The sequence below is a fragment of the Miscanthus floridulus genome, chromosome 17, assembly GCF_019320115.1.
Source record: "Miscanthus floridulus cultivar M001 chromosome 17, ASM1932011v1, whole genome shotgun sequence".
Taxonomy (NCBI): domain Eukaryota; kingdom Viridiplantae; phylum Streptophyta; class Magnoliopsida; order Poales; family Poaceae; genus Miscanthus; species Miscanthus floridulus.
Window position 1 is genome coordinate 86,667,577 of NC_089596.1, and position 72,089 is coordinate 86,739,665.

Sequence of the window (72,089 nt, forward strand, 5' to 3'; positions counted from 1 at the left end):
GGCGGTGAAGCTTGAGCAAGACTTGGCGCCGATGGACGATGGCAACGGTGAAGAGCAAGTAGAGTCAAGATCGATGAACCAATATGATCATGTGATGATATGAAGTGGATCATATCATTATTGATCGTGTTGGTGCATGTGTTGCATCGACATTGAAGGAGATAGAGTGAAATGCGCAAGGCAAAGGTATAACCTAGGGTATTTCATTTCACCGGTCATAGGTGTGTAGAGAAGTTTATGACCGGGTTTAGGATAGATGGCCGTACTATCAAGAGGGGCAAACTTGTTTGCATATCGGTCATCTAGTGCCACTCGAGTGATCTAACTTTGCATTGTCGCTAGGATCGAGTGGCGTGGCAAGTTAAGTGGCTAACATCCTTTGGGAAATGATTGTGAAAATGCTAACACACATACACATGATGATGTACACTTGGTGGTGTTGGCACATTTACAAAGGAGGTGGTGTTTGCAGGGTTGAGATGGGTTTGGGTGATTCGGCGCTTTCGGGAAAATGGAATGCCTATTTTCTATTGCGCCGGATGCAAACTCTTGGTGGTTGGCACACTTAAGCAAGGGTGAAGAAAAAGGAGGTGATGCCAGCGTTGGTCAAGTGACCGGACGCTGGATCCAAATGCACCGGACGCTGACTGCCTGCATCCGGTCGCACTGACGTGGAGTGTAGCAGTAGCTGGAGGGTGACCGGACGCTAGTGCTGCGTCCGATCGCGTTCAACCGAACGCGTCCGGTCATGCTCGGGAGCTTACTGGAAACGACCGGACGCTGAGGGTCCAGCGTCCGGTCAGTTGAAGCTGCTGCGTCCGGTCAGGTCAAGTGACCGTTGGAATCGGGACACGTGGTCGTCTGCGGGCGACTAGACGCTGAGGTCCAGCGTCCGGTCAACATGACCGGAGCGTCCGGTCGGCCCGACCGTTGCCCAGTGAAGGGGTAACGGCTAGTTTAGCCCTTGGGGCTATAAATAGAAGTGGCCCTCGGCCATGGCTGGTGCTGAGCACCTCAAGGGACTTAGTGTCCATGCTTGTGAGTGCTTGGGAGCCCTCCATCACACATATACTTGATAGTGATCATTCGATTGTGTGAGTGAGCGATTCTAGTGCGATTGCATCGTGAGGTTGCATCGAGTGGCACTAGGTGATCGAGTTGCAAGCCGGTGGTGCTTGTTACTCTTGGAGGTTGCCACCTCCTAGACGGCTTGGTGGTGGTCTCCGTCGAAGCGCGCAAGAAGCTTGTGCGGCGCTCCGGAGAAGTGCTTGTGAGGGGCATTGTGCTCGCCCCGCGGGAGCCGCGAAGAGCAACTCTAGTAAAGCGTGTCATTGAGCTACCCTCACTCAAGGGGTAGGTTCTTGCGGCGCCCGACGTGCGGGCTTAGCGGGTGATGCTAATTAGCCGCCGAACCACCAAGTGAGCGGTCGACACAACGGGGACTAGCGTGTTAGCAAACACGTGAACCTCGGAAGAAAAATCATCGTGTCAACCTTGTTCTTCCCGTTGGTTTGCATCTTCGTTACACAAGCTTGCAATTACTTTTATACATATTAAGCTTGTGTAGTTACTCTTGTAATTAGATAGCTTGTGTAGCTTGCTAATTACCTTCTTGCTTGTGTAGCATAGAAGTAGCTCCCATGCGTGGCTAATTTGGTTTATGTAACCTTGTTAGTCACATTACTTAGTATGTGTAGCTAAGTAATTGCGCTCTCTAATTAGGCATTGGTTGCCTTGTTATTGAGCATTGCTAGTGAGCATCGTTAGCTTTGTGCTTTTGCTTACTAGCATGTGTAGGAGCTCTCTTGTTGCTTAAAATACTAGTGGCATAGGTTTGTGTAACCTTGCTCTTAGAATTGTTTAGGAGAGCTCTAGCTAGCCCGGCACCTTTGTTGCACAATTGTTATCTTTGCAAGGTGCTAGTGAACATATATAGTGGGGTATAGTCTTGGCTAGACCGATAGTTTTAATTCCGCATTTGTATCGGTTAGCCGACGCGATTAAGTTTTAGAAAAGACTATTCACCCCCCCTCTAGTCGCCATCTCGACCCTTCAGCGGCGCGGCGCTGGCGCCCGGCGCCGTCGTCGTCGCCCCTGTGGGCGTCGGAGAATGAGGGAGAAGAGAGGGAGGAGCTGTTTTTTTTCCTTTTTTTTACGGATGGACCGGCAGGGGCAAAGAAGTATCTGGACATTGGAAGAGAAGGGAAGCCGAGTATATATTCGTTTGCCCAGATTCTGACAAGAAGCAAGAGTAGGTTGATTCCTGTGGAAGAGAGAGCGGGTAGAAGCTGTACAGTAAAAAGCAGAAGCTGATTCGGTAGAATCTCGCGGGAGCAACCTAAGCCATCGGATTGCAAGATCCAACGATGGAAAAAATTACGGCGACGTGGACGGTGCTCCCGGCGGAGGAGCAGGGCGGCCTTGTCTAGGTAAATTTCTATTCATTTTAAAAAAGAAAGCTGAAAGCAAAAAAGCTAGGTCCAAAGTGCCATGAAAATTAGGCTACATGAAAGCACCCGTTTGGTTGGAGTTCTATTTGTTGGCAGTACAAACACTTTATAGAAGCTTAACTAAACATAATATGAGTGTAAATCACCTGATTGGGTTCCTTGTGGTGGAATATATTCACTCGGGTTCAACTCCTTGAGGTAGGTGTTCACATTTTTTCTAAATTTAATGGTGTTATTCCTTTTGTAATAGACAATGTGCTTGTTGACAATGAGACATATGTGCATATTCATAGTGGTAAGTGTATGTGCATGTGCATGTATGAGTGTCTACATAGAAAAAAAACAAGTGGCGGGGATCATGGATAGCCATGCCTTCTTAGCAAGAGAATCAACCACCTTGTTTGAATCTTCTGTCATTTTGCGCACCAGCGGTCTCCTTGCTTCAACAAGTGCATGCAATTCTGAGAGCAGTTTCCTCACTTTAGTAAGTGCATACAATTTTGATACGAGAGGTCACAGGTATCAAAGATCAGGGTGTGTACATGGAGATTATAAGGACCTTCGATAGCTAGAGAGGAGCGAATAGGTCATAAAAATTCCCTTCAAAACAGAAACACTAGGCAATAGTGATCAGTATACCCTTCTCTATGAGTCAAGCAAGGCCTCAAGCTTGCACCCGATGTGGGCACTCATGTATGAGCCGCTAGTTGAACAAGGCACTCTAACTAGCCTCGATTCCAATAGAGTTGCCTTTCGCGATCTCCCACGAGGTGAGCATAAAACCCCTTACAGTCTCTTGATCGGAGCCACCAAACAATCACCAACACGGTATTCAGCGGTCCAACCAGCTTCTCTAGTGCCACGAGATGAAAAATCAGCTAAGCAAATAAACTAGAACACTCCCAATCTCTCACAAAAGTGATCTCAAGTGAGCAAAGTCAGTGGAGTGTGTATCTCAACTAGTTGTTATACTATTTTCTGCATCAAAACTTTCAACATACGTTTAAACTCCCGACACTCTAAAAAACAGCACATGTCACTACGAAAAACGTCATAATTTTTAGCTCTAAACTCTGATTTCGATGATCTTGTACATTCCGGAAAGATTATCCTAGGGGTTATCCATACCAACAAAGAACAATACCCAAGAACAACAAATTCAAGTGATGTGCCATGTGTTTCTCTAATGGTAGCACACAGGGTTCAATTAGTCTGAGCATTTGAGACTTATCAAACTATTCATGTTGCATCACTCATAATAGTATGACATACTATACTCAGGATAAAAAAGGATGTGTCTAATTCCACCACTTGAGGCTTCAATATCCTCATATGCCATTTCTTGCAATCTTCAACATTTGAGGATGGCAACAATCTTCGTCTCATTCTCCTTGAGCAACAAGCATGTGACTTAAACCATTTCCAACCATATGAGTTCAATTTATGGTATCAAGCCACTTCTTCCATCAAATCCAAGAATGATTTGATCCTCCTCATAATGCGACTTCCCATTTCAATGCGAGCACTCTCTTCTTCACCATAGTCGTTGTCCATCTGTGCCCAAGCCATTGCTTGTCCTTCACCCTTGCTTGGTCCTTCAAAGCCCTTTTCTTACTATCTTCACCCTCTCAAGCCATCCCAAGACACAACTCATATATTGAAATCCTTTTCATGAAATCTATCTTCATCTTCATTGATTTCCCAAGCTAGCTCGCCAAGTGAGACCATTCCATATACATAACCTTATGTCTCATTTGTCCTTCACAAATATGCTTGCCTTCACATGATGCACTGATATCTCATAACATATATAAGTCATTTCATTAATTTCATTTGTATTGTCCTGTTCTGCTTGAACTAGATTATTTTTATAACAATGCATTATTTTGGCTTTATTTCAACACAATATGGAATGCCATCAAGTTTGCCTTCTTGTTGAACCTTTGATATATTTCAAATCATACAAAAAAAATCATATCTCCAAGTGTATGCAATCTAATTAAATTACTGTTCAACAAGAAGGCAAACTTGTTAGACTTTTAATTGTGTTGTCTTTCAATCCACCAAAACCCACCAAAGGGTTAGATGCTTACACTTCTCATCCTAAGCCAATCCCAAAAGCTCATACAACTGTTGCTCATCATCAATAATTTCTAACCTTCATTCATCCTCTTGCCTCTCAATGATCAGCAGTGTATCAATAAGCTATCCTTGTGGGTGTGGGTGTTCTGCTCATCGTGCCTAGTGAAAATAGTTGACAATATAAGTAGCGAATTTAGATGTGTCATCTACTAATTTTTAGAATTCCTTATTACATGTTAAGCTGTCCAAAGTTAGCTGCTACGAAATTTGAAGGTTACACTACCCGCTTTGTAGGAATGAGATCAAGCTAGCTGCATTCCATGACGCTGGATCGATCTCCTTAGCCTCTAGACTATCTAGGGTTCTTGAGCAATATGTGGGCTTCAAAAATTCAGTCAAAACAAATGTACAAATGTACAAATGCACAAATCTATGATTAAATATTCTACGTTAACAACTTGTGTACGTAGCAATCTAATGAGGCAGACAAAGTGACAAACCAATATAATCATGTTGCTGGTCCTGGCAATAATATACTATACTGTATATGTCAATAGGATTGGAGAAGCGTATTACGTAGAAAATGCTAAACAACGCACGCTTGTCGGTCTATAACCGGGCCGGGAAAAAAGCATGAGCATCAATGCGTGCGTAACAGGTGACGTGCAGCAGATGGAAGCATTCACTGTCCAATACTCCGATGTATATATGTACGTATCCAAGCCATCTTTGACGCGGCGTCGTCCGCCGGGCAAGAGGGGGCAGCCCAAATCCTAGCATTACGCTGCTTGTCGCTTAGTCAGGCTCGCTTAGCGGATTAGCCCTTCCAGCCGCTAAGCCTGCCCTGTCGGCGCTACATGTGTCTACCTGGAAGGGAGTCATCGGTCATGCGCATATGCAATTTCGATTGCGATGTTTATTGACTTGATTACTAACACTACTATTGTTAGATAGTTTTTTTTTTCTTGAATACGCAAAAGCTTTGCGTATCATTGTATTAAGTAGAAAAGTTTAGACAAACATACATCGTGCTTGTATCGAGCGCCAAAGGAGGTCAACCTAACATAGCCGTAGCTAGACCATTCTAGCAAGAGACATCTAGATTCGATATTACATTAAAGGAAAAACTACCAGTACCGACACAACAGCGCGATCTAGGAGGTGGCCTTGCGTCGTCGCGGCTGCCTGGACCGAACAGCCGGGAAGAGCTCGTCCAGCGCTTCGGCTTCGGACGCAGTCCGATCGCCGCCGAAGAGCCTGTCATAGGCCTCCAGCTCCGACGCGGATGACGCTGATGTACCCTTGGTGAAACTCATACGCTGCATGATCAGCACCATACCTCGCTTGGAAGCAGGTACTCGAGAGAGGGGCTGAGCCGCCAACCGCCTGCTCTGCCACGGCATCACTAGTTTAGCAAGAGGCTGCTTTGGAGGCTCACGAATTAGTGGAGAGTCCCTCTTACGCGTCACTTCATTGATGAAGTTATCAAGGCGGCGTTTGGCGGAGTCGTCGTTGTCCTCGGTCGGGTGGGCATCCACCGGTGGTGAACTAGGAGGGCCAGCATCCACCGTGATTTTTGGTGAGTCCACTGCCCAGTGAATGGGACGCGGAGGTGGTGTCCACAATGCACAGGAGACCACTGCTGCTGGGTCCTCATCGTCCAGCTGGGGGGCCGTCATGGCCGGGGCCTCATCTTGAAGTTGGGTGGCCACCGGAGGTGACGACAGGCGCTCAAGAGAAAGCCACACGACGATCCGACTACTGGCGAGCGAGGCTGTGAACTCCTCCAACATCGGGTCCTCCGTGATGTCGCGACCATGCGTGACATCCGAGTACAGCGTCAGCGTCAACAGGTCAGGCTGGACGATGTCCGTCTCACTGGACAGCTCACCGTGCCCCGGATGAGCTTCAGCAGCAACTGAGGTGGAGGGCGGAGCTGTCTGTGCGGCCCTTGCCGACCGCCCGTGACGCCTCCATCTTCGGCGCCGCCTCCACCTCCGACGCCAGCGACCACCGGTGGCAAGAACGGCGTTGTCCGACTTGACCCCACCAGAGTTTTGCGAGCCACCATGGTCCGCCGACCCAGTGGAGCCGGTGTTACGAGTGCCACGAAGAGGGCGCTGCGGCTGGCGACCCATGGCTGTTGCATTGCCTGAGGTCCGAGAGCCCAAGCGCCTTGGCTGCTTGTAGTCGCGCGTAATGTGTCGAAATCCCATGCACCGGAGACATCGTTGGGGCAGCTTGCAGGTTGCCACCCGATGCGCGGAGGAGAGGTAATTGAGGCATTTGTCGTGAAGATCTCCCGGGATGCGCCTCGGTGGTCGATGACTCGCTGGCCCTCGTGGCCTAGCCGAGGCGGCCTCAGGTTGCGTCTCCTGCTGGTGGAGGATCTCCCGCCACCCATCGGCATTGGGGGCGGAGACCCGTCCGCACCGTCCGAGGCGCAGGTGTGCTAGGATGCGGCCTTCCACTGGCCGAGCCAGGATGTCGTGCAGCAGCTGTGGGCGCGGCCGACTGCGTTTCCCCCAGCTTCGCCCAGCACCCTGGCGACCTACCGTCGCCGCACCACCACGGCCTGACGCCAGAGGTTGGGTGCACGGCAGGAACATCACAGGCAGCGTCGACGTCCTCGGCGGCTGTGGCTCCTGACGAACTACATCCAGGTAGGGGGTCATGGAGGAGCTTGGCATCCCTTCCGCATCGGAGATGTCGAGGTGGTCATCGTCTGCCCAACGACGAGCCTTGGAGCGTCCCACCGCGCTACCCCCAGGATGGAAGGGCGCGGCTTGAGGGGAAAGGGTGGACGACGGGCTCGGAGCAGGGGCGGACGGGTGAACAAGGACGGCGTCGAGGTCGGAGGCAGTGGGGGTAGCGCACTCCCCAGCTCCGGCCTCCGCGCACTGTACTGCGACGGCGGTGGCGGCATCATCCGACCGCGGCCGCGGGGGTGGCGTGGACACGACAGATCTGGTCGCGCTGGTGTCGTCTGCTCCCGGCGGCGGGGCAGCTGCAGCAGGTGATGCCGGAGATGGCCGAGATGGGCTCGTCGGCCGCTGCGTCGATGGGACCGCGGAGGACTCGTGGCCGTCAGAACTAGAGTCCGCGCGCGTCCCTGGGGCGACCACGGCCGAGAACCTGGGCGTGGTGGCCGCGGCAGCGGTGCTCGGCGGCGAAGGTGCCAGAGGAGCGCCGGCCATGGTCGCCAACGACGTGGATCTGACAATATTGGGCGAAGGCGTGGCGCAGCAGCTGTCCCCTGCGCCGGCCGGCACCGTCGACGACCCAGGTCCGGGCTCGGAGGTCTGCAGGACCACCCTGCTCGCCGGCCCCTACTCCCGCGGTGGGTGGCCGTCGCGTCGCGGCGTCGGGCCCCCACCATCGCGGCGCGGCACTGCAGATGGGGGGCGCGGAGGGAGAGGAGGTGGGGGAGGAGGGGAGGTGGAGGCGCCCACCATTGCTGGAGCGACAGCCGGCGCCGGCGATGGTGAGGCCGGCGACGGGGAGGGGCCTCACCTCGCATGGACGCGGTGGGGATGGAGGCGGAGGAGGAGGGGGAGGTGGGCACCTGAGGATGGCAAGGGGAGGGGGGCGCCGGTGCCGAGGAGGCAGCCGGCGCCGGCGGCGTTTGCGGGATGGGCGCTGCCAGGGGCTAGGGTTTCCGCACGAATAAAGTGAGAGCGAAAAAAGCACTGTGCTGGATAGTTTTTGTTATCACAATCTAATTAAGCACACGTTTATTATTTTGTTATTTATTACTCCGTACATAGATAGATACACACAACAAGGTAGCTATAGTCCACAGATTCACGAATACGTGCGTCATTGCCACTGGCAGGGCCATCGTGTACGTATCAGGTGCACCATGGACATGCACAATATATATCTTCATCACATCATATATGAATATGATACACATATATATCCAACCAACAAGTCATGGAAATCGACTTGCATTGGACAGAGATATGATGACCAATGCTAGCTTGGATTTGGTTGGATCTACTACTCATCACCGGCTGTTTCCGTGGCCTGTCTAGCTACGTAATACTCTTGTAATTTGTATATATATATCATATACTCACATATATATCTCCTGCTGTACATACATAATATGTGCAGGCAGTCGTCGATAGATTTCAGGAGTTACGCGGATCGGAGTACGCTGCTGGCATGACGCTGGCCGGTTAATTAGTTTGTTGGTCACCGGCCGGCCGGCGTCCCGGGTGTAGCCATCATGCATATCCAGCTGCTGGAACGTTGGAGAGATATATATGAACTAGCCTGGATTTGTTTCGGCTTAGCGGCTGCTTGCTCGATAGGGCTGTGTCCACGTACGATATAGTAGTAGTAATACTGATGATATCTCCTGCATATATATCACCATGTATGTGCAAACAAAGCAAGCGGTAGCCATCAGCTTGATCGATCAACAGCTTTGTCATGGATGATTGTACCGAACCGGCGCGATGCCAATCTGATCCACCGTGTGTGTGTGTCACATAAATATATGTATATCCAATAGCCTTGTCACACAGTTGCAGGTTTTCTTCTTACCGGGTCAAATTAAAGTATATATATACAGCAAATCCGTAGCTTGCTCGCTTAGTGCTTAGCACCTAGAAAACGATGAATTTGACATTTGGAGGCACGAATGAGCGCGACGTACATTACATACGGCTTCACGTCAATCCCGGCCAAACCGGCCATTAACACCTAGACCTAGGAGTACCATAGAATATACTATATATACACGTCATTGTTATATACTACATACATGGGTGCACTAGTCATCAACAATAATCCTACGATTGGCAATTTGGCATCTCTCATGTTGATGCTTAGTGCATTTTTAGTTGCTATACAGAAGTTAACTTTCAGCATTGAAATTATAAGAAGGCTTCTCCCTTTACTAAAGTTCTGTAAATTTCAGAATCTTCTTCTCGTTTTATTTTTCATAATATCACCATACATAAATGGTTGTATAGCATATATATATATATATATATATATATATATATATATATATATATATATATATATATATATATATATATAATTAGAGTATCTCCATCTGGAGCCCTCAAATCAGGACTCCTACCTTTGATTTGAGGCTCCCCTATTCTTATGGATCTGTTTTCTTTTCATCTACCAATAGGAGGAGTCCTCAAATGCATTGCAATAGACAATGGCATATGGGATCCACTCGTCATTCGACCACCTCCGCCGTCATTCCAATCGTTTAGGCTATGGGGGCACGGGAGAGGGGAGGGAGGAGCACCAGAGACCTGGTCTGATTTTCATCATTTTTCATTACGTTTTTTTATGATTCCAAGACGCAAGACATTAGAACATATGAGCACTCTAGAAAAAGCATCCAATCACTTCAATTGATTTTTAATCGCTGTCTCCTTGTGGGAACCTAGAGTCCCGGTGGCTCGGTTTCGATTTTCTCTGTATGCCCAAGTGTGAAATGTAGTTTTATATTTCTCTAGGACTTAACAAAGAAAGAGAAACCTATCATTTTTCAAGTAAAAATTTGCATATCCCAACAATGACATGATTTTGATATCATAACATCCAGGTGTGAAGTGTCGTTGTCAATATTTTTAATAAACTGGTAACTACATTGTTCTTTACATGCATTCAGACAGAGACCTTTTCTTTAAGTAAAAAAGAATTAAGAAAAGAAGATGAATTTCTCTTTGAATTTCTGGAGCATTCCAGACTCCACATACACAGGGCAGTTAGCTGCTTAAGTTTTCAGTGAGATTGGGAACTAGTAAACAAAATACCGGAGCTTAAGCAAAAACCCCATATAAACAATGATTAACCACAAGCAAGCAGCTGAAATGCCGGCCAAGCCTAGGAACCAATCTGAATTCATCTTAAAGAATCATCAGGCTGATGTTTCGCAGATTCCTGCCGTGTAACTTCTTCTGGTTTGACACGGCTGGTTTGACACGGTCTTACTCTAGGACAGTCCATATATACAAATAGCCATTGCTCTATTTGCTCCCTTCTCGATCTCTCCAACTATGCAAAGGCAAAACCCTAGCTGACTGACCATCATTCACCTAGCTAGCTCATGAGTGCAGGAAGAGGCTCAGACATGCAAGATTCTCTAAGCTTGATGCAGTTTCATGATCCGTACCTCTACAGCGGCAGCGCTGGGAGCGCCAACCAGCCACTGTCACACCCTTTCTTGCCTCATCATCACCAAGGTTTTGTCGATAATTGCACTGGCAAGGACGTGGCAGAGTCGTTCGTCGACCCGGCGACGACGGCGGAGGTAAGCGGCGAGCAGGAATTAGCAGTAAGCAAGGAGGTCTCTGAGGGAGGAGGTGATGGCGCGCTGGTGGTGGAGGTGGAGGAGCGAAACGAGGCCACGACGGCCAGGGGCGAGGAGGAGGCTCACGGCGTCCGGATGATTGCGCTGCTCATGGAGAGCGCGGTGGCCGTGTCGGTGGGCAACCTCGCGGACGCCAACAGCATGCTCCTGGAGCTGGCGCAGATGGCGTCCCCGTACGCGTCGTCCTGCGGGGAGCGGCTCGTGGCCTACTTCACCAAGGCCCTGGCGGCGCGGCTGATGAGCTCGTGGGTCGGCATCTGCGCTCCGCTGGCGCCGCCGTGCGCGGCCGTCCACGCCGCGTTCAGGGCCTTCTACAACGTCTCGCCGTTCGCGAGGTTCGCCTACCTGGCGTGCAACCAGGCCATCCTGGAGGCGTTCCACGGCAAGCGCCTGGTCCACATTGTCGACCTCGACGTGGTGCCGGGCGGCGCGCTGCAGTGGCTCTCGCTGCTGCCCGCGCTGGCGGCGCGGCCGGGAGGCCCGCCGGTGCTCCGCGTCACCGGGTTCGGCATGTCGCGGTCGGCGCTTCACGACACCGGCAACCAGCTCGCCGGGCTCGCGAGCAAGCTGAGCATGCCGTTCGAGTTCTACGCCATCGCGAAGCGGCCCGGGGACGTCGTCGGCGCCGCGGCGGCGGCGGACATGCCCAGCAGGAGGCCAGGGGAGGCCCTCGCCGTGCACTGGCTGCGGCACGCTCTGTACGACGCGGCTGGGGACGACGGCGCCACGATGCAGCTGGTGCAGTGGCTGGAGCCCAAGGTGCTGACGCTGGTGGAGCAAGAGCGAGCAGGAGCGCCCGGGGACGTCGGTGGTGGCGGCGGCGGCGACCGCGGCCACTTCCTGAACCGATTCGTCTCCGCGCTGAACCACTACTCGGCGCTGTTCGACTCGCTGGGCGCGTCGCGGCCGAGCGACGAGGACGCGAGCAGGCACCTGGTGGAGCAAGGCGTGCTCGGCAGAGAGATCGGCAACGTGCTGGCGGTCGGCGGCCCGTCGCGGAGCGGGCGGGGGAAGTTCGGCTGCTGGCAGGCGGAGCTCGCCCGGCACGGGTTCCTACGAGCCGGCGGTGTGGGGCGCGCGCAGCTGGTGGCCGGCGCGTGCCCGGCGGGACTAGGCTACACGGTGGCGGACGACCACGACGGCACGGTGTGGCTGGGGTGGAAGGGCACCCCGCTCTACGCGGTCTCCACGTGGGCATGGTTCCCCTCGCCTCACGCACAGGCACACCGTTAACCAAATCAGCAGGCAGTCGCTTTATTAGTACCAATGGACTGTGTGATAAGGTGCTACGCACCAACGGGTCCAATGCCACGCTAGAGTGGTCTCTTACAAGTGGGCCTACATAGTCACATGTGCGAAGCACTGTGGCTGCTGGGCCGACTTGTCAGTGGCCAGTTCTGGTTAGTGGTTGCTTTTACATGTATCATGTTTGTTTGGCTCCAGTATAAATAGTTTCCAATCCCGATCGATCAAAATGGATTTAGCATTAGGAAAATGCAAAAGGATCGTATCTGAATTTTGCAGTTCGAATAAATAAGGAACTGATGCCTGCATGGCTGCAACTGGCTCAGTTTCTTCATCGTGCGTCGAAGATTTGTACACGTAGAGGCAGGCAATTTCGCATATGTAAATAAGATAAGATAGCTATATAAGCCCAGCAAAGATACTGAATAATTCATGTCAATTGCATCAATGTATGTGCGGAAGTGCTCCTGTAGGACGACAGGCCGTCCGGACGACGGCTTCCCAGGCCTGTGCAAGTGCAACCGACAGGCCCAACATGCCCGTGCTTCTCTATTTAAAAAACGACTGCTGGACACCGATTCCTCAATCCTCGTCGCTCGCCCATCGTGGCATTCTTCACCGTCGCACCACGCCATCGACCGCCGCGGTAGATTCCACCGCGTCGCCTGTCGCTTGCCTTCTCCAGCGCGGGGCCGCTCGACACGATGTTCTCCAGTGCGGGGGCGCCTCGCCGCGCGCACAGCACCAGCCCAACGCGACCTTCTCCAGCAGCAAGGGGCGCCTCGCCGCAGGAGGCCGCACCCGCCTGACCACCGTGGCTGCCTCCACCGCGAGGGCCGCTCGCCGGGGGCGCCACCACTGGCCGTCGAGTCTGCGTCGACGTGGATTCCGACGTTGAAAGTGCAATCAAGCCTTAATTGTGGGTTTTAGTGATAATGACAACGCAATTAGATAACTAATGAGATTTATCAAGATGACAAGCAGGGAATTTATATTCGAGGATGCTACACGGAACGGAGGAGTCCCCAATTACAAATGTAGATGACTTCAAACTCAAAGGAGGTTTAAATTCTTTTATATATTGAATATGAGTATAGGAAAAGCCATACTATAATAGGGGACACAATGCTTAAGCTAATATGTGTTTATCAAGTGCTCAAACAACCACAAGCATCCTCAGATTCAGAGCCAAGACAGTCTGCACTTTACTATTACCCTGGCTGTCTTGCATGGTGCGAGCTCCGACTCGCCCGACCCCTTGGGTGCGAGCTCCGACTCGCCCGACCCCTTGGGCGCGGGCTCCGGCTCACCCGACCCTAAGGTCGTGGGCTCCGGCTCGCCTGACCCTTTGGTCGCGGGCTCCGTCTCACCCGACCCTAAGGTAGCGGTCCAGATCGTCCGACCCTTTGGTCGCGGGCTCCATCTCGCCCGACCCCAAGGTCGCGGGCTCCAACTCGCCCGACCCTTTGGTCACATCCTTGTCTCGCCCGACCTCTTGGGTGCCGTGTCCATTGAGGGCTAGGGGTATATATACCTTTCCCTTTCCTCGTCAACGGCTATCTGCGATTTAAAGTGACCGTTGAGGGCTGGGGGTATATATACCTTTCCCCTTCCTTTCCAACGGTAACCAACCGGCTCTCTTCTTCCTCACTTTATCATGCCAAAACATAGCAGGAGCTCTCTCTCTCTCACTCCATTGTTGACCTTAAGCTCCCAAGCAAATCCATTAATTTTCCCATCAATCCTTGAGGGAAAAGGGTCCAAAACTCGAATAGAGAGCAGTTCTATTGATTCCTAAACTCTAAAGAGCACTTGGTTCACGTCTTAGCCGGCGGTGGTGTTTGTTACTCTTGGAACTTGGCTCCTAGCCGGCTAGAGCGTCGTCCGGTGAGCTTGCCAAGTTTGTGGTAGCACCGGGAGGTTTGTAACCACCTCTTGCAGCGATTAAAATCACCCCTCATCTCAAGAGTTCACTCTCTTGACTTGAGAACGAGGTAGGGTTGCAAATCCCTAAGTCTTAGTGGTATACCTCAACAACGTGGACATAAGCAAGCCTTGGTGGTGAGCTAAACCACGGGATAAATTCTTGTGTCATCTTGTGCTTGTGTTGCTACACTTGTATTCTTCTTGTCGTTGAGGTGATCTCTAGAGTTTGAGGCCGATCTACTTATGTGTGGTGTTCCCACCACTTTCAGCTGTCGATCTATGATCTACTACTCTGCAGTAAGTTAAGAAATTTACCCAATCTAAATTTCGTTGGGTAGATTTTGAACTGTGAACTAATATCTCCTGTAGGTGCGGTAATGCCGCGGGTAAATTTAACTTCGGTTTAAGTTGAATTTTTACAGGCCTATTCACCCCCCTCTAGGTGTTCCAGTGATCCTACAGACGTGGTCCACAACGACCACTGTGGCGCGCCAGGGCACCTACTTGGTGCCATCCTTCATCTCTCCACCGCACTGAGCCGCCCGCCTGCCGCCATCCTCGCTCTCCACTGCACTCGAGCGCCGCTTGCTGGCTACCGCAGTTCCCCACAAGGTAGGTCGTGGCCGCCGGCGATGCCGTGTTTTAGGTGTTTCAGATATATTGTTCAAGTGTTTCATCTGGATGTGCGTATGTTGCAAAGGCTATATACACATGTTGCAAGCATATGTTTCAGTTTCAAACGCATGTTTCAAGTGTTTCATCTAGATGTTGTAGAAGTATATCTGAATGTTGCATAACATGTATGTTGCAAGCATATGTTTCAAGTGTTTCAGGTGTTTCACACGTATGTTGCAAGTGTTTCATTTAGATGTTGCAAAAGTATATCTGGATTTACAATGGCTTTCAAGTGTTTCAGATGTATGTTGCAAGGGTTTTCATCTAGATGTTGCAAAAGTAGATCGGAATGTTGCACATATTGCAATGGGACCCACCTGCTGCAGACACCTACCGCTGCTACTGCGGCGCCGCCGTGTGTCATTGTGTGGGGGACTAAGGCCGGCAGGCCTCCACGACAGGCATCCGTAGCGTGGCAGGTGACTGGACCCACGTGGGTTTCCCGTGTGCGGGCGCAACAGTCATCGGGCGAAATAGAGCGAGCGCGATGGTAGGGACAGGAAGCAGCGTGGGGTCCATGTTGTGGGGCGCGCGAAAACAGGCTGGCGCGGGCTCTCTTTATGCGCGCAGCAGCGTCCGGACTAAAGTTTAGGAGGCGTCACATCGGACGTAACATTGGGTGTTCGGATACTAATCATAAAACTAATTATAGATGTCGTGACTAATTCGCGATGCGAATCTATTAAGCCTAATTAATCCATCATTATCGCATGTTTACTGTAGCATCACATTATCAAATCATGGACTAATTAGGCTTAATAGATTTGTCTCGTAAATTAGTCTCAATCTGCGTAATTAGTTTTATAATTAGTCTATATTTAATACTCTAAATTATTGTCCAAACATACAATGTGACAGGGACTAAACTTTAGCAGGGGAAACCAAATACCCATCCTGGGCAAAAGGGCAAGGTGGCAATAGATTACAATATGTACCCCACTCTACATTCTGGAAATTTTTTTGGTTAACCACACAAAAAAATGAATCTATATTCTACCACCCAAAAGACTCACCTAACTAACACATCCTCAACACCAAATTGTGATGTTGCTCTGCAACCCAGCAACCTTTTCCGATCTAACTGTACATCTATCAGCGAATATGGCAGCCTGTCTGCATAAATTCACAGCAAATTTCCTCCGCAACTCAGTAACATCTTGAGGAACCAGGATTTCTGTGGTGGAGCTCCCCTCGGATAGAATAAAGTCTTCTTTCTTTGCACGTCAATGGAGCAAATTTCCTACGCAACAAAGTAACTCTTGCTATTTTTGCAGAACATTGCCCGACATCCCTTGCAAACGTGCCATATCATGGGTTTACATTGCAATCAATCATAAATGGATCGTCCCTCGGCAGGTACCTCTTCCAGTATTTCCTGTACCGGCGTATCCCAAGTTCTAACCAGGGTTTCATGTTACCATTGTAGTGCAATATGGCAGCTTTCTTTATAGCGCCATGAGTGAGTCCGTAGTAGGGCTGAATATGAGCCAGTTAGGCTAACGAGCTACCTGCGCTCGTTAATATTACGAGCTAGCAGGGCAGCTCGACTCGGTTCGTTACCGAGCTCGAGCTGACTCGTTTAGCTCGCGAGCTACTAAAAAACACACATATATTTATAATGTTTATGCTACATTAATTCCAAAAGATGATGTTCACCATTATGCAACTGTACATGATTAATATATATCAGGTTCATCAAAAGTATCAACCATGCAACATAGCTGGTCTATCCATGATCATGCAGTTCCAGCATACTAACTAGTTGCTTGCCACCACAAATTTAGGAAAGTCCACAGATTCAATGTCAGCATTATCATCTTCTCCCTGAAAAACAATCCATAAAATCAACATTTAAGTACCACAACAATTATAAAATTAAAATTAATATAAAACAGCTGAAAATAAGGATTACATACCAATAGAATAGGTGTACAATTCTAGGTCAGCATCATCATCTTTTGGATTCATGGTGGTAGGCTGAATTCATGGTGGTAGGCTGATAGGCCTTAGCTCGTTTCAACTCATGAGCAGCTCGCGAGCTGACTCGTTAAAATAGCGAGCTAGACTTCCAGCTCAACTCGTGAAAAAGTTAAAACAAGCTGAGCCGGCCACGAGTCCAGCGAGCCACGACTATTTTGTCCAGCCCTAGTCCGTAGTCACGACCCAGACCAAACTGCACCCACTGGCCTTCAATAGGATGGATCAGATCTTGAAAAACTAGTAGACCTGCAGGTAGTGTTGCAGCTCTCCAGGAAGCTTCTGACTCATGTTGCATCTGTTAAAGGTAATATGAAAACAGCTTTGTCAGATCAAGAGTTTACAAATTCCTGGTTTAACATGCTAAACACATAAGCATTAAAGAAGCGGGCTGGGTAACTTCTAGCAACCACAATATGCTATACCTACTTGAAGGTAGGTAACTAAAGTGCAAGAGAGGTTATGGCTCTAAAATTTTAAATTGATTTGAGGGGTACAGAGTACACGCATATATATAGGCCAGGATTCGGATTGGTTTATGGAAACATGACCAATCGCAGATATCCTTGCCTTTTCTCTAATCATCTAATAAATATACAAGAGGTACAAGCCTATAGCCTTTCGGCCCAAAAGGCTCAACCGAGCCTAGTCTAATTACTCTAAGATAAGGAAAGCGGTTACTGATGCATCCATTACAAATAATTGAAAATCCCACAATTGAAATATACATGAACATGGCAACAGTTAATTGTTAATATTAAACTAACCTTCTTTTGTATCCGGTGATGAATTCCAGTGACATCATGTTCCCTCCATTTATTGAGATCAATAAGAGTCACTCCAGACATCCATATGCACGAACTGGAATTATAGGGGAAATCATGCAAGTATGCCCTGAGTTGACCGAATCTTACTCGACAAAACTGGACAGCACCAATCACTTTTCCTTTTAGGTCAAGGTTCCACAGGAGCGACAAGTCTCTCTGGACTATAGTATCATCTTCCAGGACAATGATCCTTTTAAGACTGCTAAAGAATTCAGGAAGCACGAACAGGGAGTACCCAAACATTGAAATATATTCAGTTCTCAGAAGGGTGTTTAGCGTTGGAGCATTGCTATGGGCCGAATTTTTTACTTTTTAGCCCTTTTTTCGAAAGTTTCTCACAAATAGATCCCTGGCGGAAAAAATTCAGAAAATGGACCCTAGCTCGACGCCACCGACGCTGGCGTCCCTGGCGCCGAGCCCCTGGGCTGGGGCGATCTTACATGGAAGAAAGCTCGGCGCCAGAGTGACTGGCGCCGAGCATGCAATTTCATTTTTCTCACGTGTTTGCCTCGTGCGATCCAGCAGTTGGCCGCCTCTCCTCGTGTTACGTGGGACCTGAACTGTAACTCTGATCTGAATTGCCACTCCAAACTGTAACTCTGATCCTCCCCTGAGATCAATCATCATGCTACGTGCTACTCCTACACTTTGAACAGCACATCTTCTGTTCCCAAAACCAAGCACTAATCAATCAATCAATCACTTTAGCTGAAGTTGAGTGATGTTTACTCCAGTAGATTGACTGTAGAAGAGACACGACTCGTCACAAGGTTTTCTCAAATTTCTTCATCCTTAGCAGTACGACGGAATATGATCAACTACCCTGTCCTGCTGCTCTAAGGAGAAATGGGTTGGTACTCGAATAGAGGCCTCGTGATCCGTGCAGATTCCGGGCTGTGCGTCCTGCCCGCACTGAGCTGCAGCTTGCTGCTCGAAAGGTTTTTAAAATGCAAAACGTTCCCGTGATCACATCAGCACGGCACGGAGCGGGTCGCTCGTCCCTGCCGCACGTCGCCGAGGCATGGCGCCGCTGCGCTCTGGTCTCCAGCTGCAGTTGCACACGTCGCTAGCTCGACGCAGAAGCGAACGTGGCAGGCAGCTCGGCGCTGGCGCCGAGAATGCAATTCCATTCCTCGAGCGCCGTGCAGCGTGGGTTGTGTTTGACTCCGAGCTCTCAATTCTCCAACCACGTACGGGTACCAACTTGGAGCATCAATCAATGAAGTTAAGGATTTAAATAAATAAAACTTTATGATTTCTGGTGTCTTGGTCCGATGTATCTTCGGTCTTGTTTCTCCGTACGTGTTGCTGTGAACTTTCTTGCATCTTTATTTTGATTCGTAAGTAGACTCATTCGTTTTTTTGAAACTTTCTTTCATCATTATTTTGATTCGTAAGTAGACTCATTCGTTTTTTTAACAAAACAAGTAGCGAAACTGTAGTTGAAATCCGCAACATGCATGATGGTCCTGTTCGTTTCGCTGAGATTGGACTTATGCTAAAATGCAGAGAGGAAAATACTATTCGTTCATATTGAAAAGTACTACTGAGCTAGTGCAGTCGTTTCCTCAGGATCTCAACGGGTAGTACTACATGTCCTATTCGCTTATCTTATAATCCGTCTTTATCGGCTTGTTTTTTCAACCGGAACAGTGTTAGGTTTGTTTTTTCAGCGAAGCAAACGAGACCACCGTGGATGTTATTAGCTGTAGTACCACCGTGGATGTTATTAACCGTAGATGTTTGTTTTCAGCGAAGCGAAGCCAAGCGAATGATGTGAGAAGAGAATTAGAAAGGGAGTCATGATGTACGCCTGTACATGTGTCCGTAGAGGGTAGAGTACTTATATTAGCACTTGGTTACAAACTTACACATACGTACGTTCGAGGCTTACATGCATTATGCATGCGTAATAACAAGTTGATACATTGCTGTTGTTAGACACTTTATTTTTTATTTATTTATGTTGTTGCGAAACGGTTCGTCATGCATGTTGCGAAGCGGCCCCTGTGCAGCGGTGCAGCGACGACGTGCGTGAGCGAATCCATGTCGCTATCGCTACCTGCTCCCCTCCCCATCACAGACGGTGGTGACGCTATCGCTACCTGCTCCCCTCCCCATCACAGACGGTGGTGACAGTGACCTGCCGTGCCGGTGACGATCCGGCACGAAGTACTTGCGCGCCAGCTGACAAAACTGCATGCTCGGCGAATGAAGCTCGGCGCCGGTCACTCTGGCGCCGAGCTTCATTCCATGTAAGTTCGTCCCAGCCTAGGGGCTCGGCGCATCCCTAGCGCCGAGCTCGGCGCCAGCGTCGATAGCGCCAAGCTAGGGTCAATTTTCTGAATTCTTTTCGCTAGGGGTCTATTTGTGAGAACTTTCGAAAAAAGGGCTAAAAAGTAAAAAATTCGGTGCTATGGGAGGTGATGCGGAACTCCTCAGATGTTGATAGCTGTTCAACTTTCCCATTAACCAAATTCTTCAGTTGAGAATACTCAAAATTAAGGACATTGATAGTAGCTCCCTTGTAAGCATTTCTGACGAACCAGTTCTTAAATGCATAGAAGTTCTGTGCATCAGTGACAAGATGGAAAACCATATTTGCCGATTCCTGCAAAATTATGAGTGAGTGAAACTATGCAAATTTTCAAAAGAATAATGGTACAACACAATATACAATAATATACCTCAGAATTTATCACAGTTGAGTTGACGGTCATGGATGATGCAAGAAGGTTGGTGGAGAAAATAATGTAGTGCCGCAATGCAGGATTTTCAAGCTTCTCTGCGCCTGAATGCTCTATGTCAGCTGAGGAATTAAAGTAGTCAACTGTCAATCTCTTGAAAGGCAGTGGAGGCTCTTGGGTAATGTCTGAACTCCAAGCCTGTAAAGATAAGCACTCTGTCTTGCATGAAAAAGAGCTTCATCTTCGGTCATATCAAGCAACTGTTTTAGCTTTTTCTCAACATTAGTGCATTATACAGCACATGATTTTGCTGCAGCAATTGTCTGGTCCATCTAGGCCATATTGACTCCATGACTTCAAAAATAGCAACAAAGATTCATTATAATGGCCTATTCAACAAATGCACTAAAATTATTCTTTGAAAGTCAGATTGAATAAGATCATAAGAGAGATTGTCAGAAATATCAACTGACCCCCCCCCCCCCCCCCCCCCCCAACAGAGCTTACAACTTTCATCGTACTGTGCTCTCCAAAGAGCAACTCTTCTCAAAATCCCAAAACAAAAGGTGCTGAGTTGGAATCCCATTCTAAGGATTCCCAAAATCGCATATAGATTACATATTCAACCAGACTACATATCGACAGTAATGAAGGTTCAAAATATGCAAAATGTATAAAACATAAAAATAATAATGTGAACTAACAACACAATCTGATGTGGAAGGCTACTGGACCATTGTGGTAACAAGACTGCTTGCCTCCTTGTGTATTGTTACTACCAGCCGACACCTCTGACTCAGGTAATGCTGTCAATAAGACACAGCTTCTATTGTCTGCATATGACTATATGAGCATATCACACTACTATAATACTAGGAAGCAACAGGTGCAAAGGCAGAATGATGAAATTATAACTTGCTACAGTTAACTCAATAACTTGCAATCGCGTTTTGCAGCAATGGTCAAAAGCATGAATCCAAACACTTCTACTTGAGCAAACTTCTGGTCCTTGAAGTCGCTGTATACTTGTATTGTTTGAATAAATAAGTTATTATGTTACAATTCAAAGTGAAAACTGAAGAAAGTAATGTCTTAATGTCAAACTTACAGTTTAGGAAGATCATCATCTGATATGGCTTCACTAAGCATATGCTCAAGTTCTTGGATATTTTGTTTCATTTCGCGTGAAAGCTTTTCCATGCCGTCAAATTTCAAAATGCTTCGATAGTAAGCTCTTGCAACAAAGAGCTGATCTTTAAGTCTCTTCACTATAGAATCTTTCATGACCTCCTTATGTTCTACAGACCAACGACAATAGCTTCCAAATTGAACCTGGCAGAATGTTCCATTCTCATCACCAGGTAAACCTTGTTCAAAGTTCCTTCAAATCAATGTTAGTAATCTGCAAAAGTAGGGCTAGAAAGATCAGGCAACATGAAAATATCATCACACCAGGTAATCTATGAAACCTTTGCTTGTAAATGGCACCCAAACAGATTCTGATAAATACTATCATAAGATTTCACGTCTATATTTTCTACTGGTGGCTCTTACATTGGGCAGCATAGAACTTTCCAAAGTCGTAGCTTGTTGGAAAGGAGGAGCTGCATATTAAATAAGTATTAGACAAAATATTGTCATTTTTCAATATTTCATTTACGAAAGTGACTGAAAAGAAACCTACCTGGATGAATTGAGATATCTTCATTAAATTTGCCAAGCTCTGGTTGGCTGCCAATAACCTTGTCAGATGGACTGCCATTTGTGTCTGTCCACTCCTGTTAGACAAATCGAAAACTTATTAGCAAGATAATAACAACAATGAAACAAGTGTTGGTATATAAACAAGATTTATGAGACACGAATCACGTTACTCGGAGAATCTTCATTCCAAATAAGCATTTTATGTAATAAATATTGAAGAATCACCAAAATATTGTATAATATAACTATTTCAACAGTTACAACAAATTGGTCACCCAACACAGAAGTTATATCATTATTTCTTTCCCTGTTGTAAGACAAAGCTAATTATCTAACATTCTAACACTATTGGCCAAGCCAGAACAAGCTATATTTGTGCTATATTTCAAGTAAGCCAACCAGTGAAAATTTCACAGTAATCCCAAAATAAAGCAAAATGGTTTTTGATATCAAATAATCCAATGGGGATTGAATTCCAAGTTCCCACTTAAATCCCACAGAAGCTTTCAGCTTTTCTTTTCTTTCAGCGAGTTCATACTTCACACCGGTAGCCCAAAATTAATCTGGCTCGAACAATAAACCCGCAAATGACAATACAAGCACTGATTCAGGAAACAGGCTGCAATTCAGTCAGTATACCAGGGCAGACATTTTCCAGGTAGTACCCTAACAAATGCCACTAGCATGAGTGCATGACTAGTTCTCTGCTGAACACTATGACAGTCTTTTATAGTGGCTGTATTAGGTCATCACTAAATAATTTTTAGCACCTAAGACAAAGGGCTTAAAAGCTCTCCCAACCAGGGCGGGCCCCATGGGTGTGCGGCCTGTGCGACCGTACAGGGCCCCCTAATTTCCAGGGCCCCAAAACAATCAGTCCAGCAGAGAGCAGGCCCACCAGGTCCAGTCCACGCGTGGGGCAATAAGTCTGCAGAGTTCGGCGCGTGTCTGCTGCGGCCATTCCTATTGGCGACTTCGCTGGCACTTCGTATTCTCGCTCGAGCCCCAGCGGCGATTCGTATTCTCCCGTTCATCTTTGTCAATCGCCAGTTCATCTTCACCGGGTGCCAGCGGCAGGAGGCTGGTCTCTTGTCGCACACTCCCTCCATTCTGTAGTAGTGTCAGGTTCTGCAAAATCAGAAACAACAACGATTTTTGGATTCTGCAAAATCCATTCGCATCCGTCCAGTCCTTCCGGTATGGCGAGGGACTGAAGCCTGAGAGAGAGGCAGAGGCCTTAAGCCTGCTGCCTGCAGGTGCAACCATGCAGGTAATTCGTTTTTGTTTTTTTTTACTTTTTCAACTCTAATTGTACTAATTAAATCCTTCATAGTTCATATGACAGTCTAGAGTTGTCTACAATACATATATTATTTTGAATATATTTTTCTAGATTGCTATAGTCGTATAGCCTATCTGCTACTTTAGTTTAGGCCTCACATATACTTGTACAGGGCCTCCAAATTTCATAGCACGGCCCTGCCCCCAACAATCATGCATAGATTGTTACCAAGAAAATTAACTTAATCTTAACAGTAACTTACAACATTCATGAACCATACATGAAATGCATGCATTTGATAAATGAAAGTAAAATTCTAGCCACAGAATTGCTAACAGTCAATAATCCTTTGAGATCTGGAGTACCAAGGAGAAAGAAGTGATACTTTAGTTGCACACTGATGACTTGCAAAAATGTCAGTAAAAAGAAGTAAAGATCACTAAATCATCAACACTGAAAAATCAAACACTGAAAGTACTTCCACTTCAACACAGCCATGAGGCTTCAGGTGAAGACTGAAGAAACACATATGACAGGAACTGACAACAAGCATGCTGCGAAAGTTCACGCACTGATAAACCAACAAACAAATGATAATGCAATTGCAGACCTTCGAAGTAGGCGGTACAAACTCCTTCACGGTATTGTTGATTTGCGAGCTGTCATTTTCCTGGAGAAAGAAGCCATCAGTGTGACTAAATATTTTATTCTATTCCAACAGAGATCATCATTGACCGAATCTAACAAGATACGCGCACACGCCTAACAGCACCCGTCCACACCCCACGTGATTGGGACCCTTGTAGAAATGGAACAAAAGATAACCCGGAAATGCTAGTGATTAGGAGTTGAGGAGTCCTACCTCCGACGGAACCTGCTGCCAAGTACCACCCTCGCTGCCGTCATAAACCTATACGGCAGCAATGTAGGGCAACGCTTAACAAGCACCGAATTAGAGTAAACATAAGCTATTCAGATAGATTCAATCGACACTCACCGACACCGCGCTTTCGTCGACCAAGTACACTGCAGAGACCGAAAAAAAAACAACAGAATTGGGGTAAAAACAACGGGTAACCAGTTGAGGTGCCCCGAGATCGTGCTTGCGCACGCGAACCGAACGGAATGCCTGGATCCGGGAAGCGAGCGGCACGGCGAGGGTGTAAAAAAAAGGTAAGGTTTTGGGGGGAGGGGTAAGGTACGGACTTGAGGGGAAGCGCGTGTGGAGGCCAAGGAGCACGGCGAAGGGCACGACGACGGAGACGAAGACCAGCGCCAACGCGGCCCCCGTCGCCGCCACCGACGCTTGCCCGCTGGCGCGGCGGTGGCGGCCACCGGTCCCAGGCTCTTCATCCCGCGCGCCGCGTCACCCGAGCAGCGGTGTTGACTGGCCGTCGGCGGTAGCTCTATAGAAGTCGGGATGGAATAACGGGAAGCCGCCACCCGCCAGTAGCTGTGTGTCGGGTATGGATAATAGATAAGCGCCCACGCTCACTTGTTTGAACGGGGCAGTAAGTATTAAAAAGTCTCGTCCGATCGTCCGCGGGCTTTGTCTGACCCGACTTAAGGCCGTGGATTCCGTGTCGTTCGAGAGGTCACGGGAGTCTCATCAAAGCCGCGGGCTTCGTCTCGTCCGATCCTAAGGTCGTGGGCTCTGTCTCGCCTGATTTCGAGGTCGTGAGCTCTGTCTCAACCGATTCCTTGGGTCTGTGCTCCGCCTCGTCCGACCCCTCGAGTGTGGACTCCGTCTCGCCCGACCTAAAGGACAGGGTTCCGTCTTGTCCGACGGGGATTCATACCGCCGCCAACCACTCCAGGTCCAAACGTATGGGCCTGAGTTAAAACTCTGACACCAGGGAAGAGACTGACACGTCTCGATGTAACATGTGGCCATGACGGGCCGTACCTGAGGATTCATATCAAGAACAGCGTCGAGCGTGCCGGTGCTGTTCTGCCTAACCCTCGTGCGAACGCTGACAGGCGCGTCAGTTCACCACGACGTCTGCTGGAATGGAATGGAACGCCATGACCGGCAGATGACGCATGCGCTTGGCGCCACTGACGAATAAGGCCGCGACGAGAAGTCGTCCCTGTTAACATCTACAGGATCGGCGGGACCCGCGTGAAGGAGAAGAAGGACCCAGCGATCTTAGAAGCCTTCTTCTCTCTCGTTCTTCTCCTTTTCCTCCGCTGTAAACCACGCTTTTTCTTCGCCTATAAAAGGGGAAGCAAGGTGCCCCATGAAGGAGGATCCAGATCCGCACGAGACCGAACCACGAGATAAAAATACAAGAGCACGACACGAGCACACAACTGAGCAGCGATCGAGCTCTCAGCATACTGCAAATCAAGTGCCGGTAACACGAGCATCAACAAATTGGACGTAGGGACGTTCCGCTCAAACCAGTATAAACCATTGTGTCCTCCAAGCACACCATCCGAGCCAGACACGCAAATATAAATTTACTCGTCGGTGGTCCGAAAACACCAACAGTTGCGTGCCAGGTAGGGGGCTTTTTGCGTGTCTCGACGTCCACATCAGGCCTCGGATGGCTAGTCACAACGTTAGCTGGGTCCCGAGCATGCACGTGCGCTTCGGGAACCTAGACTTCATCGTCACGATGGGGGGAGAGTTGGTGCAGACTCCTGTCGCCGTCCAACCTCTCTACTCCACCGGCCTCGACACGATCGCCGAGACGCTTGAGGAGCTACGGTTGCACGCACCGGAGGCCCACGCCCCCGGAAGCGACCAGCTCCTCGGCTTCGATTACGGGAGGCTAGAGCGCTAGCTCGGCGCCTTCCTGGGACCCCGATCGTCCCGGGAGGACCTGGACCGCCTCACCTTCTTGTTCGCCAATGTCATGACGCAGCTTGCTGGAGAAGAGCCGCTCTCCCCGGAATACCTCATTCGGAGCGCCCCGATAGCGCTTCCGTTTGGTCTACGCAACGCCGTAGAGACCGTTGGCTATCTTGTGGCGCAACGCATGTCCTCATCCCCTACGAACGATGAGTTCATGGGGATGACCGAACATGTCGTGGAATCTTTCCACGACCTCCTCGCGGGAGAATCGAAGTCGCCCTCCAACTCTGACTCTAGCAGGGGGAGCCATCACCCCTTGCGTGAATGTTTCATGGCAGGTACCCTCGAGGGATACATCAAAAGCATCAACGAGGGAGGGGCTACCCTAGCAGACGACCTCAACGACGAGGTCGAGGGGTACGCAGGGGCCCTACCTCGCCTGCGGGTAGAGCAGCTAAGGACGCAGCACCAAGAGCTTAAAGAAGCACGACTCTAGCTCGAGCTGGAACACGCGAAGCTCGAGCGAGAGATCGAGCGCCACGGAGACGGTGGGCGTGCGTGTGCCGTGACCCGTGACATGTACTGGAGGATCATCAAGGACGACGAAGCCCTCCCACACTTCACCCGGGTAAGCCAGAACGTCGCTCCACAATGGCCTTACTCCGAGGGCTCCCGAAGCCTGCGACACCCGAGGATCATCGGGCCCATCATGAGATTCGCACGCTACTCGAGCGTATGGCGGCGCAGCAGGTCGAGAGCTTGTTGTCCCGATGACGCGAGCTCGACGCTAGCCAACGCACGCCCTCAGAGCGACCCGATAAGGACATGCCAGTCCACCAGGCGTAGCAAGGCAGTAGGCCGCACGCCGCGGTCCTGGTGCATGAACGTCTCAGCCTCCACCGTGATGCGCGTGACACCCTCGATGCCCGTAGGTGTACCCGTGGCGATGCGAGGGAGGAGGCTAGCCACGGCTACCACCCTCGTCATGGAGGACGTAAGGGCTCATGAACCACCAAGGAGCTCCTCGACATTGCCACCAGCCACGCCTCAGGCGAGGAGGCGATCGGGGCGATTTTTGATCGCCTCAAAGGCAAGGCAAAGCAGGACAAGGACGCCAGCAAAGGTGCCTCCAACTGTCCCAACAAAAAGAAGAATAAGCAGTGGCGCGAGGGCTCGCTCATGTCGCTCATGGCCACCGCCGACCGCAAGGGGGTCAGAAGCCCACCGAGGGTACTCCGAACCACTTCGAGAAGCTGCTCGAAGGGCCATGCTCGAACCATGCTTTTCCCATCAAGCACCTATACAAGGACTGTGTCCTCATGAAGCGATTCTTGTCCGAAGGCTCCAACAAGGGGGAGCATAGGAAGGAGCCTAAGTCAACCACAGACGATGTCGATGGGAAGGACGGCGGCTTTCCGACCCTAGATGGCTGCCTCATGATCTTTAGAGGGTCGGTGGCCAATGACTCCAAACGCCGCCAGAAGCTTGCGCGCTGTGAGGTCTATATGGCTGAGCTGGCCGCGCCTACCTTCCTCAGATGGTCGAAGTCCACCATGACCTTTGATCGGACCGACCACCCAGAAAGCGTCCCATAGCCGAAAAAATATCCGCTCGTGGTCGACCCGATCATCGACATGAAGCGGCTCACCAAGGTGTTGATGGATGGAGGCAGCAGCATCAACATCATGTACGCTGAAATGCTCAACGCCATGGGTATCGACCGAGCGCGCATCCGGTCGACTGGGGCGCCTTTCCACGGCGTCATGCCAGGAAAGCAGGCCATGCCACTTGGGTAGATTGATATGCCCGTCACCTTCGGGGATCCAACCAATTACTGGACGGAGATCCTTACCTTTGAGGTGGTCGGGTTGCACGAAACCTACCACGCCATCCTGGGATGTCCATGCTACGCGAAGTTCATGGCCGTCCCCAACTACACCTATTTGAAGTTGAAGATATCGGGTCCACATGGGGTCATCACCATCGGCACCTCCTTCCAGCGCACCTACGAGTGCGAGGTCGAGTGTTGTGAACACGTTGCGGCAATCGTCGCCTCCAAAGAGCTTGCGACCATCAGGGAGGTTGTCATCGAAGAAGCACCCGACCTCAAGCAGTCGGGCAGGTCTTTCAAGCCTATAGAGGGCACCAAGGAGGTCCTCATAGACCCCAGCGATCCCAAGGGCAAAGTAGTGCGCATTGGCACCACGCTTTCCTCTGAATAGGAAAGCGCGTTCACTGACTTCCTCCATGCCAATGGAGATATTTTTGCGTGGAGACCCTCGAACATGCCTGGCATTTCGAGAGAAGTCACCGAGCATGCCTTGAAGATTAGGCCAAGCTCCAAGCCAATGAAGCAGCGCCTATGTCGCTTCAGCGAGGAGAAATGCAGGGCTATCGGCGAGGAGATTGCGAAGCTTTTGGCGGCCGGGTTCATCAAGGAAGTATACCACCCTGAGTGGTTAGCCAATCCCGTTCTTATATGAAAAAAGTGGGAAATGGAGAATGTGTATTAACTACATGGGTCTCAACAAAGTGTGTCCAAAGGATCCATTTCTTTTGCCACGCATAGACCAAGTAGTCAACTCAACCTCAGGGTGCGAAACCCTTTACTTCATTGATGTGTACTTCAGGTACCATCAAATCGCGATGAAAGAGTCCAACCAGCTCATGACATCTTTCATCACCCTATTCGGATTATTCTGCTACGTCACAATGTCGTTCGGTCTAAAAAACACGGGGGCTATGTACCAACACTGCATGCTCAAGTGTTTCGGGGATCTCATTGGGTGGACCATTGAGGCCTACATGGATGACATCGTGGTCAAATCTAAATGGGCTGACCAGGTCATAGTCGACCTAGAGAAGACCTTCACGAAACTCCGAGCAAACGACATTAAGCTCAACCCCGAGAAGTGTGTTTTCTGCGTCTCAAGGAGTATGCTGCTAGGTTTTATCGTCTCTAAGCATGGCATCAAAGCCAACCCAGAGAAGATCTCAGCCATCATGAGAATGGGCCTGATTCAGAACATAAATGGGTTACAACGAGTTACGGGGTGCCTCACCGTGCTCAACCACTTTATCTCGCGCCTCGACGAACGAGGTCTCCCCATCTATCGACTTCTGAAGAAGGCCAACCATTTCAAATGGATGCCCGAGGCCCAGGAGGCACTTGACAAGGTTAAGCAGCTCCTGATGAAGGCCCCGATCTTGGTCCCTTCGACTGATAGGGAACCGCTTCTGCTCTATATTGTGGCCACCACACAAGTGGTTAGCGCCGCCCTAGTGGTAGAGCGAGAAGAAGAAGGACACGCCCTCAAAGTGCAGCGTCACATGTACTTCATTAGCGAGGTCTTGTCCGATTCTAAGACTCACTACCCCCAAATCTAGAAACTCCTATATGTTGTCCTTATCGCCAAGAGGAAGTTGCGTCACTACTTTGAGTCGCATCTAGTGATGGTCGTAACGTCCTTCCCTCTCGACAAGGTCGTCCAAAACTGGGATGCCACAGGAAGAATCACGAAGTGGGCACTCGAGCTAAGGGGTTAAGGCATTTCATATGCCCCTCGAACGGCCATCAAGTCCCAAGTGCTGGCTGATTTCGGTACAGAATGGACCGAGGTCTAAATGCTGGATGATGTACTTTGATGGATCACTGATGAAGAAAGGCGCCGGTGCGGGGCTGGTCTTCGTTTTGCCCCTCGGGGTACGCATGAGGTACAATGTTCGCATCCATTTCCCCTCCTCCAATAATGTGGCCGAGTATGAGTCACTCATCAACAGCCTACGCATCGCCATCGAGTTGATCCAACGGCTCGATGTCTGGGGCGACTCCCAGCTGGTCATCGACCAAGTTATGAAGGAATCAAGCTACCACAACACCAAAATGGCTGCATATTGCCGAAAAGTCCACTAGCTAGAGGACAAGTTTGACGGTCTTGAGCTCAATCACATCCTGAGGCAGCCGACGCACTGGCAAAAATGGCGTCTGGCCAAGAGCCGATGCTGATAGGCGTCTTCGCCAGTGATCAGTACAAGCCCTCAGTCCACTACGAGGGTCCAGAATAGACCGGTGATGCGCCACCTGCCCTAGGCTCAGGGGTTAACCAGCCGGTAGCTCCATCCGAGCTCGAAGTCATGGAGCTTAACGAGGATCCAGCGACAGAGCCTGACCCTCTGGCCGACTGGAGGATGCCTTACCTTGACTACCTCCTCCATGAGGCGCTACTGACAGACAAAATAGAGGCTCGGCAGCTCATGCGTCATGCCAAGTCCTTTGTCCTTATTGAGGGCGAGCTCTACAGGTGAAGCCACACCGGGAATCCTGCAGTGTTGCATCCCCATCGAATGAGAGAAACAGATGTTGAGTGATATCCATGGTGGGGTCTGTGGGCACCATGCCACGCCTAGGACCCTGGTCATAAACGCGTTCCAACAAGGCTTCTACTGGCCGACCACGATAGCCGATGCTAAACAGATTGTGCACACCTGTGAAGGGTGTCAATACTACGCTCAGTAGACCCACCTGCCTGCCTAAGCACTCCAAATGATCCCCATCTCGTGGTCATTCATGGTCTAGGGGCTCGATCTAGTCAGACCTCTCAAGAGGGTGCCCGGGGGCTATACGCACTTGCTTATCGCCGTAGACAAGTTTACAAAGCGGATAGAGGCTCGACCGATCTCCATGATCAAGTCCGAGCAAGTCATGTTGTTCTTCCTTAACATCATCCATCGCTTTGGAACCCCAAACTCCATTATCATGGAGAACGGCACACAGTTCACCGAAAAGAAGTTCCTCCGATTCTGTGATGAATACCACATCCGCATCGATTGGGCCACCGTGGCGCGCCACCGCACGAATGGGCAGGTCGAGCGCACGAACGGCATGGTCCTGCAAGGCCTCAAGCCTAGGATCTTCAACCAGTTGAACAAGTTTGGCAGACGATGGGTCGTGGAGCTTCCCGTGGTGCTCTGGAGCCTGAGGACGACCCCCAGCCAGGCCACCGGCTACACGCCATTCTTCATGGTCTATGGTTCTGAGGCTATCTTCTCGACCGACCTTGACTATAGAGCACTAAGGGTCAGGGCGTACGACGAACAGGGAGCCGAGGCGTCCCTCGAGGATGCCATGGACTAGCTAGATGAAGCGCACAATGTTGCCCTCCTTCACTCGGCCAAATACCAGCAAGTGTTACGCTGGTACCATAGCCGTCGAGTGCGGGGTTGGGCCTTCAACATCGGGGACTGGGTGCTCTGCCTCGTCCAGAGCAGCAAGAACTGCCACAAACTCTTTCTACCGTGGGAGGGACTATATGTCATCGCTGAGGTGCTCTGACCAAGCACCTATAAGCTCAGGACCATCGACGTCAAAGTCTTCGTCAATGCCTGGAACATCGAATAGCTACCTCGCTTTTACCCTTAATTTACGCATGCTTTCTCTTATTAGTTTCACTATCAACTCCTTGATCTCTAGTGACGCTGTCGATACGGGACCCACAGGATACCCCGCAAGGGAGAGAGAAGATCTAGTTCAACTAGGATTCTTCCTATGTAATCTTAGTAGTAGAACTATTAAGTAATCCTACTAGGAAATCTCATTGTAAACCAACTAGGACTCTGGCCTCCTAACTATATAAAGGAGGGCAGGGCTCCTGAGAGAAGAGGACGACAATTGTACAACACAACATATCACAATCAATCCAACGCAAAGGCTAACGCCGACTGGACGTAGGGTCGTTACTCGATCTACGATCGAGGGCCTGAACCAGGATAAATCGACTGTCTCTTGCGTTTACCATCGAGTTCAGCATACGCCGAAGCCCGAACAATACTGCCCCGGGGACCCCCAGTGGTAGGCTATCGGTGGTGAAACATCGACAGCTGGCGCGCCAGGTAGGGGCTTTCGGCGACTTTGCATCCGAGAGCTCGATGGACCTCGATAACATGATCTTCCCGATGGGATTAACTTTCATCTTCGACTCATGGATCTACGAGGCGGACAACTACGGCAGGCTTCAAAGCCATCTCCTCAAGGATCCGGATCATCATGAAGAATTTCCTATTTCAACAACTACGACGGATCAGCTCACCAGAAGATTCGCGCAGCTCATAATATCCGATTCGAATAAGATTTCACGGCTACGCGCATCCGACTCGAATTCAAGCTCCGTGTCCGAGATGAAGTCTTATTCGAGTACTTTCGAGAAACCGAGTTCTTTTTTGGCAGGATTCCAGAGCACAACCCAAAACAACTCGGATTATCCTCAGAGTTCTTTCAAAAGGTCGAGTTCTTTTCCATTTGGGCTCGACAACACGACAAAATCCTATCAGGGACAGTTCGAAAGGTCTCTCAATCCAATGCTTGGGATACCACTGACAGGAGCTCAGGAGGGTCTCGTGCTAACGATAACATCGCAAGACTGTATCATCCACTGGCCAGGTTCCGTTCCTGAAGATAGCGGAACCTAACTAGTCGGCACAACAACAACAGCTATTCTACCTTACCAAGAAGGAGACTCGATCTGCGACATCGAGGCGCCTACTGAAGTCATCAGCAACTCCGATAGTATGAAAACTAACACCAATAACAGAACGGCTCACGCACGGGAGGTGCTCATGGTTCGACGTCCTCGGTCACCATTAAATCCCCCAAAGGCACCCGATGTTAGGTCATCAGATGAATCAGAGTCCAACATATCACCCTTTGCCCAGGGCTACGATGGAGAAACCGAGAGTCAGAGACAGGCTAGAGAAAGGAAAAACAAGTTGAAGCAAGGGCGCCAACACCGCGCTAGGCAGCGTAGAGAAGCCTGGACTAGATACGAGTCAGAGTTGGCTGAATACGATAAAAGAAAATCACAACATGAAGCCGAAGAAAGACGCACGGTGAATACGCCTTACGATAAGATTCGAGAAGCATTAGAAGAACTCAGGGCAACTTCACATCACAGAGAGAAGTACGAACAGCTCTAGGACTTCCCTCGGTCGACGATCCCAAGAACGTATGAAGAGAGAGCCCGATCGAGACTACCCGCCAGATCAACAACCCGCAGGCAAGAAGATCAAAATCAAAGGAAGTCCGCTTTCGAAAGACTTGGGCCGGGTGGAAGCCATAACGGAGAAAGTAGGAAGGAACATGATCAGGGCCACCAATTTGAACAACCAAGGAAGACCAGGAGTAGGGTGCCTACCCAGATGGCCTCGCAGACTTATTCCCATCAAAACAACACTTGGCCAGAAGAAGGGGCCAAATCCGAATTCAAAGAAGCCGGAACGCACGACAGATTCCCCTGTTTTGCGAACAGGTTGGCATCAGTACGATTACCTCACAAATTCAAACCGTCTAACCACTCCAAGTATGATGGCAAAACCGAACCAAGACAATGGCTCAGAATATATTCACAATCAATTGAACTAGCCGGAGGAGACGATGATATCAAAACCTTGTTCTTTCCCATGGCACTGGAAACGATGCCCCTCCAATGGTTCGATAAATTGAACCCAGGGTCGATCAGAACTTGGGAAGACTTGCAAAGAGCTTTCTGTGAAAATTTCGCGGGTATCATCACACACCCGATCACTCATGCAGAACTGAAAGGACTCAAGCAAAAGGGAGGCGAAAGCCTCAGAAATTACTATCGATGATTCGGCGAACTGCGGGCTCAAGTGCATGACATCACCGAACGAGAAGTAATTGAAGCTTTCTCTCACGGAATCATGGCTAGGTGGCAATTTCAAGATTTCTGCAAAGAAAATCCGAGAAACAATGAAGAATTCAGGCGAACAGTGGAAAAGATGATTACTGCAGAAGAAAAAACACGAGAAAGGTTTCCCGGATAGAAGCAACCAGGACAACCCGGACAGGCAAAATCATCGAAATAGCAGACATCAAGAAAGAAAACGTAGACCAGACAATACCGTGGCAATGGCCGACAAATCAAAGAAGTTTTCCAAACCCAGAAGATATGATGACATTGAAAACATACGTTGCCCATTGCACCCTAATGGGAGACACACCATCGGAAACTGCTACACTTTCAATGATCGATACACAAGAAAAGATAGTAAGGAGAACACCAAAGAGGACAATCAGAAAAAAGATGAAGACAACCACGAGGACAAAGGATTCCAAAAACCCAGGGGAACGGTAGCAGTGATCTTCTCAGGGGCTCCAGATTGCAGAAGCAAACATCAAGAAAAACTAGCACTACGGACTATCATGACAGCAGAACCAGCTACACCAAGATATCTCAATTGGTCACAGTATCCTATCCAATTTACCAGAGAAGACCAATGGACTAGCGTGGGAAACGCAGGCCATTATCCACTGGTTCTAGATCCAACTATTGCTGGTATGACTGTCACCAAAGTATTAATCGACGGGGGAGCTGGACTCAACATCATCTTTTCGGAAACACTAAGGAAGATGGGACTACAACTCGCCGGGATGATCACACCAACAAGCACACCTTTTTACGGAATAGTACCCGGCAAAGCAGCCATGCCGCTCGGACAAATTACTCTACCAGTCACTTTTGGAACTCCTTCGAACTACCGTACAGAAGTTATCAAATTTGAGGTCGCAGACTTCGATTCGTCATATCATGCAATCCTCGGACGCCCAGCACTGGCAAAATTCATGGCAATACCACATTATCCGTACTTATTGCTTAAGATGCCAGGACCCAACGGTATCCTTTCTCTTCGAAGCGATTTGAAGCGTGCTTTTGACTACGACGTTCAGGCAATCCAAATTGCGGCCAAAGCACAAGCCGACAATGGAAGAAAAGAAATAGCCACAATTGCTGCGGAGATGAGCCAAGAAGAATTAGAAATACCGGCTAAAAAGCCCAGCATCATCACACCACCAAAAGAAGCCGACGTCAAGCAAATCGACTTGGGCACCGGCGATACCTCCAAGACAGCAACCATCAGTGCTCACCTCTCGGCAAAATAGGAACTCGCGCTCACCAACTTTCTTCAGGACAACAAAGATATCTTCGCTTGGAAGCCGGCCGACATGCCAGGTGTCCCAAGAGAGTTGGCTGAGCACAGAATTGATGTTAATGAAAGCTCCAAACCTGTAAAGCAACGACTACGACGATTCTCACCCGACAAGAAGGCAGCGATTAAAAAGGAAATCACAAAACTGATGGCAGCAGGATTCATCAGAGAAATCCTTCATCCAGACTGGCTAGCTAACCCGGTCCTTGTGCAGAAGAAGAACACGGACGAGTGGCGCATGTGCGTCGACTACACAGATCTCAACAAACATTGCCCAAAAGATCCGTTCGGGCTACCACGCATTGACCAGATAGTCGACTCAACAGCAGGGTCTGCACTATTATCCTTTCTCGATTGCTATTCAGGGTATCACCAGATCGCATTAAAAGAACAAGACCAGAGCAAGACGTCTTTCATTACTCCGTTCGGTGCTTACTGTTACAAAACCATGTCGTTTGGACTAAAGAACGCTGGCGCCACATATCAAAGAGCTATCCAAACTTGCCTTGGGGATCAAATCGGTGAAAATGTGGAGGCATACGTGGATGATGTAGTAGTGAAAACAAAGAACCCAGACACTCTGATTGAAGATTTAAAGCAAACCTTCGAAAACTTGAAGAGATGGAGATGGAAGTTGAACCCAAATAAATGTGTATTCGGAGTTCCCTCGGGACAACTACTCGGATTTTTGGTCAGTCAGCGCGGGATTGAAGCCAGCACCAAGCAAATTCGAGCTATAACAGAGATGGGCCCACCTAGAAGTATCAAAGATGTGCAGAAACTAACAGGATGCATGGCGGCCCTCAACCGTTTCATATCAAGACTCGGCGAAAAGGGGTTACCTTTCTTTAAACTACTAAAGAAGACAGAAAAGTTTGAGTGGACAAAAGAGGCCGACGAAGCTTTCAAGAAACTTAAGGCATACCTCACATCCTCGCCAATTCTCACACCCCCAAGGAAAGACGAAGATATGATGCTATACATTGCGGCGACTACTGCTGTGGTCAGCACGACAATAGTCGTAGAAAGAGAAGAAGAAGGACGCGTGTATAAAGTACAATGACCCGTATACTACATCAGCGAAGTATTATCTGAATCAAAAATCCGATACCCGCATGTACAAAAACTACTCTACGCTCTACTTATCACCTCACGCAAGCTCGCCACTATTTCGAAAGCCACAAGATTATCGTGGTGACAGACTTCCCGCTCGGAGACATCTTACACAACCGAGATGCGACGGGACGTATATCAAAGTGGGCAGTTGAACTCGGAGCTCTTAACATCGATTTCACCCCGCGGAAAGCAATCAAATCTCAAGCCCTTGCCGATTTTGTGGCCGAGTGGACAGAGATTCAACAGCCTTTATCAGATACAATACTTGATCACTGGAAGATGTACTTTGATGGGTCACTCAAACTAGGCGGAGCCGGCGCAGGCGTCCTCCTCATTTCTCCAGAAGGAAAACAACTCAAGTACGTCCTTCAGATATTATGGCAAGCTACAAATAACGAAGCAGAATATGAAGCCCTCATCCACGGGTTACGAGTGGCAATTACCCTCGGAATAAAAGATTACTCGTATATGGCGATTCTAGCAGTAGTCATCAACCAAGTCAACAAAGATTGGGATTGCACCAAAGAAAACATGGGTGCTTACTGTGCTGAAATACGGAAACTCGAAAAACATTTCCAAGGATTAGAAATTCTACACGTCCTGCGCGATTCCAACATTGCAGCAGATGTCCTTGCCAAGCTCGGATCAGACAGAGCGAAGGTTCCACCCGGCGTATTCATAGAAGAGCTATCAATTCCCTCTATCAAACAACCCGGTGAGACAACCCCTGAAATTAAGGCTAAAGGCGTTCAGATCTTGGTAATCAACACTTCATGGAGCCAAGTTTTCATCGACTATATCAAAGAAAATAAATTGCCAGCAGATAAAGCAGAAGCCACCCAAGTTGTTCGCAGAAGCAAAAACTACGTTCTAGTAGGAGATAGACTTTACAGAAGAGCAGCATCATCAGGAGTACTCCTAAAATGTGTCTCATTTGAAGAAGGCAAAGAAATCCTAGACGAAATACACTCAGGATGCTGTGGAAATCATGCCGCTTCAAGGAACACTGGTTGGCAAAGCATTTCGCACCGGATTCTACTGGCCAACAGCTTTGAAAGACGCAGAAGAACTTGTCAGAAAATGCAAAGGTTGCCAAATGTTTGCAAGACAAGCCCATGTGCCAGCTCACAATCTTATCTGCATCCCACCCGCTTGGCCTTTTTCCTGCTGGGGGCTGGATCAAGTGGGACCCCTGAAGAAAGCGAAAGGCGGCTTCGAGTACATCTTTGTAGCAATCGACAAGTTCACCAAGTGGATTGAATACAAACCACTCGCGAAGTACAGCGCAACCAAAGCAGTCGAAGTTCATCCAAGACATTACGCACCGCTTCGGCATGCCCAATCGAATCATCACAGATCTAGGCTCCCCCTTCACAGCTACAGAATTCAAAAGCTGGGCACAAGACTGTGGTTTCGGTATAGACTATGCGTCTGTTGCACATCCAGAAGCCAACGGACAAGTAGAAAGGGCCAATGGACTCATACTAGCCGGATTAAAACCAAGGTTATACGAAGAACTAGTGGACTATGGGTCCAAATGGATTGAAGAATTACCAAAAGTAGTATGGGGGCTACTGAACTCAAATAAGCAGAGCAACAGGCTACTCACCCTTCTTCCTAGTTTACGGGTCAGAGGCCGTACTGCCTGCCGACTTGATCTGGACATCACCAAAGATAGAACAATACGATGAAGGAGAAGCAGAACACACAAGAAGATTAGAACTCGACAGCTCAGAAGAAGTCAGAGTAAACGCTACCCTCCAATCAGCCAGATACCTACAAGGTTTAAGACGGCACTACAACAAGAGTACCCATCCTCGATCACTACAAGTCGGAGACTTAGTGCTAAGAAGGATACAAAAGACTGACGGACGACATAAGCTACTCAGTCCATGGGAAGGTCCGTTCATTGTCACAAAAGTCACCGGACCAGGCACATACAAGTTAATAACCGAAGATGGAAAAGAAGTCAGCAATACATGGCACATCAGCCAGCTAAGAAGATTCTACGCGTAAAAACAACTCAAGATAAAACAGATATGCAAGCCACAAGGGACCAACATTCACAATCGACGAAGGACAATATTCTTCGACAACATATGTATTAGTTTATATTCATGATCAATAAAGATGATATTCATCCACAGCATAGTCTTGTCATGACTTCCAACGAGTTGTTTTCATGAAACAAAAAGCAAAATGGCTGAAAACATGCCTGAGCATCCCGGCCGAGAGCAAAATAGCTGAAAAGACGCTTGAGCCCGCCGATGAGGGTAGCTAAAAGCTAACACCCGAAACAAAAAGCAAAATGGCTGAAAACATGCCTGAGCATCCCGGCCGAGAGCAAAATAGCTGAAAAGACGCTTGAGCCCGCCGATGAGGGTAGCTAAAAGCTAACACCCGAAACAAAAAGCAAAATGGCTGAAAACATGCCTGAGCATCCCGGCCGAGAGCAAAATAGCTGAAAAGACGCTTGAGCCCGCCGATGAGGGTAGCTAAAAGCTAACACCCGAAACAAAAAGCAAAATGGCTGAAAACATGCCTGAGCATCCCGGCCGAGAGCAAAATAGCTGAAAAGACGCTTGAGCCCGCCGATGAGGGTAGCTAAAAGCTAACACCTAAAACTAGTCGACCGAAATTGAAGCTTCAAAAGACCCTCCAGCTCTTCGTTCCGAAAAGCAAGAGGCTCGGGGGCTACATCCAGATAGGAATACTTTTTCCTCAGAAAAGTACAAGCGCCACTCAAAAAAGCACTTCGGATGCCAAAGTTCGTCAAAGGCAACATTCTATGCCGAGTCGTTTTTACATAGCGCAGGACGAAAGGTTGTCAACACAAAGATTTACATCTAACAAGTCATAGCGTGGACAAAGCACTCGACGGATCACAAAAGAGGAAGAAAAGAAAAGTACTCGACAAATCGAGGGGTCTCGTCAGGATAACGCACAGAGTCGTTTGCGGAGCAGAGACGAAAACGGGACAAAGTACTCAGCGAGTCAAGTAACTTCGACCACACCCAGGCAAAGAATACATCAACGAAAATAAAGAATCTTCATTTAAAGAGGAGTGTAATATTACAAGGGGCTGGTCAATCGGATCAGGCATTGTCATCAGGAAGGGAAATATCAATATTTAGACTATCTACAACCCTACTGGCTAAACCTTCGACCTCAGGCTCCATCCTCTCAACGGCATCAAGGTATTCTTGGCTTTCAGCTTCCTCTGCTATCTTGGACAGAGGCGCCTCCGGAGCAAGGACCCGGACCTGGGCCAGCACATTCTTGGTACATACTTGAGCACACTTCTTCGCGAACTCTTGAAACGAGTCGGAATCCGGGGAATGAACTGCGCCCAAGATTGCCCGTCATCCGCTGGAGTCCGGAGAACATCAGGCTACTGAACGAAAAGATTTCCACAAAACGTTCCAATTTTCGGTAGCCGTCGCCAGCTTCCCGGACAAGCCTTCAATAGTTTTTTGGGCCTGCACAAGATCTCTGTCAGCTCCACGCCTAATCAGCTTAGCAAGGGCGAGTTCTTCCTCAGCATGAGTAATTACCTCCTCAGCCTTATTATGACTAGAGCGGACAAGAGCCTTCATTTCATCAATACTCTCCGAGAGCTTCTGCTTCTCAACTCGGAGGAACTAGACAAGACACCCAAGAACAAGTCAGCGAAAAAGAGAAGTCAAAATACAAGAAGAAACAGGCAGAACCCGCAGCACCTTTGCATTCATTCTTCACGGACTCCACCGCGGCATCTCTCTGCTTCTCCGTCTCCACCTACCCGGGCACGAAGGGTCTTCTCCTCCTTTTGGTGCATTTGACGCTCTGTCTCCAACTCAGCCCGGAGAAGGTCGAGATCGGCTTTCAGAGCGTCCACCTCAGAAGACAACTTTCTCTCATTTTCAGATGAGAAAAAGAAGCCAGAATGATCACGAGAGAAAGACTGAGCAAAAAGAGGCAAAGAGAAACAAGACGTAAGGACAGAAGAAAAACAAGCACGCAAAAAAGGAGTGGCAGTAAAACCTACCTGGAGCTTTTCACCAAAAGAAGTCGCGAGAGTCGACAAGTTCCCCCAGGCTGTGGTCAGCTCCGATAACCGATGGGTGGCATCGAACTGTTGCACCACGTCACCGGAAAAAGAGGGACCTGCCGGAAGCTGAGAGAAGGGGAAGGAGAGGCCGGCTGGGGTGAAGAAGGAGCGACCAAAGCAACCTCCAGGGAAGCCGGAGCCAAACCCTCAGAAGGACCCGGCACGACTGGCCACAGTCACCTCCTGGAGCGGCCAAGTCCGCAACTTCGCCAGGTAGCTCCGAAACCCCCGCAGCAACTTCATCAATAGAATGATGTGAGTCCTGAGGCTCGGAACTCGCTGGCACGGCGGGAGGCAGAGAAGAAGTCGATGAAGAGATGAGAGAAGACGAAACACTGAAAAGTGATAAAAGGAAGCACCGATAAGAACCAGAGGAAGGAAGATAGAAGCCAAAAAGATAAAGTTAGAATCTACTCACCCAACCACTTTCTTCTTCGCGAAGCCAAGAGAAGGCCTCGCAGGGGGAACCACGACGGCGAAAACGTCCCCGCCACCCGGCGACGGGAGCGGGATAGCCGACAAGCGGAGCCGCGGAAGAAGCCGGGGCTGGAGCCGTGGAAGAACTCCGCACTGGAGGAGCGGTAGAGCTCGGTACCGAGGCTACCAAAGAACTCGACACCGGAGCTTCAGAAGAAGTCGGCACGGGAGCCTCGGAAGAACTCACACCCGACCTCCGATTACTTCAAAAAGTTCAAGACTAAAAGTCAAGACAAAGAAGAGAAATTCAATGCAACAGGAATATGAAAAACAACTCACCGCCGCATGATGAGGGGTACTTCATCATCCTCTTCTTCCTCAGCCAAGGAAACCAGAGCACCTGCTGAAAAGAGGATAAAAAGTACTCGGTTCAAGAGAGAAACAGGAAAATAAAGGAACAAAGAGTATTAAATGTGCTCACCTAAGAGCATGCTAGCAACAACTGGAGTACCTGAGGGAGTACTTGGTTTGCGAGGCTTCTTGGAGACAGGCAGGCCAGATGAAGACCCATCCGTTCGCCCCCTCTTCGGGACACTGCGAGGACCGCGAGGGACTAGACGAGGAACATATTCTTCATATACATCAACAAATCCGGAAGAAACCCCAGGAAGGGCGGTAGAGGTTTGGGACTTACTAATTGCAGAAGTTCCAGCAAGTTTATCCCCAGTCTCCGCCACGGCGGGGAGAACATCAAGAGGGACCGGGTCGACAAAGTTCCGCCCAAGCTCCTGCGAAAAAGGATAAAACACCGAGACAAAGAAAAGCTAAGCAAGAACGGATGCAGCAAGAGTACATAAAGTACTCAAACAAAAAGATAGACAACTCACAGCTGGGGGCGGGTTGTTGGCTGAGAACTCGGAGACAGCAGGAGGAATGACGCTCACTCCTTTCAGCATCTTCTGGAGACGCTCGAGTACCTCCTCACCGGTCAGCTCAAGAGCTGGGACCATGCGTGAAGGATCCTCGGCCCCAGAATACTCAAAGCCAAGATGCTCCCGCTCTTTCAAAGGCTGAACCCGGCGACGAAGAAAGCTCGAAACAATACCAAAGCCGGTCAAACCCTGCTGTTTCAGCATGCTAATCCTATCAAGGAGTGGCTGGATCACTTGAATCTCAGCAGGTGACTCAAGCTTCTTGTCCCATCGGTCATTCACCACAGGACCAGATCCGGAGTGGACGACAAGGGAAGGGATCAAATTGGCAGCGTAAAACCACTCGGCACGCCAATCTTTTACAGAATCGACCAGGTCATAGTCAAAAAACTTAATTTTGAGACCCTGGCGAAACTGAATCCCGCAACCGCCAAGAACGCTGGTTTCTTCACGGCGGGGTTGAGGTTTCAGACGAAAGAAAAAGCGAAAAAGAGATAGAGAAGGAGGGATTCCAAGGAAAGCTTCGCAAAGATGAACGAAAACAGAAAGATGGAGAACGGCATTGGGGGTTAGGTGGTTCAGACTAACCCCGAAATAACCAAGAAACTGATGAAGGAAAGCGGAAGCAGGAAGGCAAAGTCCAGCGCGGACAAAGGAAACGAAGAGGACAATCTCACCAGGACCCGGAGCTGGAACCCGATGCTCGCCCGGAACTCTCCATTCAGCGATGACTTTGCTTTGGATCAAGCCGTCGCTAACGAGCTCGCGCAGCTGGTCTTCGCTTGTTGTTGGAGCCGGCCAAACCTTCTGAGCAGCCCTCATGGCCATGAACTCCTGGTTTTCGATCAAAGAAAGGGATGACTCCTCATCCACGAAGGTCGCCTGAGACTTGCTTGCGGTTTTCTTCTTTCCCATGAACTGGCGGAAGCAAAAAAGGGCACTAAGGAAGATGAAGCTAGGATGATGGATGCTCGGGTGACGGCGACGATGACGGCGGCGGATTTCTGAAAGCTAGGGTTTAAAGGCAAGAGCTGGGCAGCAAGGGAAAGGAAGATAAAAGGTCTTTAAATAGATTTTTTCAGTGATACAAACGGCCCACAAGGCCCGTTAAAACACAGTGTGGGAACGCAACGGTCCATTTACCGACGCAGCTAAAACGACGGAGGGCACAAATCCACACAACGGTACAAACCAACGGGCAGATTTCAGACTTATCCGTCCAGCACCACGGCAGGGTTATCAGATCGCTACAAGAACAACCCGTCAAACCAAGAAGAAAGAAAGAAGAAAGAAAGGGCTACCTCACAAGGAACAAAAGAACCCGGTTATTTAAGAAAGAACTCGGTAATCTCATGAACGACAGGGATCACAACAGAAAAGTAAAAGACAACTCAGAAGACAAGATTCGTTACATTACAAGCGACTTCAAAAATAGAAGATTACAAATCTTACAAGACCCAACGAACTCGGCACCACGAAAAGCAAAGTAGCAAAGAGGAACACGGACACGGCTAGGCTCTGGAACGACTACGTGTCCCAAATTGCTACTCGGAAGGACAAACCGCCATCAGCTACACTGTTTTCTTCAAAGGACGGACGCAGTGCACCCAAGGCGGAAATCAGCAGCACGGCAAGACAACATGGAGCAGAGAAGGCCGGCGGGCATCTGTCTACCCAAGACCGATGTGATGCTGGATATGGTGTTGATCTACACCGGACAGTCTCAAGACAGGCGACGAGGATCAACCCAGAACTGCCAAGATGAAGAAACGAAGCCCACATCACAAGACTTCCTCCAACTACCACCACGTACATCCTGGCACAATGCTGTCGCGGGATTAGCCTACCTCTAATCCCTATCACAAGACTTCCTCCAGCTACGACAAGACACACAGGAACTACAAAATATGCCCGGGGGCTGCTCTACTTCACAAACTACCATGTTCATGACCACGAAGGTTTCAACAGAATGTCCAATGGATGAAAACAAGCACTCCAGGACAGTATTTATAAACCAAAGGAGCGGCGCACATGGACTAGGAGTACCAACGAAATAAGCCTAACAAAGGACACAGTGAAAAGACAGGACTCAATAATGGATGACTCAGGCGAGAGGAAACAGTACTCGAAGACGGGCATATTCGGAAGAATATACCAGCACAGTACAACCCGTGAACAAAAGGCATTTACACTCAACCACCACCATACAACTACATCTGACAACAGCAGACTATCAAAGAATACGCCAAGACCTCGCATCCGAGTTCTTCCTGAACAAAACAACACGGATATACGCTCGGGGGCTCGGCCAGCATCATAGCTTAATCAACACTAAGCTAGGGAGCTCGGCCTTCATTTCAACTACTCCCGGGGGCTCGGAACCAAAGACAAAGGACCAAGAGTACAAGAAACTCAAGACTACAACGACGACGACACATCAAGACTCTTCATCCGACTTCTTTTCTAAAGAGAAGAACTCGAAGAAAGCACGGGGCTGCAGGGATACATAGCCCCAGAATTTTTTGAAGACAAGAATCTGGACCCTCCAACTTTTGCAAGCAAAAGCAAGAGGCTCGGGGGCTACACTCAGTGAGTGCAATTTTTTACGAAAAATTGCACCCACCCAAAAAGAACCCGGACATAAGCTCGGAGGCTGCATGCCACGAAACTACTCGGATGATGGTTTAATCCAAGACTAAAGGGCCGCTTCGGAAAGATGCCGCAAAAACTACTCGGATGATGACATAATCCAAGTCTCGAGGACTACTTCAGAACACAAATTTTCAAACAACATAAACGATCAAGACCCTCCAACTTTTTGTTCCAAATAGCAAGAGGCTCGGAGGCTACACTCAGTGAGTGCACTTTTTTCTTCGAAAAAGCGCACGTCACCAAAAGAAGACTTCCTCAACGCAGACCACTTCAAGACATTACGACAAAAAGAACCCGGAACGAGCCATATTCGAGTTCTTTTTTATAAAACTTGACGAACAATGAGAGCAACTTCAAGACAAGATCCTCCAACTCCTTGTTCCAAATAGCAAGAGGCTCAGGGGGCTACAACCAGATGGATGTACTTTTTCTTCAAAAAGCACTCACCACTCGAAGATCCCAAGAAGCGCTACAAGGTTTCACTCCAGAAAGCACTCGGATGACATTTTGTTCCTACTCAACAAGACTTGAAGGAGCAAAGCGAGACTTTCAGAGCTCAACCATGAAGTGCTCGGGGGCTTGTCGATACGGGACCCACAGGATACCCCGCAAGGGAGAGAGAAGATCTAGTTCAACTAGGATTCTTCCCATGTAATCTTAGTAGTAGAACTATTAAGTAATCCTACTAGGAAATCTTATTGTAAACCGACTAGGACTCTGGCCTCCTGACTATATAAAGGAGGGTAGGGCTCCTGAGAGAAGGGGACGACAATTGTACAACACAACATATCACAATCAATCCAACGCAAAGGCTAACGCCGACTGGACGTAGGGTCGTTACTCGATCTACGATCGAGGGCCTGAACCAGGATAAATCGACTGTCTCTTGCGTTTACCATCGAGTTCAGCATACGCCGAAGCCCGAACAATACTACCCCGAGGACCCCCGGTGGCAGGCTATCGGTGGTGAAACATCGACAGACGCCCAACCCCAGCAACGGTAGGGAGTTGGGCCTCACTTGGGGACTGATAAGAGCATATCTATCTGACCCCTTCTCATGTTGAGATCTAGAAGCGAGGTTTATGGAAACAAACGCTGAGTAAAACTGGTCAGACCACAAGAAACCTACGCCCCAGCAGCTATGGCGTTTTTGCTCACCAACGTGATCAGAGTTTTTTCTCGCACCCCAAGCTTTTTAAGCCTTAACTATGGAAAGAGTCAGAACGCATTTGAGAGTATATCCACCTAGCAAACATTCTCTATGCCTGACCCTCTCTCACATTAAGATCTAGAAGCAAAGGTTGTGGAAACGAATGCTGAGTAAAACTAGTTGGACTGCAAGAAACATGCGCCCCAGCGGCTACGACATTTTTGCTGACCAGCGTGATCAGAGTTCGTTCACCCACACCCCAAGCTTTATAGCCTTAACAATAGAATGGGTCGGAACACATTAATCTTTTTATACAAAAAGGGGAGAAGGGCTAAAAATCTATTTGGTCATAACGAAATTTAAGAGTTTGTCCATTTATTACAAGTTCGCCTCCTGGTTTATCTGCCTAACTAATTTCTTGGGTGGGATGATCTCATCCTCTATCTCCACAGGTAAGTCCTATGCCAATGAGTCACCTAAGTCAATTGAACGGCTTGGCCCACTGCTGAGAGACAGGTAAGGAGCAGTAGGATGCCCCATGTAGGTTATGCCGACTCCATCATGAACGACGGACCCAGATTCCACTCAGACATATCCGGTAAGAGCTCCCCGAACCCATCAGTTGAGCCATCGAGGTAAGTCCTATGCCAGCGGGTCACCCAAGTCGATCGGACAGCTTGGCCTGTTTCTGAGAGACGGGTAACGAGTAGTAGGATGCCCCATGCAGGTTATGCTGACTCTGTCACGAATGATGGGCCCACATTCCACTCAGACATATCCGGTAAGAGCCCTTCGAACCTATCACTCGAGCCATCGAGGTAACTTTACCAACCCTCACTTTACTTCTTCAGTGTATGAGCATTCATTCATCCATTCTCATACATCGAAGCATGGCATATGCAAGTATTACATCACAACGCTTCACATCGCGTCACGAAGCGGTAGTCGTCTCATTCAACATGAGCAGTGACTGACCGGGGCTCGAAGGCCGGCCCACAAAGGGCTCGAGGCCGCCTTGCATTGAACAGAGCCAGGGGAGAAAACACAGATGAGCCTTAGCAGCCTTTGCCCAACCTACTCAGAAGCAGATAGGGTCATCTCGACCTTCTCATTCGATCCTAACCTTGAGCCATGCCCATAGAATCTCCATCAAGGGGAGGCCAGTGGGCCACCTGAGTCGGTCTCCGGAATGACTTAGGCATCTACCGAGAGACAGGTTAAGGAGCAGTGGAATACCACATGAGGGCTATGTCGACCCCGTTATGAACGATGGACCCAGATTCCACTTGGACATGCTCGTTAGCGAGCTCACTGAGTGCAACACTCGAGCCATCAAGGCAAGTGATGTTAGCTTAACCCCTCCAGTTGTAGAAACCATAGATGGGGTGATGATCACAAAGACAAGTTGACCCCTCGATCAGACCACTGCAACACGTGGGGGCTTGAGGGAAGTTGGACTCGCAAGGAGACCGAATGCACGGTCATAGAATGATGGCTTGGATCCTAGGGAGGCGGTATGTACGAAAACTAAGAATAACGTTTCTAAAAAACGCTTTCTCCCACTAGTTTTGCTATCGTCTCCTCGATCATTAGTGAAACCCGACCCCAGCAATGGCAAGGTGTCGGGTCTCACTCGGGGGCTGATAAGGGTATATATATATATACCCTTTCTGAAACAGTCACCATGCCCTACCCTTTCTCATGTTAAAAACCTAGAGGCAAGGTTGGCGGAAACGAACATCGAGTAAAACTGGTCGGACTACAACATACGCCCCAGCGGCTACGACACTCGAGCTCTACAGTCTTAACAAAAGGAAGGGTTGGAGCGCATTAACCCCTTTTTTTACACATAAAAAGGGAGAAAGAACATTTGTTCAAACCAAAACAAAATAATAGACTTGTTCAAACAAAACAAAAGGGATGGAACTCGTCCGCTTATTACAAAGGTGCCGCCCGACCTATCTAACTAAACTAACCCCTCAGAGGGATGATTTCATCCTCTATCTTGGCAGAAAGATCATGCGCCAAGGGGACACCTCCTCCTCATTGACGTCTAGCTCGACATCGGTATAGATGGGCATGAAGCTTTGGCTCATCGTCGCCAGATCGATGCTCTTGTAATGAGAATGGGTGATCGCAAATGATCGATGAACGCCAAAGCGAAGCACGCCCCTCGCCATATCACATGCCCAATCAGTAATCCGGGTGGCGTGAACCGCAAGGGAGCTGGTCTCCTGCTCTAGGGCTAGCTCAAGCTCAACGCAGACAAGCTAGATGGGATGCGCAGGTTGTTATGTTCATCATTGTCCTTCTAGAGGGTGTCCTTCACCTCGCTGAGCTCCTTCTCTAGGCCATGGCTCTTCACCACCTCTGACCCGAGCTTGTCGTCGAGACCTGCCCAAATCACATACCGACCATGTCAAAAGGCCTACTATGGATTCTAGGGAGAAAGACAATAAGGGAAACCAAGGACTTACCGTCCATGTCGGCTCGAAGCCTGCGCACCTCATCGTGTTGCTAGGTCACCTCGGCCTCCAGGCGCTGGACCTCCTCTTAGCGCTGCCCCACCTCCACCGTGAGCCTAGCAGACATGCCCTCGGCTGCAACCTTCAAGTCTCTCTCCCTCTGGAGCTCCTTCTCCAGGTGGCTGACCCGCTGTTGAGCGTCGACACGCTCCTGGTGAGCTAGCTCAGTCCCCATGCAGAGCTCCTCTATGGCCCAGAGCAAATCATCCTACTCCTTCCATAGTCGTTCAGCCTCCACGATGTCCATGCACACCCTCTCGATCAGGGCTGTGAGCTTCTCCTCGGCCTCGCGGGCGTCGTCGCGAGCGTCCTTCTCCCCGACTCAGAGGTTGGCCACCTCCCGGGCGATAGGGGCAAGCTCGGCCACCTCCTGATGGGTGGTAGCAAGCTGTAGGGCCAGCCCCTCACTCTGCCACGTCTCCTTAGCAAGGAGCTAGGACTTCTCCTAGCTGTGGGCCATAAGGACCTACGAAGAAGACAAGACTTAGAGGCATGGAAATAGAACATGGGGGTCGAAAGCATGGTCATATCATACCTAGCCAATCGGGACGACAATGTCGCGCATCGAGCCCAGCATGGTGGTCAGGGTGTGAACCGCGTCCCCAACCTCCGTGTGGACACTCCCCCATTCCCTCTCCTCTGCAGCTTCATCAAGGGTAGCCACCCAGACTAGAGACCGGGATGTCCCCGCGCCAACCTCAAGTGGCTCCGACCTCTCTGGTGGCGGTAGCTCCTCTAGAGCAGCTCCTCTAGCGATAGAGGGGGTGGGTGACATGGACATAGAGGCTTGCCCTATCGCCACATCCGTGAAGGATGCCTCGGGTGCGCCCCTTCCATCTGCCCTACCATAGATATGACCACCTGCACAGACGATGGCTCTAGCCATGCCTCCTCTGCCTACGACATCGAGGACACGATTGGCCGCACCGCGCTCACCATGGGTGCCCCAGATGCGCCCTCCGCCGCATGCTCTACTGTGGACACAGCCATCGACTGTGCCTCCCCAGTCAACGCCGTGGCCGCCCCGATGCCACTCACGCCCTCCATCAGTGTGGCGATAGCTGGCTCCTAGTGTGTTTGCCAGAGGAGGATCTTTTTTGGAGCAGGCCACAGGAGAGTCCCACATGCTCCGATGCTGCAAGGGACATGGCGGTTAGTTCACGGCAAAAAATTGTTATGACAAAAGGATGACAAAAACTCTTGACTCACCTTAACACCATCATACGAGGACATTTTGGGGCTGACTTGCCTGACCCCGGCTGCTCCTCATCAGCACGTTGCCGCTTTGAGCCCTCCCTCGGCTCAGAGGGCTCGAACGAATCAAAACGGCTGCCTCCCACCGACTCCGGAGGCACCATCGAGGGCTTAGACAGAGCAGGGTGACCTGTTTCCGCTGGCTTCGGGGCCACCGTCGAAGGTCCGGACATGGCGGGGTGGTTTGTTTCTGCTGGCTTTGAGGATGTGTCCTCCACCTCCTGCCTCGCGACATGCCACGGGAAGGGCCTTGCCTGCGGCAAAGGCGGGTCCTGATCCCTGGTGGCTAGATCATCACATGGGATGGGCAACATGGAGCCATCATCTTCCTCTTCCTCCTCTTCTTCCGATGAGCCTTGATGCCACTTCTCTTGCTGCAGCTCCGCTCGCTACTTCGACCGTCGTTTCTTCTCCTCGTCGTCCTTCTTCTTCTTCTACTGCTCATCCATGGCACGGTTTGCCGCCCTCATGGCCGCGTGCTCTGGCAGCGGTACGACGGGGTCCTGGAAGACTAACCCCACTGACAACTCGATGAAGCCCATGTTCAGCCGCATCATAGGATGCCCTGAGATTGGGAACACGGCATCGGCGTCCCCCATGGCCTCCTTGATGTGCTGCATGACCTCGCTATCGTGGAGCAGCCCCTGGGCGAGCGTCGTCTCGATGAGCTACGCGCCGAGCATCATCCCATATAGCAGGAGGACGTGTGCCATTAGAGGCGCCACCCTCCTCGCATGATACCCCCTGATGACACCAGCCCCACGAAGGCCGTGGGTCTTTAGGAACACAATGGCCTCGAGGAGGTCACACATCCTCTTCTTCTCCTTGATGGATGGCCCCCACGGCCATGACGGGGATACCTCTTCAACCAGGCACCCAGAGAAGATCGGCAAGGGAGCGGCATGGTCATTCTTCAGGTAGAACCAATGTGAGTGCTACCCCTTGTTGGATCTAGAGAGCTAGCAAGGCATGTACTCCGCCACCCGCTGCCCCTAGAGGTGGAAGCTCAGGCATCCCATCGGCACCAGGGTCTCCCAACCTCTCTCCTTCTTCTTGATCAAGGAGATGGAGAAGAAATATCTCTAGAGCTCAAAGTGGGGCTCGATCCCTAGGTACCCCTCGCACATCGCGATGAAGGCCACGATGTGCTGGATCTCATTGGGGTTCAAGTGCTTCAGCTCGATCTAATAGTGGTGCAATAGACCTCGAAAGAATAGGTGAGGAGGAACCGTGAGTCCATGCTCGTGGAAGGACATGAAGGAGACAACGTAGCCGTCGGGCGGCGTGGGCGCATCCTCATGCCCAGGCACAAGCCACTCCACCACATCGGTCCTCCTACGGAGAAGACCGTGCTTGACGAGGCCCTCCATGCATGCATGGGTAACATCGGAGTGGTACCACGAATCCATGGAGGATGGAGGTTGGTACGGAGAAGCAAAGGCGACAGCTGAGGAGCAGAAGCTACGGATCTAGGGCTCTGGATGTGGATTAGCAAGCACGACAGATCCAAATGGCGGCGGTAGAGAAACATAGAAGGTAAGGCTGTAGTTTTGGTGTGCAGGAACACAAAGGGGGAGGCCGCTATTTATAGGGTAGAGCAGGAGGAGAAGGCAAACTATCCACCTAGATTCACGCACCTGCTGCCCCACGTCATGTCACCTCCCTCCGAAGATCATGCGCACGCTATCTCTAGCTGTGCCCCCACAGGATACGCTGGATGACGGTTTGCTCGTTCAATGGGCCAAGAACCGTAACAGGTAAGAAGGGATCCGGAGCTGAAAACACTCCTACAACCCATTTAGGACCAGGAGTTCGAAGGCTCACCCATCGATAGGTTCATGGCTGCTCTAGGCACCCTTAGAGCGAGGGGTGGAAAGGGATGGGCCCACTAGCAGCTAGTACCCTGGCGCATGAGCACCGCAGGCATCTTGGCCCATGTTCGAGTATTGGTTGGTTCCTAGTCCATGGTTTTTCCTCAAAGAAAGGCAACGAGCCTTTGGGACCGGCCAAATAGACCCAAGAACTATATGGACTGACTACCAAGAGTCTACAGTTGGTCACCAGCTAACCCATGTCAGACCCCCGTGAATGGGAAGCTGGGGCCCCACTCGAACTAGCCCATTAAACAGCTCACCGAGCACCATGTTTCGTCCATCATAAAGATGAGCTGACCCTCGACCGAACCCCTGCTATGCATGGGGGCTCAAGGAAAGTTGGACTTGTAAGGAGACCGAACACGCGGTCATAGTACGATGACGGACCGATCGGATCCTAGGGACTAGAGTCAAGAAAAATCTTTCCGACCTCTCAAATCCTATGGTTACATGCCCCCAAGAATATCGATCGCGACAAAAGGGAACCACCGCCCTACCAGGACACGCCACAGGCTACAAAAAGAAGGCCAAGGCCCTTAGAGTCCTCCTGTCTAGAAAAGCCTCCAAAGGAGTATTCTACTCCTCCGCAGGCTCGGGGGCTACTATCGGGTATCGATATTAGGGATACCCAAAGCAAAGAAATTAGCGCCCATGCTGACTTCCCTAGATGGGGCAAGACGTATTAAAAAGTCTCATTTGACCCCTAGGTTGCGGGCTCCGCCTCGCTCGACCCAAGGCCACGGGCTCCATCTCACCCGACCTCGAAGCCACGAGGGTCTCACCCAAGGCCGCGAGCTCCGTCTTGCCCAACCTCAAGGTCACGGGCTCTGTCTCGCCCGATCTCACATGTGCTCCATCTCGCCCGACCCCTTGGGTTCATGCTCCATCTCGTCTGACCCCTTGGGTGTGGGCTCTAGCTTGCCTAACCCCTTGGGTGCAGGATCCATGTTGCCCGACCCTAGGGACGTGGGTTCCATCTCGTTCGATGGGGACCCATATCGACGCCAACCACTCTAGGTCCAAGCGTATGGGCCTGGGTCAAAACTCTAACACCAGGGAAGAGACTGGCATGCCTTGATGTAACACGTGGCCATGACAGGCCATACCTGAGGATTCACATCAAGAACAGTGCCGGGCATGCCGGTGCTATTATGCCTAACCCTCGTACGAACGCTGATAGGCGCGTCAGTTCACCACGATGTCCGCTAGGACAGAATGGAACACCATGATCAGCAGATGACGCCTACGCATCACGTCAGTGACAAATAGGGCCACAACAAGGAGCCATCCCTATTGACATCTACAGGATCGGCGGGACCTGCATGAAGGAGAAGAAGGACCCGGCGATCCTAGAAGCCTTCTTCTATCTCTCGTTCTTCTCCTTTTCCTCCACTGTAAACCACGCTTTCCCTTTGCCTATAAAAGGGGAACCAGGGCGCCCCATGAAGGGGGATCTAGATCCACACGAGATCGAACCATGAGATAAAAACACAAGAGCACGACACGAGCACACGACTGAGCAGCGATCGAGCTCTTAGCACCCATTCACTTCTTTCACTAGAGACTTAGGATCCTTTCCCTCTCTTGCCTATTTGTAACCCCTACAGTAAACCAAGTGTTGGTAACATGAGCAGCAGCAAACTGGACATAGAGATGTTCCGCCTAAACCAGTATAAACCCATGTATCCTCCTAGCACACCATCCAAGCCAGACACGCCAATACAAATTTACTCGTCGATGGTCCGAAAACACTGACACTGTGGTTTCAAGAAGGCCATAGCAGCGGTGTCCTAGAGAAGGTGGCGGCAAAGAGGCCATCAGTACATTTGCTCATGTGCGGTGTCTAGCCTCTGTGTTCGTGCGATGAATCGCCCATTGCAATTTTTTGCTTTTCAATTAAATTTTTATTTATTCTCTTTTTTTCTTTTTCCTCGTGCCTTCTTTGTATGGAGAGCCTTGTTGACTAGGCGACAGCGAGCAATACTCGGTAGAAGTTAGGGCTCAGCCACTCAGGACGTGTTTGATGAGAAATATCAGGTGTGTCTGGGTGGCCAAGCCCAGCCTTGCTCCCTAAAGCTAATTTTGATATGTTTGGTTGTCTGGAAATGGGTTGGGGCCTGGCTAGGGCTGGCCATCTGTACCCTTGAAGCCTGGCTAGCATCAAACGACCAAATCGGTCATTTTTCTTAGGCCAGGACCGAGCCTGCCTTGCTCTGGTTCCTATCACCGCCCAGTTGCGCCCGTCATTCCCCCACCGATGCTCCTCCTCCTCCCCCACCGGTCCTCCCTCGCCGGTGCTCCTCCCTACCGGTGCTCCTCCACGCCGGCGCGAGGAAGCGGCGGAGACGGCAGCACACACGAAATCGCCCCATCAGACAGGCGAGTTATAGCCACTAAGCTCCGTGACCCCACCATACCACTGCTCCTCCGTGCGCCCAAGAGACTGTCCACCAGAGCTCCTCCACGCTGGCGGTAGGAGGAGCAGTGGTCGCTCCCACCACCCCTCGCTCCCTTCTCTAGCATCGTGCCCTGCTGCTGCTGCCGCTTCCATGACCTCCACCTCCTCTGCCCCGCCCACCCACCGCTGCTTCCATGGCCTCCACCTCCACCTCCTCCACCGAGGGTAGATGTGAGGCCGAGTATGAAATCTCCGATGACCACCATGGCGCTCGGGAGTGCCATGAGCGCATGGTACAGGAGCTCCTCCAGCAGCGCTATGCCTACGCCATGGTCGTGCCCACTAACAGGCTCTTCGATGAGTGCGAGATGGAGCGCCATGATCACCTCCAAGCCCTCATGGTCCGGCTCGAGGCCTATGGCCAGGTCAACCGTCTCTTCCATGCATAGGAGCATGACTAGGCCATGCGCGCCGGCAAGGACGACGAAGAAGAGTGAATCCAATACCCCTTCTTCACCGAGGAGGGGCACGACTGTGAGGAGGAGCTTGACCGCCGCCGCGACTAGCTGGAGGAGGTGACTAGTGTTGGAGCAGGTGGTGGTGGTCGTCGGCTGAGCGCTGCTTCCTTGCGCTGTGCAGACGAACATGCCCACCAGCTATTCTACAAAATGCCTCAAAGGGCTGAACTCACCAGCTCAAAGAAGAGGTGACTCTACGCAAAGCAAGTCATCCAACCAAACAAACCTGTGTCTAGCCAGGCTTACACAATGCAGACAACTAAACAACTACGAATTGGCTTAGTTGGAGCAGGCTAAGGCTAGCCTATCTTAGTTTTGCTAGCCAACCTTGTCTAGGAAACGAACCAAACACACTCATGATGTGCTCCTATAGCCTTAGGTGCTCCATTGCTCCCATTCAAAAAAACATAAAAAAATGCTTCAAAAATCCCTACAACTAAAACATTTGTAATGAAATCATTGATCCGGCTTCGCACGCTCACTCACTCGTATGGTCGCCTGGCTTTGCTCACCTTCTTAACCACCTCCATGTAGCCATCGAATTTCTAGACTTGCATGCCAGCAAAGGTAACCTAGCTTGTCAATCCAAAGTTGATAGCAGCTTGTCATTTCATGCTTGCCACTGCGCCGGTAGCATCACCTAGCTTGTCGCAGCATCACTCAGTCCACTGCACCTACATACATTTCTTATAGCCACGGCGCCCATCCTTGAGCTCGCCCCCCACATACACCAAAACATATACCAAGTTTTATTTTCCGGCCGTCTCGCAAACTACGACAAAACTAAATGAGATAGCTTAGCTAGTTAGAATTCTTGGGGACGCGAGGGTCGCAGATCTGGCCATGGCAAAGCCGCGGGATCACACTACTACAGATTAATCAATCACCAACGCATCTATCATCGTCAGTATCATTAAAAACGATGGTGATAGCTATCATCAATGGTTCGTAATATGAACCGTTGGTGATAAGAGTATCACCGCCGGTTCATAAGAATGTCCGGGTCGATAACTATCACCGCCGCTTTATCTTACCAACCGACGGTGATAGTCCATCATCACAGCCGGTTTGCACCACCAGTCGGTAGTGATCATGTGCTCCTCATCACCGTTGCCTCGCCATATGAACCAACGATGAAGACATTTTCACCGTCAGCTCGTTGTATGATACGGCGGTGATAATCATACTGCAGTATAAATAAATTCATAACTTTTTTAAATAAAGTCAGATGAAAACAAACTTTATATCAAAGTTGTAGATCTCGACGCAATCAATAACTTTGTAGTTGATGACTTTTTCATTTGAAACCATGTACGGTCGCATAATTCTGTTTGAAGCGCTCAAATTTTGAAATTCAATTTTTTTGAATTGTACAAATGACCCTAGATGGAAAAACGACCAAAACCTACAACTTTGTAGGTGACAACTATTCCATTAGAAATCATTTATAGTCTCAAATTTGTATCTAAAGTTTTAAAATTTTTAAAAACTAAAATTTTCAAACAACCTCGGATGGAAAATCAACCAAAACCAAAGTTGTAGATCTCGATGAGAACAACAACTTTGTGGTTGATGAGTTTTTCATTTGAAATCATTTGAGGTCCCATATGTCTAACTGAAGTTTTAACATTTTGAAATTCTTAAATTTGTTAAACAACCTCGGATGGCGAAACAACAAAAATCAAAGTTATAGATCTTGATTAGAATAATAAATTTGTAGTTTATGACTTTTTCATTTGAAGCCATTTAGGGTTCTAAATATTCATTTTAAATCCTGAACAGTGAATGCTAGGGAAATTGTTGACGTCGGAAGTGATCCGAATCAAACATCAACAGGGCCTTGGACGCTCGGGCCACTACAGACCGAAGAATGCAGCGAGGATGTCTCTTTCATGGTGAAGAATGAAGAGGTTTATAAGCAAACCACCAAAGGATAACCAACGTGCTTACGTGACAAAGAACCGGCTAGTTTTTAGGCAAACTAGCAAAGAAACCGTCAAAGCTCTCGCCCGGGAGGGACCCCGTCAGGGCAAGGACATCGTCTGGTGGCCCTTGGTCGGCTGGCAAGCCTAGGGTGCCATCCTTGGTCATCGGATCAAGGGATGAACAGCGTGGGGGTTGGAGAAGAGGGCAAAAGGGTTGGAGTAGAGGTAGTAAATTGATTTGTTTGATGATTGGATAGATGTAAACTCAATCGGCCATGATCCTCTCATATATATAGAGGAGGTGGTCTTATCCTAGTAGAAAACCTCTCCAAGCCTTATTTTCCAAGTTTCCCACGAGTTTAGAACAGTTCGGATTGGAATCCAAAAAGCCAGATCCGAACAGGATTTTCTGTTAGGTATGTCGGAAGTCCCGTCTTGGGTCGAAACTCCTAACAGTCGGAGCTCCCGACAGTCGGAAGTTCTGACTTTTGTCAGAACTCCCGACGTAGGGATAACCCTAGACACCCAAGCAGATTTCTTTAGGCTTCCTAGAAGTCTCGACACCCATCGGAATTTCCGACAGTCGAAAGTCCCGACTTGGGTCGGAACTCCCGACAACGAGGCATCTTTCCGAAGGCATAACTTCTTCATCTGGACTTCTAATTAGACGTTCCATATATGTTTTTGACCATCTCGACGAGAGGAATGCAATGGTGAAGTCTGTTTCATATTTTGACAACTTTATAAAATGGACATTTTTGCTTGTCAACATATGCCCCCCCTGTTTTCAAGTGAATGATGCGTGAACCTAAAAACACTTATTTAAAACCAAACAACGACGATACCCATCTCATCGACTGCTTAGTGACTAAGGGCAATGTATACATTGGCCATTTTTTCTAAGGGCGATACATGTATCGGCCATTGTTTGGAGAGCACTTAAGCTTCTTGCCAAACACTTGGAAAATACCCTTTCAAGTACCTCCCATTGAATGCTCTCGTGAGACGTTCACCTTGCAATATCTCTAGCGCATATGAATTTCCAAATATAACCTAGACTACTTTGTACGGACCTTCCCAATTCGGTGACCACTTTTCAAACTGATTGCTCTTTGATCCCATTGGTAGTATGGTTTTCCACACCAATTCTCCCACTTGGAAGGATTTGCTCCTGATTTTCTTGTTGTATGCTTTGGCAACTCGAGCTTTATCTTTCTCTATTTCCTTGAGAGCCTTTAATCTCACATCAGTCACCTCATCGATGTTATCCATCATCAAATCATGATACACAACAGCTGATAAATTATTTTGTTTAGCGAGCCTGTATGCATCCAAATTCACTTCAACAGGCAACATGGATTCTTGACTATATACTAACTCAAAAGGAGTAACCTTTGTAGCACCATGCATTGAAATGCGATGTGCCCGTAGAGCCTCAGACAAAACTTCATGCCATCTCCTTGGATTCTCCTCAATTTTCTTTTTGATGAACTTGCTCAAAGTCTTATTACTAGACTCAACTTGGCCATTGGCTTGAGCATAGTATGGAGATGAATTGAGAAACTTGATCTTATATAATTTGGCAAATTCCCTTACCTATTTTGGACACAAACGATGTCCCTTGATCTGTAGTTAACGTTTGAGGGATGCCGAATCTATGAATAATATGCTCAGTGATGAACTTAATTACTTCCTTGTGTGTCATATTCTTCAAACGAACTCTCTTGGTCCACTTAGTAAAGTAATCTGTAGCAACTAACAAAAATTGGTGTCCCTTCAAATATGGGGGATGTATTTGGCCAATGAAGTCTAGCCCCCAACCATGAAAGGCCATGGTTTGATGATAGGATGAAGCACAGCAGCAGGCACAAGCTGAATATTTTCAAACTTCTGGCACTCTTCGCAACCTTTGTAGTAGCGAAAATAATCGGCCATCATAGTAGGCCAATAGAAACCGGCTCTATGCAATAACCACTTCATCTTTGGGGCCGATTGATGCATACCACAGATGCCTTCATGGACTTCTCCCATAGCCACTCTTGCCTTATCTGATCCCAAGCACTTAAGCAGCAAATCTTCGGCGGTTCTTTCATAGAGCTCATCATTATGCAATACATATTTGAAAACGCTCTGTCAAACACTTTTATTAATTTTGGCACTTGGATCACGTAGATATCTTAATAAGGGAGTCCTCCAATCTTCTAAATTGGCCCCAACATCACTAGAAGTTATATCGGGCGGATTTGATAGCTTCTCGGGTGAATTGACCGGGCTGGTCATAGGGGAGTCGGCTGAGCCAATAGGGCCGGTAGGCTTAGCTGATTTGGAGGTGTCGGCTTGGCCAACTAGGGCAGTTGGCTTAGCCGACTTGGCCACAGCAGAAAAGTAGTTGGCTGAGACGACTTGGTCAGTCGGCTGAGCCGACTAGTCTATATCTACACAGGAAAATTGAAATCTTCATGCATCGGCTGTTCTTGAATATGGAAATTATGTCCACTGACATCATAGCCAGATGCTTGTTGAGCTAACATGTTGACCTTTTGATTTTCATACCTCGGAATATGCCAAATTTGGAATTTGGCAAAATAGTCAATAATATCAAGGCAAGCATCAAGACAAGTTCTTAGTGACCCTTCTAAATATTGAAATTCACTAGCAACTTGATGTACCACCAGCAAGGAATCACCATAGGCTTCAACATGTTATACCCCATAGATTGCAATATGACCAAGCCGAATAAGAAAACTTCACATTCGGCTCAAATGTTGGTGCAGATATAATTTTAATCTACTTGATGTCTCCAATAGCACCATTGTGAGAAATAATGATTATGCCAACACCTTGGCCTTATTTGCAAGCCGACTAATCATATTGTCACATCCATGAAGTAAATCAAAATGCATATATCCTGCCCCCCGGGCCTTAAGGCCATCAAAGTAAATTCCATGGGGACTTTCTAATAGCACGATGGTTGCAAGCATTCATCGACTGTATTTTACACTAAGGGCGATATCAAAATATCAGCCATATGAATTCATCCACATAAATATGCATAGCCGAAACAAAATATTTTGGCTCTCGATCATTGGTAAGTAAAATAATTTGGCAACCCTCCATAACATAAAGATCCACACCAAGGATCAAAATAAGGAGCTGAGGGATAACCATGCATACCAGGGGATGAATTCCACATAGACATAGATAGAGAGTATGGATGATGCCATGACCAATGATTTTGATGATTTAGTGCAAACCTCCAACTTGGCAATTGTTTCTTGAATCTCCTCTCCTTTGTTTTTGTTGCACCACTTGCTTGAACATCATCCTTCTGGGCTTGAATACTTCTTTTAGGAACCCATGCCAAGCCTTTTCCTTTCAGCTTCTCTGCACTAAGCTTCTATAACTTCTTCTCTTGCCACTTTGGTAAACCAATTGAGCATATTAGTTTTATTTCTGTTTTGGACAGCGGCAAATCTTTTTTGATTTTTGGCACTCTCATCTTCTTTTGTTCAGATTTGGCACCTAGAATATCAATAGATGATTTTCCCACTTCTTTGTCATCAATAATCGGATTTTCAGCAATGTAATCGGCTTTTTAATAGTTGAATTCAGATCTAAACTCTTCTCTTTCAGCCATCATACTTCACGCGGTAAACTTGCTTTACCGTTTTCTTCTTTGGTTGAGCTCCAGACCGATTTTGATCAAAACGGTCTTTACAAGATGATGGTCTCTTTGAATGTCTAGGAGCTGTATACTCTACATATTCTGGCCTTAAATATGGTGGAACATGTGCCTCTTCATCAAACCAGCCCCAAGATGAATAAGGATAAAAATATGTGGGTTGTGGTCCATACGACATGGGAATTGGCTGCATAAAAGTAGAATATGTTACTGCTTCATGAGGTTTATCTCCTTGCTGATTCCACTCTTGAGACTTACGCTTTGGAGGCAATTTTGATGAATGGACTTTCTTTGGCCGACTGGTGACATTTGCTTCTCCTATCTTCTCATATTTAGCTAGAAGCTCCTCGAAGCTAAGTTTCGGCCTTTTACTTTTTTGTTTGTCACGACCTTTACCTCCTTTAGCTTTACGAGCATCCTCCTTCTCCCTATTTTGATAGACATGCTCCAAAGGAGGATCCTTAGCCGATTCCTCTTGCTCAACGAGATCAATTGGCTTTTGCTTTGGTTGGAGAGATTTCAACTACCCCCAGTGTCTTCTAGAACTGTGATAACTTTCCTATCCTCTAGAATATCTTCTATTTGCAATTCATCAACAACAACCTTGCCTTCACTTGAGGGCTCCACATCTCTCTCTTGGGCATTCAAGCTTTGAGGTTTGAGAGAATCGGCTAATGCAAGCCGATTCGAAACCTGTTTGCTATCAAGACCAATTGAATCCAATTGGTCTATGTGTTGAGCTTCAGAAAATCTCAATCATCTTTTATCAATGGTTGATTGGATGACTCAACGAAACACATTGCAATCAAAAGTATTATGATCAGATGAATTATGCCATTTGCAATATGTAAGCTCTTCTAAGTTTTGAATAGATGGCAAAGCATTATGATTAATGATTCTAATAAAATTATTCTTAAGTAGGATATCAAAGATATGATCATAAAAAGTAAAGTCAAAGGTGTACTTTGATTTCTTGAGCCAATTCTTTTGTGGAGTCGGCTTTAAAGCTAGGCAAATGAATGGATCAGATTTATTATCAATCCATTCAGCCACACCTTTGCAATTGCTTATAGGAAGCTTTAGCTTTGACGAATTACCACTATCGGCTTTTGCCATATGGAACAATGTCTTGGCCGATAGAATCTGAATTTATTTTATCATCAACAAATAAATTGCTATTCTCAATCGGTCTATTACAATAATTAGCAAGGATATCTCTAGTAGATGTAGAAATTGAAATAGTATGACCAGATTGGAATTTGAGCAAAATATTTGTGTTTTCTACCTTGATCATGTTGGAAAAGTGTACATCCTTGATTTGCATAATGTTGCTCTTCATCTCTAGAGAATGATCAACAATAGGTGCCAAATCATCCGAAGATGCATCGGTAGCTGCCGAGACCGAGAAAGTCGGCTTAGACGACTCGAAGTCGGCTAGGTCGACTTGGGCACTAGCAGGGGCAGTCGGCTTGGCCGACTAGGAAGTCGGCCTAGCCGACTCAGGGAAGGCGACAGAGGCAGTTGGCCTAGCTGACTCAGGACAGGCAGCAATCGGCTCAGAAGACTTTGAAGTCGGCTCAGCCAATTCTGAGGAGGCAGGCAACCCTCCTTTGTTGCTTGTAGGGGCTTGATCTCCAATGATGCGGTAATCACTAGATAAGTGTACAACCCCTTTAGCTCCAGAAAAATCAAGTCTAGCTAGTTTCTGGCATTTTTCATACTTTTCTATAGCAAGACTTGTTTTTTTTGAGATGTGATTGATTCGAAAAGGATATTGTATTGTTTGGCTTTTGTAGTGGAACCTTTGCTTACATCCGAATCAATTATTTCTTTCATGCCCACTAGCAATCCTCTTTTAACCGATGACTCAACTATGATCGATCTTTTCTCATTAGTCTTTCCAAAATATTCATAGAATTGCTCCTCTAATTGAGACCATGAATCAATAGTACATCGTGGCAAAGATGTAAACCATGCAAAGGCAATACCGGTGAGAGATAAAGGAAAATTTCGCACTCTTATATAGTCTTCTTTACTGGCAAAACCCAACTATGAGAGATATATACTAATATGTTCCATAGTGGTTTTATCATCTTCACCACTAAATTCATAAAAATCAGGTACCCACCAACCATTACGAGTTTTCAAGTAATCATAGCATAATGGGTACGGTCTATGATAAGTGGGCACCTTCCATTTAGAGGAACCATATGGATTCTTAGCATGGGCTAAATCTTCATCGATTTGGCTTGATTTGAGAGCAACAAATGAAGTCGAATCATAATTGTTTGTAAGTGCACACATTGCTGAATTTTCATTGATTCGGCTATAATTATTAGCAATATGTGGAGCTGAATCACGAGTTTTAGTACTTGAATGCCTTGCTAAAATTTCACTAATTTGGCTATGATCATGAGCGAAATACAAAGCCAAATTGTGAGCATTGATCTTTGCATAAGGTGCTGAATTTTCGTTGATTCGGCTATGGTTGCTAGTAACACGTGAAGCCGGATCATAAGTATTAGCACTTAAACACCTTGCTGAATTTTCATTAATTTGGCTCGAGTTGGGAGTAACATATGGAGCCAAATTATGAGTAGGAGCATTGGCATATGGTGCTGAATTTTTAGAGCAATTGGCTAAATAATTAGCATTGTTATAGCCAATTCTCTCATTCATCGGCATGCCTTGTGGTGGAACCACATATTGTGAACTTATAGCCGATGAATAACAATTCACGTGTTGTATGTTGTTAGTAGCATCAAAACTCGAAGAATTTACAACATGCATCGGCTCTTGACCATAATATTCATAATTATGATGTGTATGATGAGTAGCATTAACAAAAGTATTAGCCGATGAAACATATCCAGTATCATTACAGCTAGCAACACCAACATGAGAGCTCATAGAACTTGCAAAATAACTATTAGGATCATAAGATGCATTTGCATGTTGTACCTCAGGGTGATTGTAGTAATATTGTGATGCAACACCTTGGTACTTCATGATTTATAACTTGACCGCCTTGCTAAATTTTCTGATAAAGCGCAACTTGTTGCAAAATCGCAAACAAGATCACAAGGGGTCAAAACCAGATGCGATCGACCTTTTGGGCTAGATGCAACGGTAATGGCGAGCTCAAGAAGATAGATCAACGACGAGTAAGGCTAGGTCAAAGAGATCGACTAAAAGAGATAGCCGAACCGATCGTCCCTAGCGGAGTCGTCAAAAAGTATGTTGACGTCGGAAGTGATCCGAATCAAACACCAACAGGGCCTTGGATGTCCGGTCTGCTATAGATTGAAGAATGCAGCGAGGATGTCACTCTTTCATGGTGAAGAACGGAGAGGTTTACAAGTAAATCATCAAAGGATAACCAACGTGCTTATGTGATGAAGAACCGGCTAGTTTTCAGGCAAACTAACAAAGCAATCGTCGAAGCTCTCGCCCGGGAGGAACCCTATCAGGGCAAAGACGTCGTCGAGTGGCCCTAGGTCGGTTGGCAAGCCTAGGGTGCCATCCTTGGTCATCGGATCAAGGGATGAATAGCATGGGGGTTGGAGAAGAGGGAAAAAGGGTTGGAGTAGAGGTAGTAGATTGATTTGTTTGACGATTGGATAGATGGAAACTCAATCTGCCATGATCCTCTCATATATATAGATAGAGGGGTGGTCTTATCCCAGTAGGAAATCTCTTCAAGCCTTATTTTCCAAGTTTCCCACGAGTTTGGAACAGTTCGGATCGGAATCCAAAAGGCCAGATCCGAATAGGATTTTCTGTTAGGTATGTCGGAAGTCCCGACTTGGGTCGGAACTCCCGATAGTCGAAACTTCCGACTTTTGTCAGAACTCCCGATGTAGGGATAACCCCAGATACCCAAGCAGATTTCCTCAGGCTTTCCGGAAGTCCCGACACCCATCGGAACTTCCGACAGTCGGAAGTCCCGACTTGGGTCGGAACTCCCGACAACGAGGCATCTTTCCGAGGGCATAACTTCTTCATTCGGACTTTGAATTAGACGTTCCATATATGTTTTTTGACCGTCTCGACGAGAGGAACACAATGGTGAAGTCTGTTTCACATTTTTGACAACTTCACAAAATGGACATTTTTTGTTGTCATCAGAAATAGATATGTTATATAGACACAAGTGACTTAGGGGTGAAGTGGCTAGAGGAGAGTGGTTAGAGGTGGAAAAGACAAAGGTCTCAGGTTCGAATCCCAGCACCACGTACCATGATAAATAGCGTGGAGTTGGAGTTGGAGCAGCTTCCTGGTACCATAAAGCTGGAGCTAGTGGGGGGCTTCCCAGGATTGAAACATTTTTTTTGCTATTTTTTTGCTTATTTTTGGGAATTTTGAAAATTCAAATCACCGCCGGCTGGTAATACGAACCGACTGTGATAAGCTATTATCACCGTTGTTTGTAAACTGCCTATGATGAGAATGTTATCACCACCGATAGCTTACTGTCGAGACAAAAAACGTTAGTGATGGGCTTTACGAACAGCTTGTGATTGATGTCACGTGAGCGTCGACTCCTCGCAGCTGCCTTTCATCCGGCCGGCCCCGGCGCCTGTGCAGCCGAGGGACGCCACCATCCGGCTGTTGGGTTGTGACTTCTCCAACGACAAGCAGCAGTGTTTGTGATTTTTCTTTTTGAACTGAAGGTCTGTTTATCGTGTGATCTAATTGTGTACTGTTATTACTTCAGAACATCTGTTGGTCTATTTATACACAGAATGTGGCTCTCTATACATGGGAGTATGTATGATTCTATCATTCTCCATTATCCATAAATAGGTTTATTAGTACTCAAGTCTTTACCATGTCAACTGTGAGTTTTTGTCATCTGGGATCCTCTTGAAAGGAGCGTTGTAGAGATCCTCGTGATCTTGAGCATCTTCACTGAACCTACAAACATCCTGCAAAGCAACAATAAGCCATCTGAAAGAACATCCACTGGCCAGCAGGTGCAACCACATCAGCTAATAACTTTAAGCTACATTGCTATCTTGGTTTTCAGTGTCTGCTCATGCATTTAACTCTATAAATTATGTTTTTATACAAGACTTCAATAGATCATTGAGCTATTCTGATTTTCAGTAGTACAGAGGAGGAGATAGCCTTATTAGTTAGTGTCTGCAACCTTGTAGTATTATTATTCTACTATTTTTTGGGATTAGTTTATTCTGCTACTTTTTTCTGATGGGATTTCTTATGCTGTTTGTGCTCAGGTTTTGTCCAGCACGGTTCCTTACTGAAAGGTCCTAATATGGCTAAAGGGGGATGAATAGCCTATTTAAAAATTTACAAGATCACTAGAGCAATTTGATTAGTATAACAAATGGCGAAATATAAACTTGCTCTGGCTCTACAAGGGTTGCAAGCCATCTAACCAACAATTCTAGTTGCTATGATCACTAGGCACACAAGAGGCTAAGTCACTACTCACTAAGAGCTCTCACACTTGCTACACTAAAGAGCTCCACTAGATGAACTTAAACTATAAAGCAAGTTCTCAATTCTAGCTACACTAAAGAGCTTGCTAAAACTAGTTTGCGGGAATGTAAATGAGTGAGTAGAGTGATTATACCGCCGCGTAGAGGAGTGAACCAATCACAAGATGAATACCAATTCAATCACCGGGAGAATACCAAAGGGCAAGAGACAATCAATTTTTCTCTTGAGGTTCACGTGCTTGCCGACACGCTAGTCCCCATTGTGTCGACCAACACTTGGTGGTTCGGCGGCTATGAGGTGTTGCATGAACCTCGTCCACACAATTGGACACCGCAAGAACCTAAACACAAGTGCGGTAACTCAATAACACAAGCAATCCACTAGAGTTACCTTTCGGCTCTCCACCGGGAAAGGTACGAGACCCCTCACAATCACCGGAGCCAGCCACGAACAATCACCAACTCGTGCGAAGCTCCTCCGCTGCTTCAAGCCGTCTAGGTGGCGGTAAACACCAAGAGTAACAAGAAGACCCGCAACCAACATGATCCCAAGTGCCACTAGATGCTCAAACAAAATGCAAATGCACTTGGATCACTCACAATCTCACTTTGGATGATCAAATCACAAGCAAGATGAGTGGGAGGCGTGGGAGTATGCTCACAAGGTGTATCAACAAGTTAGAGAGCCAAGAGGGTGAGCAAGAGCTGGTCACCATGCTTTTATAGAGACCCAACAACTTAACTAGCCATTATACCCCTTTACTAGGCTATCTGCGAACTGACCGGACGCATCCTGTATGGTGACCGGACACATCCGGTCGCTGCGTCCGGTCACCACCGAGCAGCCACGTGTCCTGTTTAAATTAGTATAGCCGTTGGTGCCCAACGGCTCTTTCTGCGTGTTTCTCAGTGAACGATCGGACGCACCACTTGGAAAATGAACGGATGCACGCTGCACAGCGTCAGGTCAACTCCAGAAGCTCCCAGAGCCTCCCTACAGCGACCGGACGCGTCCGGTATCACCGACCAGACGCGCCCTTGCGTCAGGTCCACACAATCGCGTGCTACGCCTCCGCTGACCGGACGCGACGCTCAGCGTCAGGTCATTGTTGCACAGAGCGTCCGGTCATCCCTGCCTTAGCTTCTCACACCGGGGTCAAATACCAGACGTGTCCGGTCTCGTCTGAAAAAACGACGCTGAGTCCAATACCGGACGCGTCCGGTCTCCCCAAGACCAGCACTTTCAACACGTTTCTCAACACCCTTGCTTCTATGTGCCAACACCAAAGTGTCTCACCACTTGTGCATGTGTGTTAGCATTTTTCACAAGTATTTTCAAGGGTTAATTGTTAGCACACTAGGTCCTAACGCATATGCATGGAATTCAATCACCTAGTGGCACTTGACAACCGTATTAACCATGAGAATTCCCCTCTTAATAGTACTTCTATCGATCCTAAATCACTCGCACCCTTTATGGTGTCTTGAGTGCAAACCAAAAATGGCTCCTATCAAAATACCTTTGGCTTGAGCCCATTTTTGTTTTTCTCTTTCTTCTTTTCCAAAAGTGAAGCACTTGATCATCTCTTTTGTGGCCATCACCTTCACCATGACCATCATCTAGCTCCATCACTTTGATTGGACTACCTCATCTAATTCACACACTTAGATCAAAGGTTAGTCCTAGGTTTCATTAATTTTTCAAAAACAAACTAGGGCTTTCACTTATCAGTAACAAAAACTGAATTGTAGGTGGTATTCTTTCTGTCCAGCAAGATCATTGAACCATCATGATAATCTCAATATGATAGGGGACAGAGAAGTGCTTGGTAACATTAGCATGTATTCTTGTTCAATCTAAACTGTGCTTATACATACAAAATGTGAACCTAATTAAACGGCACAATTCTCATTGTGATCTGATTCGTATTGGCAGAATCACAGTGTGAAGAACAAATAATATCTTCCTCTTCAAAAGTCTGGTATTGTGATGCACAAATGTGTTGCTTGTCCAATTTGCAATTTCAATTTTGTTCTTACCATTCAATTTCCTAGGTTCACATATTTCAGATGCATCGAAAAGGACATGATCTCTGTTGGTTCATTAGGATCATGGTGGATGTGCATGTGTTCATGGGCAGATGCAGGTTTGTCGTGCAAGGGCAGACTAGAAGCAAGCTGCACAAGCATCCTATCGTCTTATTGCTGACGGCAATGCTTTCATGGCTGCAGCATATGGTGCCCCTGCAACGACTTCACAGAGGGATGGAACCTAACATTGCTGCTGAACCAGGATCAGCGCCAGCTCCAATAAGGGAGCAACAAAATGCATATCAGGAAGTTTTTTATTACTTGCGCACAGAGAAAGAGTTGTGATTAATTGATAAACTAGTCCATCAACCTGTGTTCTCGCATGTGTTAGAATTTTTGAGACATATACTGTTTGATACATCTGATTAATAAAGAATTATTTATGTTAAATTAGATGTTTCTATCTTTGTTTATTTCTAAAAAATAGATATTTCATATAGTCTATATCCAATTATCATAAACTTATCAATTACTTTTTTGCAAGATACTGATTTATATGATTTTCATTCATATTCATATTTTTACATTGCTTGGTATTTTTTTATATTTTAAATATGTAAAACTTTAAAACTTACCATTAACTATGACGGTTATGAAGTCATGAATGTCAATTTAATTTTTAAAATTTTATTCTTGTTGGCTGCTATAAATTTTTTTGCCGTCAAGTTGAAACTCTTGTGATTATTGTATTTTTTATTAACTCTACTTTTTTGCATGTTTTAATAATAAGGATTTCTGGTTTTAGAGTACATTCTTAAATACTACAATATAATGCACCATGTCATTTAAGATAAGTGATAGAGCTTGAAGTGAGATCTCAGATGAGGATAGCAGTGCGAACCTCGAGAGATGTTTAATACTTAAGCTATATTAGTACTTAAGCTATATAATGATCGACTTTTTCCTCTAAAGTAATCTTAAAGGGTTAGAAAAATATAGCCATAAGTGGTCTCTCATACTTCTCACGATGATGGAATTTTCCTGTCAATGAGTTATATGTGTAGTTATGATTATACTATCAATATAGACATGTCAAATATTTAGTTAAAATACATCAATATATCTAAAGCAACAACCTGTATAAATTATATGTCATGATTACTAATATGGTTTTAAACAATTTGTTAGTATCATTAGATATGAGTTAAGAAAATATTTTTTGATGAAACATGACATATATATTTATCGCTCATGCATGATTACTTTGAGCTGGGTAATTATTTATAGAATAGATGCAATAGCTATTATTATCAATGATAATTATGTTATACCGAATTGATAGTCAAATGTTTCAGACTTTTGTGACAAATTATAGGATCTATCTGTTTTCCTATCGTGTCTCGTGAGGATTAACATGGAGGCTCCATTAGAGACCTCTAGTTAGAATTTCTAGTATTTATCTTTTTTTCTAGCATGATATGTATTTAGTTGAAACATAATATTAAGATATATAAACTCTAGTTGCATCCTTTTCTGTGATTTCATAAATCATAGTTTAGCTTTCGAGGAGTTGTGTGATTTTTTTCACGTCTGGTAGAAACTCTAGCGTTTTTCATCTTTACTCAAAAAATATTTTTTTATTACAAAGAGTTTAAGTCCTAGTAGTATTGTTTTCCACGTATTGATTAAGTTAAAACTCAGATTGTACCCTAGCACCGAACTTGTTTAATTTGTTATATCACGGACTTACATGTGTCTAGTATTGTTTTATATATCATAGAGTGCTTAAAATTAAATTACCAATACCGATATGACATAATATTTTTAATTAAATATATAAACTTATTTAAAATAACAGATTATCACATAGTATTAATATAATTTAAAGTGAATTGTTGCTATGTTATTTCTATGGGGTTTGTGAATTAAACATTTTTCATGCTTCATGAGCTATTAAAATAAATATATATCCTAACGTATATATGTTTACTTAGTATAAATAGTGAAGTATAACATTATGGTTATTTAATTTCATCGTTGTAGAAGTTTATAATTTAGAAATATGTATGTTTCCTACTTTATGCATATCGATTTATTTTTTGTAATAGCACATATTACTATTTACACGCTGATTTGAGAAATATTTTTGTTTTTCTATAATCACTGAGCTAAATACAAATATAAAGGTAATACTTTATATTCTTCCATAACAACATATATGGTTAGGTTGAATGTAAATTTAGGAGGTTATTTTTCATGATATTTCATAACTACAAAGGTGGATAATTTACAAAATCATTATTACGTATTTTAAATTATCTTTCAAAATGACAGATGTGTGTAATCTATATACAAAATTAGTGGGTTATATTTTAAATTATCTCTCATAATGACATATGCGGGTAATCTAGATACAAAGTTAGAGGGTTATTTTAAATTATCTTTCATAATAGCAATGACGGGTAATTTAGATGCAATGTGAGGGGGTTATTTTAAATTATGATTTATAATGATAGATGTAGGTAATTTATATAAAAATTTAGAGGGTTATTCTAAGTTATCTTTCGTAACGGTAGATGTGAGTAATTTATATGTAAAATTAGGGGGTTACTTTATGTATTTCTCATAATGGCAGAGGTGGGTAATTTTTTTATAAATTATAATAGATCCAATGGCTATTATCGGTGATGATGATTAGAGTCTACCAAATTAAAAGCTAGATGTTTCTGATTATTGTGAGAATTTCAATGATTTATCTTTTTTCTTAGCGCGTCTGGTGAGAATTAATGTGGTGCCTCTGTTGAGGCCTCTAATTAGTAATAGTAAGATTTAACATTGTTTTCCTGCCAATCATGATATTTCTTCCCCTTAACAATCACTTAAATTGGTAGTTGTTTGAATTGTTTATTGCTTCTTAGACAAAGGAATCCTAAACTTGTCAATGATTTTATATTTAAGAATTGTTTGTCAGTAAAAAACTTGGTATAGTAATTGGATTGGTATAAAGATGGGTGTACAATGTGCTTGTTCCTCACTTCGTTATAGACTGAACTTAGATCAAATTGCGCAGACTTCTGCTCAGAAGAAAGCCACCTGTAGCAGATGTGCACAATGAATTGTAGGAGGTAGATGATAATGATGTTGGCTTATAACAATGAATTTTGTTACCCTAGGCTCTCGGCAGCTTTCTGGAGTGGGAACTACATCACGACTCACAAGTGTTGCTCAGGGCAACAAAGAAGAGTTTGTGTTCGGTATTAATTTGTTCTCGTTGCAACGCATGGGCATTATCGACGAAATATGGTCGGCAGTCTACCTAGGGGTATGTCCAAGGTAGTAGATTGTCGGTAGACAGATGCGCAAGCCACAAACAAGACGGTGACGCAAGACGAACACGAGATTTTATCCAGATTCGGCCGCCAAGAAGGCGTAATACCTACGTCCTGCGTCTGATTGTATTGTTGTATGTCAATGAGAGAGATGTTTTTAGAGGGGTCCCCTGCCCGCCTTATATAGTCCGAGGGGCAGGGTTACAGATCTGGAAACTAATCCTAGTCAGTTACAATTGCCATAGGTGGTCGGATAAGGATTCCTATTCTAACCGACCAAGATCTTGCTTGATCGCCAAATCTGTCTTGACTCCTTGCGCGGGACTCTGAACAGGTTGGCCGGGCCGCGCATCGTCTTTTGGTGGACCGGACCCACTGATCCGGGCCGGCCCAAGCTTAGCCGTAAGGGTATAGGGGTTAATACCCCCACAGCTAGTCCCCGAGCACTATGTATTATGCTGCAACACGCCATTTTAGCCTTCTCCGAATAGTGAGGCTTGAGTCTTGACATCTCTGACCACCGTTGTCGCCGGAGAAGTAGGTTGTTCGAATAATGTATGGTGCTCTTAAGAAAAAAGAAAAAAGATTTCCGTCCTGTGAAGTGTGCCCACTTGTATTTCTGAAAAGAAATGTAAGTGAATCTTGAAACGTAGCATCCTTGATCATCAGAGGCGTAGGGGTCGAAAAATAAACACATTCACCGCAAGGTGAAGTGTGCCCACTTAGTCCCTGAGCCTGGTAGTAGGTGACGTAGGCACGTGGTGCCAGGGTCTAAAAAGAATTCCCAGTTAAATTGAGAAACCAATCGTCGTACAGGCGATACGAGATGCACCGGCAGGTGCATCGTACCGATGTAGTCCCCGGGATTGCTGGAAGGCGAAGTATGAGCCTTGTAGCAAGGTCTAAATAAATGTCTCTCAATTGTATGTGAGTATAAATCACATGTAGCCGAGGAGAACGATCTCCGAGCAGTGGTCAGGATAGTTCCCGAGCACGATAGTAATCCTTACAATCAGTCAAAGCATAGGGGTCGATTAAATAAACACATTCGCCGTAAGGTGAAGTGTGCCCACTTAGTCCCCGAGCCTGGTAGCAGGTGACGCAAGCACATGGTGCCAGGGTCTAAAAAAAATTTCCACTGAAGTTAAGAATCCAATCGTCATACAGGCGATACGAGATGCACCGGAAGGTGCATCGTACCGATGTAGTCCCCAGGCTTGCTGGAAGGCGAAGTATGAGCCTTGTAGCAAGGTCTAAATAAATATCTCTCAACTGTATATGAGTACAAATCACATGTAGCCGAGGAGAACGATCTCCGAGCAGTGGTCGGGACAGTCCCCGAGCACAGTAGTGGTCGTAGCAGTCCCCGAGCACGGTAATGGTCGGAGCAGTCCCCGAGCATGGCAGTGGTCTGGGCAGTCCCCGAGCATTGTAGTGGTCAGAGCAGTTCCCGAGCACGGCAGTGGTCTGGTTCATCCTTGAGCACAAGACATGCAGCGAAGAAACAAATGTCGCTTGTACTATTATTTGGTGTATTTATTTATCTCCTTACTCTGTCAAGTCCAATCTGACACCTCTGGTCAAAAAAGCAAACGGGCATAGCACGTCACACTGTCTTCTTGCCCTTTCTGGCAAATAGTCGCTTGGCACCTGTAAAGGGGTGCGTCAGTGTGGGCCCTCTCACACTAGCAATGAAGAGGCGCGTACACTGGTAACGAAGGGGCAC

General features: G+C 47.6%; 2 protein-coding genes and 1 pseudogene across 2 annotated transcripts; 2 read left to right on the plus strand and 1 right to left on the minus strand.

Moving 5' to 3' along the window:
- Window positions 1-10,641: 10,641 nt before the first annotated feature.
- Window positions 10,642-12,114, plus strand: LOC136515911 (scarecrow-like protein 23). The gene has a single exon (XM_066509366.1). It carries the CDS (start codon window positions 10,642-10,644, stop codon window positions 12,112-12,114), a length of 1,473 nt encoding a protein of 490 aa, XP_066365463.1.
- A 3,830-nt stretch (window positions 12,115-15,944) lies between these two features.
- LOC136518118 (probable galacturonosyltransferase 7) lies at window positions 15,945-24,673 on the minus strand (annotated as a pseudogene).
- Window positions 24,674-27,806: 3,133 nt separating this feature from the next.
- On the plus strand, window positions 27,807-28,226 carry LOC136515912 (uncharacterized). Its single transcript, XM_066509367.1, has one exon. The coding sequence runs from the start codon at window positions 27,807-27,809 to the stop codon at window positions 28,224-28,226; it is 420 nt and encodes a 139-aa protein (XP_066365464.1).
- Window positions 28,227-72,089: the final 43,863 nt, after the last annotated feature.

Excerpts from the sequence above, each read along its gene's own strand:
- LOC136515911 (XM_066509366.1), top strand. The coding sequence starts at position 10,642 with ATGCAAGATTCTCTAAGCTTGATGCAGTTTCATGATCCGTACCTCTAC.
- LOC136515912 (XM_066509367.1), top strand. The coding sequence starts at position 27,807 with ATGCCCGTCACCTTCGGGGATCCAACCAATTACTGGACGGAGATCCTT.